Source organism: Meriones unguiculatus, chromosome 3 (assembly GCF_030254825.1).
Source record: "Meriones unguiculatus strain TT.TT164.6M chromosome 3, Bangor_MerUng_6.1, whole genome shotgun sequence".
Taxonomy (NCBI): domain Eukaryota; kingdom Metazoa; phylum Chordata; class Mammalia; order Rodentia; family Muridae; genus Meriones; species Meriones unguiculatus.
Genome location: NC_083351.1, coordinates 26,208,515 through 26,273,955, shown reverse-complemented (window position 1 = coordinate 26,273,955; position 65,441 = coordinate 26,208,515). Strand labels below are relative to the sequence as shown.

Genomic DNA, 65,441 nt, shown 5'->3' with positions numbered 1-65,441 from the left:
TGTGCTACGTAACACTTCAGCCATTGAAGGGCCCCATTCCTTCTAGGAGGGTGGCCCAACAACAGAGTATTGCCAGTGACTTCCTAGGCTGAAATACACTTTGGTTTGTTTCACACAGCAGACTCACTAAGATGCATCTCTCAGAATGCACCTGCGTTATTAAGCAGAACTTGTAAATTTTCATGTTTGCATCGTAAAGTTAAGTCTCTCTCCTTGAAACATATTTATGGTGTTGAATAATAATTTTTTCTTCACTTGTAGCTTTTCTATTAAAAATGCTATCCTCCAGGCATGGTGCGCATGCCTGTAATCAATCCCAGTACTCTGGGAGACAGAGGCAGGAGGATCTCTGTGAGTTTGAGGCTAGCTTGATCTACAAAGTGAGTCCAGGACAGCCAAGGCTACACAGAGAAACCCTGTCTCGGGGGCTGGGGGAAAGAATAAAAAAATGCTATCCTTTCTTATTTGCAAAGAATGTATTTTAAGTGCCTGATGCCTGTGGAGGCCAGCAGAGGGGACTGGATTCCCTGGAGCTAGGGTTATGGATGGTTATAAGCTGCCATGTGCATGCTGGAACTGAACATAGGTCTCTGCTAAAGCAGCAAGTGCTTTTAAGTACTGATCCCTCTCTTCATTCCCTAAAATGTCATCCTTTTCATTATTATTTTCGATTTCAGATCTAAAACAGATGTGATTTACTTGTTGAATAAGGTACACCTCACCTGAAGTGTAAAATGTACACAGGCATTTTCAGTGAGAAGTTCTTGCCCATCTTCCCAGTTCCCTTCACAGCAGACGGCCAGTGCTAGGCGCTTCTGGTGTCTCTGGTGTGGGTATTCTCTGAGGTGATCCCTAGTGAACCCACCTCTAGTGTTCATGCCCTGTATACTCTTTGCCCTTTAATGTGTGCTGCTTTGTGGTCCAGAATCTAAAGAGTAGCACATCGCCATTTCCAGGAATAAGTTATAAACAACACTGTTTCTTCAGCAGTTAAGAGCACTGGTTGCTTGTCCAGAGGACATGGGTTCAATTCCCAACACCCACATGGCGGCTTACAGCCATCTGTAGCTCCAGCTCCTGGGGATCCAACACCCTCAGACGTATGCAGGCAAAACCCCAGTGCGTATGGGAAGAAATAAATCGTTAAATAAAAACACTGCTTTTATCTTGGACGCTGCCTCTTGTTCTCTTCTCCCCCCACACACTTAGAGGAAGTGAGCTGAGACACTGTGAGGCCCCTCAGCAGAGAGACACCTGAGAGTTCTGTGCTGGACAACACCACGTGAGGGGCCTTGGAAACATTCTCCCCGCACGTGGATGGGTTGAAGATTAAAGGCGCATACCACCACACCCCTGGAGAGACGGCTCTGTGGGTGACATGCGTGCTGTATAAGCCTGAGAACCTGAGTCCTCATCTCCAGCACTGCAGGCACATCCATAACCTGGCATTGGGAGGTGGGAACAGGAGGGCACTGTCCTCATGCTGACCAGACAATCTAGAGCCCCAAACTCCAGATCCACTAAGAGGCTGTCTCAAGTCTTAAAGTGGATGGGTGGTGGTATGCGCCTTTAATCTTCAATCCCGGCCGAGGCAGAGGCAGGGGGATCTCTATGAGTTCAAAGCCAGTCTGGTCTACATATTGAGTTTGAGGGCTGCACAAAGAGACCCTGTCTCAAGCAACTAAAAACAAAAACAAAAAAATCTTAGAGCAGATAGTGACTTCTGGCCTTCACATGTGCACACGTGCACCCACGTGCACCCACACACACACATACCACCTAATACCCCCTGACATACACACAAAGATTCTTTCATGGCTGGAGATGTGACTTGGTGGTAAAGAGCTTCCTAGTGTGAGACTCATCCCTAACACTGAAAAACGAGGAAGAGGATTCTACCTTCAGACAAAGTAAGTGTTGTCCCAAGCCTGGACTCACAGGAGGAGCCGTGCCTGCCTGGGGGGGAGTCAAGGCTTAGTGGTGACAGCTGCATCTGCGTCTGACATTCATCAGGAGGAAGGAAGCCAGGTACTTTCCCAGTCAGCCCAAGAACTTGGTCCTTGAGAGTTCCTTTTCCCTGCGAGGAGGGGGATTGCCACACATTCCTAGGAGCAGCTTTGTGTCGGAAGGTAACAAAGTGTATACTGCACAGCCTGTCACCTGGCCCTCTGGTCGTTCTCAGCACAACCTCTAACTAGCTGTGTGGTCTCGTCCAGCGATCCTCCACCCTACCCCCCTCTAGGCCGCAGTCACCCTATCTGCATAATGAAGAGGATGCTATGCCCTTGTGGGATCATAAGGTTTGTGTAAGAAAAGGATATGCTTCAGAGATGGTTGTCAATGCTTAACGCATCAGGGTACCCTCGAGATTCATTAGTCACCCACCTGTTGAGAAGTCCCACTAGGCTTTTCATTTTTATTTTGTTTTGTGAGGCAGGGTTTCTCTATGTAACCCTGGCTGTCCTGGAACCCTAAATGTAGTAGAATAGGCTGGCCTCGAACTCACAGAGCTTCTCCTGCCTCTGCCTCCTGAGTGCTGGGATCAAAGGTGTGTGTCACTGTGTCCAGTTTGCTGTGCTCTTTAGTGTTCCCAGGTTGTTTGATTTTTGAGACAAGGTCTCCCTCTATAACCCAGTCAAGCTTCCAACTCAGTGCGGTCCCCTTGCTGGGATTTATAGGTTGCACCATCAGGCCTGGCTTACTTTATGTTTTTAAATATCTTTCAAGCTATTGAAAGTATCCATGCAAGTATGCTTTTCTGCATTGGATAGATGAAGAGGCTGAGCTGTGGAGATAGTGAGCTTCCTAAGCCCTTACTGAGGGCCAAGGACACCGCACTATCTACCCAGGATCTTGGCACTGGTGAGAGGGTCTTTCCTATGGGCCACTGTCCCTTTTCCGTAACAGAGAGGGCTGGGAGGAGAATGCCAGTTCTTAAAGAATGATGGGGGTGATCCTTCCAGGCACTCACCCTCCTCTTCATCATCCCTGGAAGGCTCCTCCTGAGTTTCTTGCAAAGTGCGGAGGCAAGTAGTTTTCCTGAGTCTGGTGCTGGTGGGATGAAGTGAAGCCCCAAAACCAGAGGCCTGGATCCACATGATGAGAAGAGGCTTGCTCTGTGAATTCCTAACAAGTGACATTCATTCTGTTGCAAAGCCACCATCCCTCTTCTGTCCAAGACAGGGTCTCACTGTGTAGCCCTGGCTGGCCTGGAACTCAGAGATCTGCCTGACTCTGCCTCCCAAGGCGCTGAGATTAAAGACGTGCGTTACGGCGCCCGGAGCCTTTTCTCTCTCTGATCCATAGGAAAAGCAGCAGTGTATAGACAGGGACGGCAGAGCAGATCACAGCCAAAGATGAGCCAACCTTCTAACTCCTACACCGCACTTCCAAGCCCCCAGCTAGTTTTCAGTTCTTGCAGCTCTCAGAGCCCCCGCATGCATGCTGTCAGGAGCAGGGCAGTAACAACAGGTTAGCCACACCCACGTGCGCCCACTCGAAAACCTCTCCGTAGGCCCAGCCCCGCACAGATCACCACGACACCAAGGTGAAAGCCGTGCAAGTGAAGAATGTGCGGGAGGGCAGAGGGTGGAGATAGTGCCTGGCTCTTTCCGCGGGAGGCGGGTACGGGGAGTGCAAGGCTAGCTCTTGAGTGAGAGTGTTACCCCCTGGTCTCTGGCAGAATGAGTTATGGGGGGCCAGGGGCAGTATGGTCCACCCACCATGCTGGGAGCAGGCAGTACCCCTCCTCGGTCCAGCCCTCCCGATTCAAATGTGTGGAGTAGTTCTTCTTAGAGAGCCCAGACTAATAAATCCACTACTCAATTGCAATCCCCACTGCGCGTTTATAGGCAGCAGCTGACTTTTATCAGCTAGTTTGTTCTTTCATATAAGCAGAGTTTTATGAGGGTCTCCTGAGCTGGCTCGTAACGTGATGAAATGTCTTCAAAACTCAGCCATAAATCCCCGGCACCTGCCAAGCAGGGATGCCGTTTCCCAGGCACATTTTGTCCAGCTGGAGGCTCTGTCCTCTTGCCCAGTTTGCAATTTTTTTTTTTTTGCACTTGTCTTTTTAAACTCGGATTTGTTTTTCAGCTCTCTGTGGCCTCTGAAAAATGAGGGGCAGGAAAAAGGAGAAACTAGAAAGTTACATCTGTGCTAAAAATTTCCCTCTGGCTTGTGCCGCTCCGAGAGCTGGTTTGGATCGCACTTCTGAAAAAGAGACATCAGGCTTCCCAGCCACACGAAGCTAGGGCGGGGCTGACAGAGCCCTTCGTGATGACTCGGACGCTTTTCTGGGCCATCACCCTCCGTACTTGCCAGAGGCCCCCTTCCTTGCTCGTCAGTTCTGTGAGAGAAGGGAATGGTTCCAGAGGCCTTTTTTCCAGATGGCCTCCAATTGTGACATCTTTTCCCAGCAGTCAGAGTTCAGTGCGGAGATGAAATTCGCATGTCCTTTTCTCAATCAGGTACAACCTGGACTCTGGGGAGAAGCCGGGTGTCCTGGCAGGAGACCAGTGCCCCTGTGGAACACGCCTCCGCTTAAAGAAGGTGAGCTGGGACTCCAGCCGACACCTCCAAGTTACTGGCCTTCCTGTTTGTGGGTTCTCTTCCTTTTGGTTAAAAGACTCCTAGGCCAGAGGTTCCTACCTCTCTTTCAAAGGCCCCCTGTTACCCACTTCTCTGGTCCCAGCGATCTCCATACCAGGCAAGCCCCATAAACTATGGGTGCTGCAAGTTCCAACTCAATAATCCATCACCAACGTCTTCTTACCACCTTCTAGAAAAGTCTTCTACTCGCCACACTTTGCTTGGAGGAAGCTGCTGGTGTCTCTGCTACAGAAAACAGCTTTTAGCTCCTACTTTACAACATTGTTTCCTCCTATGGGCTCAGATCCCACCTGTCCCATGATGGCCTTTCTTACTCTCCTGGTCCAAGTAACTCTCCCATTGTAGCCCATCACTTCTAGTTTTCTACCATTTTACTTTTCTCTTACCTATTCTTACTTTCTTTCCAGCTCAGGGATGGACTCAGTCCATCTTTGAATTGAACCAAGTGGTAGAATGAATGGCACAGAGATCCTGTGTGGCCTGGTGTGGGGAGGCCCTGCTCTACTTGGTAGAGACAGTGGTGGGCCTTGGAAAAGCTGGCTAGCTGCCGTGGCCTCCAGGAATGCAGTAATGTCCTGAAAGGATCATGAACTTTGAGATTGTCCTGGCTCTTCCACCCATGACCGTGGCCTTGGCCTTTGCCTCTCTTATCTCTAAAAGCAGGGTAGCAACACCTAACTCATTAGGTTTCTATGCAAATTAAATGAGCTAATGCACTCAACAAAGGGGCATGAGGCCCAGCATCCAATAGGTTTTTAACCAGTTAGACATTTCATCCGTCCCTGGAAGAGGACACGGGGCTAAGACTCATGTCTGCCTATCAGGAACCTGCTGGGCTCTGGACATAGTCCCTGGCTACCTGTGAGCTAATGGCTGGATGATGGACATGAAACAGATGGCAGGAGAGGACCACCCAACCCACCTGATTCATCTCAATAACCAAAGAGCCTCTGGCCAGGCTGCAGAGAACATCCTCCCTACACCAACCCCACACACCCGCAGACCCAGATCCACCCAGCATTGCCGCACTGGTGGAAGTGGTGGCTGCTGTCCCGACCAAACCCCAGCACTTTGGCGACAGCCCTGACTGGACCCAGCTACCACATCAAGGATGAGCCCCGCCCTCCTCTCAACACCCCTCCCACCTCAAGCTTCCCTGCTGCCTTCTTCCCAGAGAAGTGGGGTGGAACCTCTCTTGAGGCTGGCTAGGCCATGGCCCTCTGTGGCGGCTGCTGTGTGGTAGAGAAAGTCCTGGAATCCTGACCCAGCTCTGCCAGTCAGCCTTGTGGGAGCTTGAGCTTGGGTCTTGACCTACCCAGACCTTGGTTCTTCATCAGAAAGCAAGCAAACCCACAAGCGCTGGCTGGTAGGCAAAAGTATCAACATCAAAGACTGCTACGGAAGAGGAAATGAGCTAACACACCGAAGAACTTCAAATCCGGCTGGAACCACAGTGATTTTCTGAGGAGCAGCAGGGTGGGCTGGAGGAAAGATCTGGGAGCCTTGAAGAAGACCATGTCTGTCATTTATCGTGTTCTCTGTGCTTCAGGCTTCATGCCTAGTGCCTTTGTGTCCAACCCAGTAACTTTGTGAGCTCTATGACTTTCCCCTTGTAGATGAGGGTGCTAATGGAGAGGGGAGCCATGCTTCAGCTGCTTCCCTGTGCAGTGAGGGCACTGCTCGGAGAACCACTGGCATGAAGTAAGTGACCAGCCCATTCCCTTGCTCAGAGCCAACAGCCTCTTTTGGGTGGCACCCAGCCTCAGAAGCATCTATGAGCTGGATAGTGGCTTGCTCTGGCTTTCTCGGTTCCCAGTCCTGGCCTGAAGATCCCTGAAACAGGCAAGCGCTCATGGGAACAGCTCATCTACGAAGCCCAGCCCAAGAAAGATCACAGGTGTGTCATTTCCTGCTTACACACCACAGGTGAGGCTGGCAGCGTGAGCTGCTCCTCTGTCCAGGGCAATCTAGGGATGGCCTAGAGTTTCTCTGTGTCCACTGAGATCCCTGTCATCCTTCAGTAGTTGCCAGACATCTGAATTGCGCATCATAGCCCAGAGAGGTGTCTCCAGGGCAGCAAGCCTTGCTATTATAGTAACCATGGCCGCCCATGCAAGCTGCCAGTCCGACCTCTGAACTGTGTCTGGGATTCAGGAGGGTTGTTCCCACCCAGGATCGCCTGACAGCTTCCTGTGTTCGGCTGCCCTCCAGCCTTGCTGTCTTGTCCAGAAGGAGGCAGGCAAAACTTGACAGAGTCACCATCTGTATCCAGTGGAACTCTGGCCCAGTAAGACACAAACAGGCTCCCCATCAATAAGAATGGAACAACCCTCACCAGTGGTTTCGGTTCTTGGCTGCACAACGGGCTCATTTGGGGGACTTTATGAAACCGGCACTGAGTGGACTCAAGTTCACCTTTAGAGATTGTGGTGTAGCAGGCTGGGGTACAGGAATTTAAGCCTGCCCTCGAGGGACTTGAAAAGGCAGCAATGGCGGAGAACAGCTGCCTGAATGGAATATACTCTCTAACCGTCCTTTCTGAGTGTCTGCTCCATCTCTAAGGGAATGCATGCTAGGCTCGGAGTCAGGGTTCTTGCCTTAGGAAGCTTGTGTTGTAGTGGTGAGAAGTAAAATCAATTAAAAAAAAACAAAAAAGGAAAACCATCAATCATTCCAGAAAGTAGCAGGTGGGATACAAAACATGGAAGGAACTGGGCGTGTTGGCACAATCCCGGAATCACAACACTCAAGAAGTCAAGGCAGGAGGATCAGGAGTTGAAGGTCATTGTCACTTAGTTCAAAAGTTGCTCTATAAACAAAGAAACAAACAAACAAAAACCTGTCTATAAAGAAAAGAAAGAGAGAGGGAGCACGGAAACAGTAATGGGTAGAGTGGTTTGGGAAGGCATGTTAAGGAACGAGGGGTTTTCCAAGGGCTGCCATTTTTACTGGGACCTGAATGAAGCGCGTGAGCGGGATGGGAAGCTGTCTAGAGCAGAGGGAATCCAAATGCTGCCTGGGCTCAAGATGCTGCCAGGGGACCTGCAAGGGAAACTTCGGGTAATGCCGAGGCCACGCTCGCCTTTTCCACTCTCCTCGTCTCATGAGTGTACGAGAGTTTTCCGTTGTCTTGTGGTATGTGGTGACATCATTGTGGGATATGCCCTTGTGTATTTTACAAAACTGTGGTAAACAGAAATGGAGATTTCCACAGGAACACACACAAACTCTTTGGAGCCTTCAGCGTTTAAGAGTGTAATGGAGTCAAGGTTGAGAAGAACTTCTCGGGGAAGGGGACATTCTAGAAGGTTCTCCCGTCAGCGTCAGCATGGTAGGTTCATCAGGGTGGGAGGGAGCAGATCCAGAGTGAAGGAGAAAGCATGAAGGTGACGGGTTGGGTGAGAGGCAGACATACAGGAGCGTGGAGGCAGGACTGTGTCCAGCACAGGGACCTCCTGTGTTCTAGTGAGGAGAGATAAAATGAGAAAAGAGGCAGGTGTGGGTGGGAGGGTATTTCAGAGGGTAATAAGTTTGATAAAGAACACACAAGTAGGGGCTGGAGAGATGGCTCAGTGGTTAAGGGAATTTGTTGCTCTTACAGAGGACCTAAGCTCACTTCCCGGCACCCACCTGCTGGTTCATAACTACCCATAACTCCAGTTCCAAAGGACCTGATACTCTCTGACCTCCACAGGCACAAGGCATGAAGGTGGTACACATACATGTGAGTGAAATAGTCATGCGCATAAAATAAACTTTCAAGAAAGAACACAGACATGAACTAGAGAGACGGTTTAGCGTGTAAAAGTGATGATCGTGCCGGCCTGATAAGCTGAGTTCAGTTCCACGGAGCCCACAAAAATATGGGTGCACTATACCAATCTGTAGTTCCAATGTGCCAATGACAGAATAGGAGGTAGAGACAAAAAATTCCCAGAAGCTTGTGAGCCAACTAGCCAGGAGTAGGAAGCATGACAGAAACAAGAGAGACCTTGTCTCGATGGAGGGAAGGCAAGAACCAACTCCAATGAGCACGCACACGTACACACATCAAAACACCAAAACCAAAACCCCAAAATAAACAAACAAACAACAACAACAAAAAAAAACAGCAGCTGGTCGTGGATGGCACACATCTTTAATCATAGCACTAGAGAGACTGAGGCAGGAGGATTCAGAGTTCCAGGTTAGCCTGGGCTACATAGGAAGGCTATCTCAAACAATAGCAAAAGCATACAAGAGTAGTAATGGGATCAAATCACTTAGGGAAGGGATAAGAGGGAGGAAGAGACTGAGCTCATAGCTGGACAGCCTATGAGACAAGACAAACCAGGATGAGGACAGTAAGGAATCTGTGAAGCTGACTCTTCAGAGGGACCCAGTGAGACCGTGGATGCAGGGTAGGTAGAAAAATATGGCTCTAGGTCTATGGTCAAGATCAGAGGCGCAGAAGATAATGAACTTTATGGTAGGTAGAAGGAGATGGAGTGAGTATGAGTCATGACCATGATGTCCCAGGTGGAGGACATCCATCTGGCTTCTGAATGCATGGGGTTAAAGGTCACAAGAGAAGGCAGGGCTAGAGCGAGAGTGAACTTGGAAAGAGATTATGCAAACAGAGAAAACAGCCATGGAGCTTGGTGGGGGTGCCTGATCTTTCTGATGTGGTCCAGGATTAGGAAGAGGGTCCTGGGGAAGCAGAAGACAGTGGAGATCCAGGGAAGGAGAGGGTTTCAGGAAGGAGGTGAGGTTCTGGAGTCCTCGTCTGATCTCCACAGGGAAGTGCAAGCTCATTTGGAGTGGGCTGAGGATGGATGGAGATGAAGAAGTAAAAGTAATGAGTGTGGAAAGCCGTTGAGAGCAAAGAGAAGGTGAAGGGGTGGGGGTGGGGGGAGCAGTCACAGGTGGCATTTCAGGATGGAGGAGGCAGGAACATGTTCTGGAGGCAGAGGTGCTGGAGAATTCTCGTATGAGAAATGATGGTTGGTGGCACTGATGTGCAGAGCACAGGAAGAGAGGAAGGCAGGACAGACAGAGCTACAGCAAGTTCAAGGGAGGACAGGTTAGAGGCAAGGCCATTGCTCAGAGAGACCAGGACATCATAGAGGCTTGGAGTGACATAGTGGCTTAAATGACAAGAGGCAGAAAGTCAAGTGGGATGATGGGGATGCTATCAGGAAGCCTGGGCTTGGGGCTGCTCTATCCTCTCTCCATTATGAATTCAGAAAACACTAAATGCACCAGCTTCAACAGTGTTTCCCCTCAAGAGCCCTTCTCCCCACCCCCAGTGTTCTTGGCCGTCTTCCTCGTAGTGGGAGGATGCACAGCACCTTCATGTGGGGAAGCAGAGGCTGAGAGACGACTCTGAAACTTTCCTAAGGCAGCCAAAACCAAGACTGACCCCTGGGTGGCCATCCCTAAGGAATCTGTCCCTTTCTCTCTCACACTCGACCAAGTGTCTCTGATTCTGCCTGTTCTGCAGTTTCATCTCCCAAACACACTAGTCCCCTAGGGGACAGTACTTCCAAGCCTCTCCAGTGCGACCTTGTACTCCACACTTGCTATTTGGCAGCTGCTGGCCTCTGGCTCCAGTCTCTGTCTTCCCAACTTACTCTTGGCCAGGAAGATGGCTCTACTGAAAGAGTCCAACAGTGCTCTTATTTCTGAGGTCTCCCTAAGGTCCCAGGGCCTGCAAAAAAAAAAAAAAAAAAAAAAAAAAAGTCCTTGGTGTCGTGTTCCAGGCCCCTCCCAGGTCCTCCACTTTCTCTTCATCCCTTCACATGTCCCAGGTTCCCTCTAGACAGGCACAAAGTTCCCTTCACTCCCCCTACACCTTTGTCTCAGAGGACATCTGCCAGATGTCCAGGGAGGTTGTGGTTAGTGTGTGTGTGTGTGTGTGTGTGTTGGGGTGTGTGTGTGTGCATCTTTTATGTGTGCTGGAAGGGGTGTGAACATTCATGTGGAAGCAAGAGGTCAACTTTGGGTTCTGTTCCTCAGGACACCATCCACCTTGTTTTTTGGAGACAGGATTGACCGCTGGTTGGGAGCCCACCAAATGAGTTAGGCCGAGAGGCTGATGACCAAGCCCCAAAGATCCACCTGCCTTTGTTTCCCCTGTGAATGTATGCCGACATGCCCTCAGCTTTTTATGTGAGTTCTGGGAATCCAACCCAGGTCCTCATGCTTACAAGCAAGAAAGAACTTTGCAGACTGAGGCATTCCCCCGACCCTCTGCTCACCATTCACGGGTCAGTTTCTTTATCACCTTCTCCATGCTGTCTTCAGTGACCACTCAAGACAAAGTCATTGCCACCATTGCTTTCCCCTTCTACCATGTACCCCAGTATAACAGCCTAGCCAATTTGTGGGAGCTGGCCACCTGTATATCCACGTCTTTCCCTGATGTACACTTCTTCAGGACAGGATTCTGATCCTCTGTGTCTCTCTGCCAGAAACAGAGTTAGGAGCCTTTTAGATACTAGATTGGACTAATTAATGAATAATAATTAATGAGACTAATAAATCGACCCATCGACCCATCCATCCATCATCTAGCAGCCATTCCTCCATCATTATCCACAAAAATCCATTTTTAAAAATTATTTTATGAGTTTTGCCTGTCTGTACCTCTATGTACCGCCTTCATCCCTGATGCTTTTCAGAGGCCAGAAGAGAGTGTTCAGTTCCCTGGTACTAGAGTTGCAGTTGACCATGAGTTACCATGTGGGTGCTGGGAACCGAACCTGGGTCCTCTAGAAGAGGAGCCAGCGTTTTTAAGCTCTGAGCCATCTCTCTAGCCTGGTCCCTTATTTGTAATGGGTGAACCACTGTAGCCGTCTACTTAAAAGAGCATGCTGTCTTGCTTTATAAAGCCCATGATGTGCCCAGAAAGGAAGGCTCTGAGGCGCTCCTGGAGGACTCCCCCTGTGTGGCATGTGCCCAGAGGACCACTGACAGCTTGCTTCCCGGGTACCCCTGGAGAAGCCCTTCCTGAGGCCAGGAGCCAGAACCCCTGTAGACTCCTTAATTAGTTGGTTCTCTGAGCAAGCCAGGCACCATCACCCTTAGACCCAGGCTGGCATAAGTGTACGCTGCCTGGAGGTTTGTGGAATGAAACCCTCTCCCAGAGGCCCCTGGCTCCATGGCCTTCGTGACAGCCCTGCGAGTCACAGTGGTGATGCCTAGTCACATCTGCAGGTAATTTCTTGCTCCATCTGCACTGGAGCGGATCTTATTCAGATCAGAAAAACATCCTCTGTCCCCGTGCCATCTCTCGGAGGGGAGGGGCCCCGAGCCCCCTGCAGAGCATGTTGCTCTAGCTCCTCGCTGGAACCTTCTGTCTCCTAGTGAGCTCTGATGGCATTTGGAGGAGCCGTGAGGTCAGCGGGCATGCTCTCTATGGAGGCCTGGCCTCCAGCAGCCGGGTGCGTGCGCAAAGAGCGCAGGGCTGTGCTGCCTGACATTTGAAGTCATTTACAGGGAATAAGTTCCATCCTCGCACCCTGCTCAGCCTTTCATAACAGCAGCCAAACTGTCCGCCCTGGACAGGACATAAATCCTGCTGCAGAGTCACTGGGCCAGCTCTTCTCCTCCTGGAACTGCTTCCTTCCCAAAGCTTGCCAGGGGCGGCGAGGGGGGGCAGTTCGGGGAAAGGTTTCAGGGAACTGATGGGGTGTGGGGGAGAGAACAGAGTATTGGGAGATAAAGTGCAGGGGTCCAGCTTCTAGGCCGGGCAAGTGCCTTTGCTCTGAACAGTGGATCTTCTCACTTACGAGAGACAAGTGGTACCTCCTTCTGCTTCTGCTTCTGCTTCTGCTGGTTGTACGGACCGCTTGACACCCCATAGGTACACAGAAGGCGCTTCGCCCCACCCGCCGCAGAGAGCTACGCAGCCTTGGGCAGGGGACCCAGCTTCTCTCTGCTCAAACTTCTATTTCTGCCAAATGAGATCAGGGCTGCGCCCATCTCACGTGGCCGTTGGGGAGACTAAGCGGAGCGGCACGGGTTGTAGGAGCACAGGCCGCCAGGCGGGGAACACTTGTGAGCTGAAAGCGACCTCCATTTCTCGGCTCATGCAACAAAATGCAGTGGTCCTACTATGTGCTAGGCAGTAGGCTAAAACGGTAGAGCTGTTAGGGATACCAGTTAGGTTCCTGGTCACTCATGTGCCTGCTGGCTTTATTTTTCTTTTTATTGGCTCATCATCATCATCATCATCATCATCATCGTGTGTGTGTGTGTGTGTGTGTGTGTGTGTGTGTGTGTGTATGTATGTTTTGCTGGGAATTGAACTAAAGCCTTGGGCATGCTAGGTAATAACCTATAGACCCAGTAATTAAAAAAAAAAAAAACTCAAACAAAAATTTGATGAAAGGTCTAATTAAGTTACTCAGGCTGGCCTTGAACTTGCCATCTTCCTACTCTAGCCCCAAGAGTAGCTGGGATGAGCCGCACATACCGCTATGCTTAGCTGGCCTACCCATCCTTTTGTTTTAAGAATTTGCCGATGTCCAGACATGGTGGTTCATGCCTTTAATTCCAGCATTTGGAAGGCAGAGGCAGGTGAATCCCCATGAGTTTCAAGGCCTGTTTGGTGTTCATAGGAAGTTTCAGAACAGCCAGGGCTGCACAGTAGAGAGAGCCTGTGTGGATGTACATAGACAGGATGCAAATCCTGTGATAGCTTTTAACTAGACCTCGGAGTCCAGATCTTCCTTTGGCCACCATCTCCTCGATTTTTCCAAGGTAGTTGACAGGGTTCTTCTTTCAGGAAGTCTTCAATAACTCCCTTCTAGTCTGGCTCAGGGTCCTGACAGGATTCTTCTTAGAGCCGTGAGGTTTAGGCTTCCTTGTTCATGACTACAAATGGAGGAACCCTGGGTCCATATGGCTCCCTGCCCTCCTGCAGCACCTATAGGACACTGGGCACAGGTTAGATACCCTATAGCTATGTCTCAAAGAGGTGAAGCATGGATTGTGGGTCTGTGGCCAGGCCCTTACTAAAGCTCTAAAAAAGTGCCTAATTCCTTCTTGGACCTCACCCCATGGAGAAGAACTTTCTGACCAATGGCTTAGACAATGGAACAGGAGGTGTGTGTGCACATGTGTGTGTGTGTGCGCACGTGTGCATGTGTGAGGATAGCTAGCTTTGACTGTGGGAGGGAGCAGGACAGGGGAGCCCAGATGGTGAAGTGGGAACGGAACTGGTGAATGTCAAGCTTATGATCCTCAGGAAATGGAATGTCGTTGTGGTGAGCCCGACTTGGCAAGGCGGATCTACATCTGACCCGAATCATGATGTGCTCCAGCCACAGGCAGCCAGGCGGGACCACTGTGGCAGCTGTCAGGTGCAGGTTCAAGCCATCCAGAATCCTGGAGTATCTGCTGGGCAGAGTGGAAGCAGCAGTCAGGGCGGTGTCCTTCTGGGCTGGAGAGGACATGCTCTGGCCAGCTTGACAGACTTGATCCTGGAGTGTGGGCCAGGACTGGCCCCTGGGTAGGGCAGAAAGCAGGGCTGTCCCAGTCAAGACCAATTGCAGATGGCCTACGTCTCTCACCACTCTCCTACCTCAATCTAGGGCCGCTTACTTCCTCCGTGTGACTCTCATACTGGTCCCCAAAAGATAGGACAACTCCCAGGTGACCAGAGGACACCAGTCCAATCCTTCTTCTCACCTCCCAGCCCCTTAGAGAGTCCCTCTGGACCCTCTGGTTGCTCTGCCAGGTGATGGAAGACTGAAGTCAAATTCTAGCCTCATGTGACTGTGGAAAAGTCCTTTCTGAATCCTGAGTTAAGTCACTGTCACAGGGGAAATTTTAATGCTTCTTATACTGTTGTATGAAGGCATAATCTCATGTACCCCTTGCTGGCCTCCAACTCCTGTGTAGCCAAAATTATGTAGATAAGGTTGACCTTGAGCTTCTGATCTTCCTGCCTCTACCTCCTGAGTCCTCGGATTACAAGAATGTGCCAGTTTAGGTGGCGCTGGGGCATTAACCTCAGTGCTTCCAGCTAGGCAAGCACTCTGTTGACGGAGCGACATTACCCAGCCCCCACTTTATTATTATTATTATTATTATTATTATTATTTCATTATTAATTTATTTATTACTTGTTAAATACCTTGTATTTTGGACATTTTAAATCAAAGTCTGAGATCGAAGGTCAATATGTAACACCCCCCCCCAAAAAAAATGAAAAGGCAGAGCTACTCTGGCAGAGGCATACTCACCTATGCCTCTGAGCAACCCCTACACACACACACACACACACACACACACACACAGCCTGGACACCAGCTTGCATAGCTTCTAAGGGACTTCTTGCCCTTGATAAACAAAAGGGTCCCCAGGTAGCCATGAACTGGAAGATTCAAGAACATTGCTGTCACCTGGGTGTCGTACTGGGGACTTGTTCGGTGATAGAGATCTCAACGGGCAGGCCCAGGACACCTTGCTCAGGGACAAGTCGTTTCTCACATGGAACCACATCCCTAGGAACAATGCCTTGGGCTGCATCTGTTGCCTTAGGGGGGAGGCTGCCTGGAGGGACCTGTCCCTTGGGCTAGGGACGTAAAGTGTGGAGGAAGGCTCCCAGAAGGAAGCCCCTTCCTTGAAGGTGCCTCAAAACCCCAAGCCCAGCCTTGCTTTCCCCCATGGGGGGGGAGTGTGGGGTGTTCCACACCAAGCCAGCCTGGCCTCCAGCCTCTGCTCCGGAAACCCCCTCATTCCACCGTGGTGCTTAATCCCTGTTAACAGCAGCCTGACCTCCCACCTCCCCCACATCCTCACAGGCCGCCTTTGAAAAATAAATAAATACTTTCTCCATTATCCCATTAGCAGCTTCACAGGTTTTTCTGCTATTAGTGCTCAGCTCCAATGAAAGTGGAAACACGTGTCCTAAAAGAGTCTCCTCTTATCACCACGGGGCTGGGCTGTACTCAAAGGAAGAGTGGTCTATCCATTTGCAGCTGCCCGCTGGTGGGAGGAGGGCTCAGAACCAGCTCAGGCCCCCCCAACCTTTGCCCACCGTAGCAGGGTCCAGGGGACTCCACGTTCTATCCAAGAAGCTGGCTTCTTTGTGCTGTTCCTGCCTGGCTGTGTCGTCCGGCTAAAGTCCTTTGCCACCCTGAGCCTCACGTGCTTCTATAATAAAAATTAAAATTAAAAGGACATTATAATTTGTTTCTTGAAGGATTTAGAGGATTGAAATAATCTAGGGGAACAAGAAAGGATCTTTAATGGTTCAAGGTATTTTGCCAGTTGGGTGAGGAGATGGGGGCCTCACTCTGATGGCTTCTGTATTCATCTGTCCTGAGAGCTAGAGAAAGCAGTAGCTAGGCTTTCCCCCACTGCGCTGCTCTATAGCCACAAGGTGCCAGCCTGCCTCTCCTCTAGGAACAGTGCTTTCCTCTTCATTTAGTCACTGCTGTCTGAGGAGGTCCTAGATGCCAGCCCATTGACTCCTCAAGGTGATGTGCTGTCTGGCTGTGGAGTGCAGTGGTGTCTACTGTAGACCCTGGCATCTAGCAGAATCAGGTAGGGAGCTGGGAAGGGGTTTGCCTCCCTGTCCCATTGTTTGGTCCCCTCTTTCTTTTTCTGCCTGTAGCCCTAGACACAGGGGACCCAAGGGAGGGTGAATCCAGGTATGTAGAGTGGGAGACGTTTCCAACTGCTCAGCGGGCAGCAGTGACTTGGGTGGGCAGGTAGGTAGGCCTTTCTGTTAGTTTGAGTAGAGCCTGGGCAATGCTGGAGACCTGCCTATGAGGTCACCCTTGGAGGTCACCCTGTTTTCCCATTGCTCACGAAGGAGGGTTGAGCCCTACCTCAGGCCGTCACTGAGACCCTTGGTTCTTAGCTCCCATTTTTCTTCCTGCCCTCTTCCTAAGCCCTCTGCCTGCCTTCATGTGTCTTATCCATGAGTGTCTCCCTGACCCACGGGATCAGTGGCACGCTACCCCACACCACTGAACTACGGTACCTTACAGATTAGCTGTGCGACCTCAGACAAGTGGCCTCACTTCTCTGGACCTCTGGGTTTCACAGCTTTAAAAGTGTTGAAAGCACATCCTATTGTCCTGAGGCTTTAGCAGGTAACACATTAACACAGGTTTTGGCACTTTGTAAGCTCTGCAAACAATTACTCTCCCTCAGTCCTTTGAACTCTGAACCAAGGGCCCAAGAACATGTGTCTGCATGTTTGCTCCTGGCCTCAGCTTCTCCGTCTCCACCTCTGCTCCTCAACAGGTGGGATAGTGGTTGGTCTCTTCTAGAGTATAGTTTCTAGGTGCAATGGATGCCAGTACCTGGGAAGCCTTGGGGCCCACAGCCTCCCTGGGCAGACAAGAGCCTAGAGCCCATTCCTGGATTGGGAGCCGGTCTTGACTGTCTGCACTGTAGGTAGACTTGGCCTTGAGTTTCTGCATGATGGGTTAGAGGCAGTCACGGCTCCCGACAGGCATCGTTTCCAGGCTGCCACTTCTGCTCTTCCACAGGAGCTGGACTTCCTTGCCCTGACCCCGGGAGAGCCCTCATCTCTTACCTATCACTACTGGCTCTCCTCTTCTTGGTTTCCCCAAAAGTCACATTCGGGGGTTGAACCGGGGGAGTCGTCCATTCTGACCTACTTCACTCTCTGAGGGAGCCACCTTTGGAGGCCGAGACTGGAGACTCCCTAGGCTGTGCAGCTGGGGGCAGTGGGGGCTCACACCATTATTCCCAGCACTTGGGAGGCAAAGGCAGGCAGGTCTACAGAGTAGTTCCAGGGCAGCTAAGGCTACACAGAGAAACCCTGTCTCGAAAAAACAGAGAAAGAAACAGAGACACACACAGAAAGAGAGACACACAGAGAGAGAGCCTGTGCAATTTGCTTTCCATCTTGCCAATGCTAGCTTCAAGGGCCAGTGTCAAAGACACTCAGGCTCTGTGTGCGATCTGAGTTCTCTTCTAGAGACCAACGGAGCAACAGGTGCTTTCAGGGCCAGGGTGGGGGTAGTAGATGGGGGCCTAGCCTCCTCCATGGATGGCCTCCTGGGGGACTTGGTTGGACACACATCGAGGCAGGGGGCGGTGCTGCCTGACCTCTTGTGAGTCCAGAGGCTTCAGTTCTGTGATTGATTCTCCCCTCCTAGTCGCTCTCCTGGGAAAGCCTCAGGTCTGGGTAAGGGGAGGGGTCTGCAGGGCCCATATTCAGGGTCGGATTAGCCAGGGGAACTGCTCCCACCAGCAGGGAGGGGAGAGATAAAGGCTGGGAGCTGGAGAAGGGGGCCCAACATGGAGACATTCCCTCCCCTGACCTTAGGCCCACACAGAGCCCTGTCTGTGGTGGGGGAGGGGGCCGCCCCCTTTCCCAGGGTACTGGCCTGCCTTGGAGCCCAGCGCTTTCTCAGGCCCTTTATTAAATTTCTCAGTAGCTAGAGGGGGGGTTAGCCCTCCCCCTTGTCCCCGAGCGCCCCTCCTTTTGTCTCCCGCCCCAGGAGGGTCTGGAAGGAGCTTTTCTCATTATTGTGGTTATTAAAAATAAATGAGAGAGACAGAGACACAGGGAAAGAGACCAAGGGAGAGAGAGAGAGAGAGAGGCAAGCAAGGCTACAAAGAAAGACAGAAGAAGGCGCTTGGAAGAAGGGGGCAAGGGAGGCAGATATGGAGACATAGAGGAAACAGAGGGCCTCGAGGTAGGGCCGGGGCTTTGAAACTTGTAGCTGCCTTGAAAGCCATACCTGGTAAGAAGGATGGCCTTGGGCAACCCACATCCTCCGTGTGGCATTAGCTACCTACCGAATAGAATCTCGGTGACTTTTTATGTAGTATCTCTGTGAGTGAAGCACAGCAGTTGGTACCATTGGACATAGCATCAGCTAAAGACTTGGCTTTGTTTACGTTACATGCGAAACACCTCCATGTTCCGTACCTGAGGGTCACAGAGAGAGGAGGGCAAGAACCTGGTGGGCAAGAGAACCTGGGTTCCCTGGCAATGCCTGCTTGCCGTGAACAGAAGCAGGACAAGGTGTCAGGGCCCTGTCTCATAGAATGACTATTTCCAAGGCCCGGCTCTTCCTCTTCCTTGCTTCCTCACCTCACTTTTGTGGACCACTTCTTGACAACTTGAGTAAGAAACAAACAAACAAACTCCAACAGGCCATAGAGAGACCATTTTCGTGGAAGTCTTTGTACTCTAGTCTCTTATCTTTAAAGTATGGATGGTCTGGGCATGACGGTGCCTTATGTCTGTAATCTTAGCACTTGAGATGCTGAGGCAGGAGGATCACCTTGAGTTCTACAAAACAAAACAAAACAAAACAAAGAACACACACACACACAGATTGTTGTGAGGCTGTGGGGAATATATACCTTAACTCAGCGCTAGTGCTCAGGTCTAACCTGTTGTTGCTCCAGGCCACCTAAATTCCGTTAGTTTAGTCATTTGTTTTTGAGGCAGGATCACTTCATGATGTAGCTCTGGCTGTTCTGGAACTCACTATAGACCAGACTGGCCTCAAACTTATTTATTTTGAGGAAGGGTCTTACCACGTAGACCTGGTTGGCCTGGGACTCACCAAGTCTCCATCAGCCTATTTTTGCATTTTACACTGGAGAACTTGAGCATGAACTTTAGGAGGCAAACCAACCTGGCACCAAAACTGCTGTGAATTTTCTAAGGGCAAAAGGGGCTGATATAGTTTATCTTAGTTTTTGTTTCATCTTGAATAACTTAAAAAAAAAGACTTATTTTTATTTGGTGTGTCTGAGTGTTTTGCCTCCATGTGTGTCTATGCACCACATATGGGCACGATACCCACAAAGGCCAAAGGAGGGCATAACATTCTTGAGAGCTGGAGTTTTGCATAGTTGTGAGCCACCATATGGATGAGGAGAACCAAACCCAGGTCCTCAGGTCCTCAGAAAAAGCAGCAACTACTCCTAGCTGCCAAGCCATTTCTCCACCCCCCCCACACACACTTTTTGAATCAGAGTCTCATGATGTTGTCCTACCATGTAGACCAGGCTAGCATCAAACTCACAGAGATCCACCTGCCTTTGCCTCACTAGTGCCGAATGTAAAAGTGTGCACCACCATGCCTGGCTTGAATAACTTTTTTAAGGAATAAAATTCATTCCATGAAACCTCTCAAAGTGTATGAGTCAGTGATTTTTGGTGAACCACGGAGGGATGCAACCATTATCATGGTATGATTTGAAATATTTCTGTCAATGCCAAAGTATGTCCTTCATCCATTGGCCATCAGCCTCTATCCCTACCCTGATCCCAGCAGCTGCCCCTCATTCTGGGTCTGGTTTCCCTCCTCAAGCCTGATGTCTGAGGGTCAGCACACCTCATATCCTTGCACTGTAGTCTTACGCCACTTGATTGCTGCATCATTTGGTGCTTTTGCACCAATTGGTGGACCTTTAGGTTGGTCTCAGGATGCTTTAGAGTTTAAATAGGGGCACGGGGTGTGGCTCGGTGGTGGAGCTCCTGTCGAGGATGCACGAGATCCTGAGTTCGGCTCTTCTCATTGAGAAAGAAAATAGCAGGGCCAAATATGATACAAAGCGAAAGAGATAAGATTAGTGGGTATCAGATCACCCTTAACAGATTTAGGAGAGAGCACTTCTTTGTGAGCACACAGGTGCCTGGCAGAGTTGGAAGTACTTTTTGCAGCCGTAGGTGGCTCAAAGCGCAACTCTGGCAGCGTTATCTCCCATGCGGATCCGGAGAAGGGAACGAGCAGAGCACGCAAGTGGCCTGGCTCACGGAGCTCGCACCCAGTGAATGTGGGGTGGGAGGGAAGCCCAGAACGTGGCCTCAGCTCTGTAGCTTCCCTGATGTTCTCCACTCAGAGCAGGAGGGAAGGGCGTGATTTTAACAGTGGCCTGCCCTGACGTTTAGGGAGCGTGAGGGGGGAACTGAGGGTCCCACGGACGTCCTTCATCCAGGAGCAGCTCCGGTTCGGGCTATAGGACATGCTGCATCTGCTGTCCAGCCTGGACATTAGCTCAGAAACTCCAGTGCTTTTCTTCCAGTCCATGACATCCGCAGAGTCTTGTTGTGTGGAGTACTTTTTATGTACAGGGTGGGCATGAGTGCCCCATTATATTTCTCTGGGAACCCTCGGGTGTTTGGGTGATGCCAGGAAGACCCAGAAAGGTTCAGCAACTTGCCCAAGATCACAGCGTTCGGTGTGCAAGTGGTAGAGCCCACATTCCTGTGTCTCCATCTGTTGAATTCCAAAGGCCACTCTTCCTCTTCTGCCTCAGCTCTCCTCCCTTCCAGAGGCTGGAGTTCCACATCTGGCTCCCAAATGACCCCCCGCCCAGGAGGGAAGGCAAAGCCTGGGGACCCTGTTGTAGAGAAGGGAGTCGGGAGGCTGGGGGTGGGGAGGGCAGAGGGGCCGATGGCCTTCTTCCCCAGGCTCCAATGGGCTAAGAGGCCCTCCCTAGGGAGGCGTGGTGCCCTCTGCTCCCCTCCAGCTTCTCCTGGGAGACAATATGCTTCTCATTAAGCTGGCATTGGATTTTGCAAACCGCAGGTCTAATTGTGAAGCTGGGAAGGGGGAGTGAGTAACTGCACATCTCAAGTTGGGGGAGATCAGTCAGCCCCTCCTCCCCAGGGTAGCTCTTGGCACACTGCGGGCAGCTGGGCCCCAGCCTTCACCCACTGCCAGCTTGAAGTGGAGCTTTAAGGAGCAGGCTTCCAGAAACCCTTTGGCAGAGGAAAGGGTAGGGCAGGCCGCCACGGTCCCTGCTGTCTTTATCTGTTTCCTGGGACAGACCAAGTACCTATTCGTAGGCTTCTGTCTGGTCAGGTCTCCCTGAAGGCAGGGTGAGACTTGCTCACTCCTAGGGATTGGAGAGCCTTGGGATGGGACACACCCAACAGGAGGAAACCACAGGCACCGAGGGCCTGGGGTTGGGGGGCACAAACTGTATCCCGCCCATCCCGGCAGCCACAGGCTCACGACAGAAAATCTGCATAATGAGCATGTAACCGAGTTAGGCCCACAGGAGCCTCTGAAGGCTCCAGTTTCCTCCCCACCCAGTGGGTCTGTCTGGGTGACTGAGAAGGGCTGGGATGCCGCCTTTCTCAAATCCTCTCTGAGAGTCCTGGCCAGGCCCTCATGAGGCAGAGGGGGCCCAGGCTGGTCAGGGTGTGAATGTCAAGTCTTGGGAGCAGCCCATCACTTCCTACTTCCTACAGGCATGCCAGCTAGAGCCATGCAGGCACACAGAGGCCCATGTGAGCCCTTTTCATCAGATACTCACACACACACACACACACACACACACACACACACACACACACATTCACAAATGTACTCCCCTTGAGCTGGATACAGTGGTACAAGCCTATAATCCCTGCACTCAGGGTATGGAATAAGGAGGATCATTGGTGCAAGGCCAGCATGGGTTACATGACCCCTTGCCTCTAAACAAACAAACAAGCAAACAAAACTCCCTCCAGACATGCAGACATCTGTATTCCTGATAATCGCATAGGTACTACACATGCAGGCACTAAGGTGGATATGTATACTCCTACACATGGACACTGGTCATAGTGGCCAGCCACACTGCTGCAGAGAGTCTTAGCTGTCTTCTCCTTCCATCGTGTGGAGAACATTGGAGTTCACTCCCTGAAAGAGACCTTAAAATTTCACCTTCTGTTCCATCCCATCCTGTCCCCCTTTCCCCAGCTGCTGTGAGCATCACCCATCTGTCACCCAGGATGAATAGAATCTGGACCTGCTCTCCATTCTGTGAATCATCATGACATCATCTGGCTCCATCAGGTGAACCTTGTTGGTCTGATCTTTGGGCATCACCACTGATGATTCCAAACCACAGGCGCTGGAGCCTGAGGCTGTCAATGAGAAGGCCTATGGAGAGTAGAGAGAGAGTCAGGAGATCTGCTGGGGGTTCTTGCCAAAGAGACACATTGGTTTGGATTAAGGAGGACACCTCACCCAGCCCAAGCTGGGAACATTTGTTCTGTTTGTTTGCTTAAACAAAAGAAGGCGGGGCAAGGGGCCCAAGTGCTTTGTCCCCATGATGCCCTCAGCAGAAAGAAGGGTCCAAGCAAACCCCAGAAAGGCTGATCTGAGCCTCTAGGCTAGAATGGCATTTGCATGGGGCCTGTTTGGGATTTGAAGGGTAGAAGAGGGAAGAAGCAAGAAATAGGAGGCAGGAGAGAGGCTATGTCCCAAGGCCCTCATCCAGAACCTGTAGTCCAGAGCAATCAACTGTAAATGAACAGAAAGGCCCTTGCCTGTTCAGGAGTCTGAGGCCTGGCGTTATATTCCAAGGGTGGGATTAACCTGCCCTTCATTCCTTCCAAGGCAGAGCTTTCTCCAGGCTCCTGAGGCTGCTGGGCTGCTGCATGTCTCTATAGTAACAACGACTTGTCATCACCTTCACTAGGCAGAGAGATTCATTCATTCATTCATCCATCCACTCAGCCATTATTTATCTTTTTTCGAATATGGCTGACAGGCTCTTCCTTGAGTGGTGGCTAGGGTTGATTGAGTTATGAAGTGTAAAGCTCACAGAACACACCTTGCACAAACAAATGCCACATGTTAGCTTAAAAAGAGGAAGAGCCCCACAGCAGACACACACAGGTGTGAGTGGCAGCCATCACCAGAGAAGAGGAAGACGGTGCGTCTGCCCTCAGTGAATTCAAAGTCTTTGAGGCATTCAACGGAGTGGGTGTTATCCATGATGGAGTGGTCACCAAAGCATGTGATGGCCTTTGTGAGGGGAAAAGGTGGGGTTTGGGAGTGTCTAGGGAGCACAAGCAGGGCATCTTAGCCTGGGCAGTGGCTTGGCACAGGTCCTCAGAAGACGGGAAGCAGAGGGTAAGCAGGAACAGCCAGGGGAAGGTGAGGAAGGGGGCATCTCAGACAGAGAGACAGCAAGCACAAAGGCCTGGGGGCCCCTGCGATGAACTCAGGCCCAGATGGAGCTGGCTGAGGTCTTAGGTGCATCTGTAGAATCCAGTGTTGTTTACTTACTAGTCTCTGTGGCTCAGCTTGAATTCCCAGGCATGGCATCATCTTTGTGTGTGCATGTAAGTGAATGTGCATCGGGAGGTTGGCATTGAATTGTCTTCCTCAGTTGCTATCTCTTCTTTTTTTCGTCAGGGTCCCCATATTGAATCTGGAGCTATTACCATTTTGGCTAGACTTGCTGGCCGTCAGCCTCCAGGTATCCTCCATCTCTACCCTCCCACCACTGGGTTTTAGTTCTGGGCCACTGACCCTGGCTCTTTGTGTTGGTTGTTTTGTTTGTTTGTTTGTTTCAAGACAGGGTTTTTCTGTATAGCTTCGGCTGTCCTGGACTCACTTTGTAGACCAGGCTGGCCTCGAACTCACAGAGATCCCCCTGCCTCTGCCACCCAATTAAAGGCGTGTGTGCCATCACAGCCGGGCTGACCCTGGCTTTTATGGGAGTTTTGGAAATACAAACTCAGGTCGTAATGTTTGCATGGTAGGCACTTTCATGACAGCTATATGCTCTCTCTCTCTTTCTCTCTCTCTCTCTCTCTCTCTCTCTCTCTCTCTCTCTCGGCAGCAATGCTGTGAGGTGGGGGTAACCTGCACCCACTTCTCAGAGCAGCTGAGCCACTGCAGCTTGCTTAGGTGACCCAGGTCATGCAGCTATCTGTCAGTGGCAAACAAGAATCTTTCTCCCTTCTCCGGCTTCAGGGGTCTCAGGGGAATGTGTTTTCGCTGTGCTGAAAAAAAAAGACGGAGGCAAAGCCACCAGGTTGGGACAGACCCTTGAGCTCCTCCCCTTTGAGGTGCAGCTTCTCAGAACTGGGAGGTAAAAATCTCTGCATCCCAAACTTTTGGAAGACCCTTGACCCTACTGCGCCTTGTGGAGGAGGAGCTGGCTACCTCTCACATCTGGCTTAGGGAGAGCCTGTCATGGAAGACCCAGCTCACAGGGGTCACTGCTCCACATCTTCCCCCTTGGGCTCCTGGGTGCTGTGTCAGACTGCTGCCAGCTCTCTGGACCCTCACTCTCCAGGGAGGTATTTGGTTGGTGTGTTGGCAGCTGCTGTGGGTCTGGGGAGGGCAGCGATGAAGGCTCCCAGAATACTCATGTCCACACTGGTGAACTCAGGTCTCCCGGTTCCTACCAGCTCCTACCTACCCAACATCCTAGCTGCAAGGACAGTGTGCCTTTCTTCAGAAAACTTGATTCATGTAAGCTCCAGGGAGGGACTAAGACCTCTGGAGACATCACAGGGAATGCTGAGGCCTGGCTCGGGAAGAGGCATGGTCAAGGGAAGGGCTATGGTTTATTCTGAGTCCCATGGTCTGGTCAACTATCAGCCTTTGTCAGGTGAAAGCTGCCTCCCCCTTGTTTTCCAGTCTCAGACCTCAGGTGAAAGCCAAGTGAAACCCACTGCACAGTCAGGAAAACTGAGGCTGTGTCTGCTGGGAGAGGCCAGGAGGAGCTCTGTCTTCTTACTTTCGGAGGCCAGTCTGTCTGTCCTTCTACTCACCCATCCTCAGGCCACTATCCACTGCCAAACCCTTTTAGTGCTCCTCTAAGCCTGTCCCTAGCCACCCCCTTACAGGGAATGTGATGAAAGGCCTATTTATTACACTTCAGCTCGGACAGTTGTTACAGATGTTTCCAATTCGTCAGCCCCCTCGCACATCTGTTCCTGGTTGAAGTCAAAAAAGAAAGAAACAAGGAAAAAGTCTCTGGGCTTCACACAGCCTTTCTCACATGCGCTGACTCCGACATTCCCTCCCCCCTCTCCCATGGACTGTAGGGGCCTATGTTCAGGTTCCGGTCCGCACACCCATCTTCCCTGCTCCTGTTGAGCCCACCACCCCAGGACATCTAACCCATAGTCAGCTTGCCCACACTCTAGGCCCATGTGTCCCTACACCTGTCCCCTCCCTGACCCTCTGGGTCACAGTGTGGGGTCACAGTGCCTGAGAATGCTGCATGGAGCTCTAGGCCCAGCCTAGACAGTACAACCAGGAGGGTCATCACCTCTCCTGCTTCATGGAGCTGCTGTATCATTTGAGACCTGTGCGCCGGTGCCAGGCCTGGTAAGGAGAGTTGATCCTGCGGCATGTCCGCCTTCTCCTTTCCGCAGATGCATACCATTGCACAAATTTGCCCCCACGGAGGGGACTGGAGAGGCTCCAGAGTCCCTGGGGACATTGATCTCCTGTGATTCTTCACCCTCATACACAGCACAGGGACACAGCCACATGCTGTCATGTGCTCAGAAGCACACACGCACTCTCTGGTGCGCACACGCCCTCGTGCTCACACCTGCACACTGGTGCTCATTCGTCTGCTTACCTACATCTTCACACTGGAAGACCTGGCTGAAGCCGGGAGAGGTGTAGGAGCCCTGAGATCCAGACTCCAAAGCCTGGATTCGGGAGCCAATGAGCCACAGCTTCCAGGCAAGATGAGTGCTTTGCTGCAGGTGGCGACGTACCTGGCCATGTCTATTATTGTCACCCTATATCTGAAGAAACTGGCTCCAAGTAAAAGCCCCGGGAGAAAGGGGAGGCTTTAGGAGAAGTAGAGGGATGACTCCTGTTCAGAAAATTTATAGATTGACATCTCTTGTCCACCAATCCCAGTCAGATCTGGGCCCGGACTGGAAGGAAGAGCACCAGTTTTATGGCCTCCCACCTCCCTGTCTCCCACCATGAGCAGGTGGTCTCCACAATGGCTCAGCCAGCCCACATTAGCACTTCTGCAGCTTGAGGTGCTCTGGCTGGGCTCAGCTAACTCCTCCACTGGGTCCCCTGGGCCCCAAAAGGGTGATGATCAAAGTGACAGCTGTGATGCCAAGTTCTGAGGATTGGAGGGCGAGGAGAGGAGTTCTCTGACCTTCTCTGCTTCTCCTCCTCTGGCTGGGAATCCCAGCTCCCCAACCCAGAACCTAAAGCAGTGAGGAGAGCCGTTGATCTGTCCCCATTCCAGGGCAGGCTGGACCTGAAGAATCTGCCAGCTCAGCCAGCGCTGTCGGCCCGGCGCCTCCCAGATTGCAAAGGTGGTGTCCAGGACACAGACCTCTCTCCTCTCCCTCCCCAAGTCCAGGGGCAGCTCTTCCTACTGCTGAGCTTCTCGCTATTACCACAGCTGCAGTGCTTGTACCTTCTCACTTCCTGCCACGCCCAGAAGAGATGCACCTGAGAGTTCTGTGAGGCACTCGGGCCACAGCCAGGGCCTTGAGGGGAAGGGAGGGGAGAGACTTCTTCCTGGCTTCTCACCTAGGAAGGAGGGGTAAGCAGTAAGCTTTTACTGAGCTCCTCCTGTGCGCGCACCTTAGAAGGCAGACTCGTGGGCCAGCAAGTAGCTGAGCAGGTAAAGGTGCTTGCAGCCATATCTGACAGCTTGTTTGATATACAGAGCGCACGCGGTGCAGAGAGAGAGCTGGCTCCTGCAAGTCGTCCTCTGATTGCCACCTCTGCATGGCACGGAGCCACAGAATAAGTGTAAAATGCAAACCCCACGAGGGCAGAGGTCTTTCTGTTTGGTCCACTGCTGTATCCTGTGGAGTACAGTGGTGTACACGTTTAATCCCAGCACTCAGGGTGCAGAGGCAGGCGGATCTTTGTGAGTTTGAGGCCAGCTTGGTCTACATTTGAGGCTAGCCTGGTCTACACTTGAGGCTAGCCTGGTCAAATTTCTGGTCTACATTTCTGAGGCTCAGAAAAGTTACATGGTTTGTACAAGGGCACAAAGCCCGGGCTAGACCTTCCTCAGTAGACCTCTTTGTCCACTGTGCTTCTGAGCAGACCAGCATTACCATATCATGCGTGTATGCTGCATGTGTGTGAGAGAGAGAGAGATGAACTTGCCATGGAAGTTCATACAATGGCTCATGGTCACACAGAGATAGGCTGCCGTGTTCTTGTGCCTCAGTGTTATCCATGAGGGCTCCCGTGTGCACGCTTCATATGAAAACCTGCCTCTCTAGCAGACCCAGAATTTATTTGTCCTGACAGTCTCAAAGATGGACTGGATATGGGCTACAGTGTGCAGGTCACAGGTCAAGCAGACGGTGTTTGGGGGCTACACAGTGCCCTAGTTGGGTCTTTCTATAGCTCTCAGGCCAGTGCTCAGGAGCATGAGCGTGTGTGCGCGTTTATACTCATGCCTGGTGTGCATGCATCTCAGCTAGTGCATGTGTTGAGTGCATGTATGTATGCATGTGAGCCTCAGTTGCTGCTGCTTCCGGGACCCTGGTCTGCCTCTTCACAAACAAGGCTGGGCAAAGCAGCTGGAAGAGGTCAGCTTTCAGCATGCTGTAGAGGGACAGTGGGGGCAGTGAGGTGGGGATGGGATCAAGCTGGGTGAGCCCGGGAGTGGATTAGAGTTAAGTGCGGTCTTAGAGGTCAGTCAGAAATCCTAACCCAGGAGGGATGCAGCACATTTAAGGTTAAGTGAGAAGATAGACTCCTCCAGAAAACATGCGTGTGCACACACACCGATGAGGTAAGCACCACACGCACAGGCACACGTATAAACATACATGCCAACACAGACTCTTATGGAGAACGGTAAACACAGACTCATGTATGAGGCCAGACTGTTGAGTCTCAGAGCCCCATCCGAGGCCTACCTCCACAGTCCATCCTGGCCCTCTCCCACGCCCCTGTCTTTGAACCTGTGCTCCCTTCCTGAACTGCCCTGGAGAAGACTGACCTCAACAGCCACAGCGTTTGCTCCACTGGGTGGGGGTGGGGCACATCCTCCCTGGTCCCTCTCTCCCCTACCCCCCAGTCAAGGGCTAGAAGCACCTGAACCTCATTAACTGGCCAGCCTGCCCCAGAGTAACTCTCATCTGAAGCAGGCTGACAGGAGGAAGGGCTGGAGTGAAAGCTCAGGGACTCCCGTTCAGCCACCCCAGGTCAGACCATCTCTAACTATGCTGTCTCCAGAAGACCGAGCCATGCCCCTCCCCTTGGCCTCCTGGCACCTGTGTCTCACTTGTCCCCTGGCCTGCATGCTACCCCATGTCTTCTAGAGAGAGGGTGACATGCCTCTCAGAGAGATCCATCCATGCAACATTCCCTCTGCTGGATTGGAAACCCCAGGACCACTCTTCTTTCCTGGTATTGTTTATTGTTGTCTCCCTCCACCTCAGTGTACACTCCATCATCTCCTCCTCTTTCTCCTCTACTTCCTCTTCCCCCTCTTCCTCCTCCTGCTCCTTCCCTTTCTCACCCTGAAGCCCCACCCCCACCTACCTGCCACCCCCACCAACCTGCCACCCCCACCACCTTCTCCTACTCTTTCTCCTCCTTCTAGTTCAGTGGTTCTCAGCCTTCCTAACACTGCAACCCTTTGATACAGTTCCTCATGTTGATCCCCAACCATAAAATTATTTTCATTGCTACTTCATAACTGTAATTTTGCTACTGTTATGAATCATAATGTAAATATCTGATATGCGGGATATATGATATGGACCCTTGTGAAAGGGTCATTTGTCCCCCCAAGAGGGTCATTTGTCCCCCTCAAGAGGGTCATTTGACCCCCCCCACAGGTTGAAAAACTCTGTTCTAGGGTCTCCAAAGATAAGGTACTTGCCCTGGCCCCTTGTGATGTTTCATCCGAGCTGTCAGTCACTTCCCTGGAAATATTGATAACTCCTCCTCAGCTGAGGCTCTTACAGACTCCAGTTCCTCTGCAAGGGTGCATCCTCTGGCCACAGTTCCAGCTGTCAATTGCTTACCTTTCTTCCCTGGGGGTCACCAGGGCAGAAACCAATTCTGCCATTAGGTGTGTGTGTGTGTGTGTGTGCGCGTGTGTGTGTGTTAGGTCATCCAGAGGATGGTGACTACATTGGGAGTCTTCTTTCCCTTGCTTTCGTCCTCCTCTTCCTCCTCCTCCTTTTTGCTTTTTGAGATGGGGTTTCTCTGTTTAGCCTTGGCTGTCCTGGAACTCACTGTGTAGACCAGGCTGGCCTCAAACTCAGAGTCAGGGATTTAAGGCCATCCTCTGATACACAGCAGGCTAAAGTCAGCCTGGGGTACCTAAGGCTTTGTATAAAAAAAAAAAAATTAAGAGTGAAGAGGAAGAGGATAAAGAGAGAGAGGAGGGGGAGGAGAGGAAGAAGCAGCCGCCACCCTTCAGATTATTTATAATACCTAGCATAATGCATGTGGGTGCATATTCTACTTTTTTAGGCACTAGAAGAAGGAAAAAGTGCACACAGAATCAGTACAGATGCAGGCCTTTCTTGGCATTTTCAATCTGTGACTTATTTAATCCATGGACGGACAGAATTCATGACTGCAGAGGGCCAACAGCATGGCAATCACTTAGGAAACATGAATTGGACAAATGAGTGAATGAAACATAATCAGACAAAGTTAGAAGAGAGAAAACGAGCTTGGATTTTTTTATTATTTTATTTTATTATTATTATTTTTTTTTGGCATTGTTTCTCTTTTTTGAGACAACTCCATGTAGCCCAGGCTGGTATCCAACTTTGCTGTGTAGCTGAGGATGACCTTGAACTCCTGATCCTCCCTACTCCTATCCTTCAAATGCTGGGGCGAGAGGAGTGCACCACCACACTTGGCCCGATGCTGTGTTTGAAGCCCTGTGATGCATATAGCCGTGGGAAACTCAGCTTGCCTTGTGGCCTGTTTCTTTTCTCTGTGAGGTGAACAAGAGCTGATTGGGGTGCTCCTAGAGGCCCTTGTACCTTGGCTATCTCCTGTGTCCACAGCCTTGGCGTCCTTGTCGTAAGCCTTACAGATGACAGGAGCTGGTTCTTAGTTTATGGAAGATGCAAAGGTTCAGTGGGGGAAGCTGAACTTTCTTCATTTTGCAGAATGGAGTCTACCTCTCTGGCTTGATGTTCAAGGCCTTCTTTAGGGCAGTCAGCCCAGCCCCCCCCCATTTCTTGTTTTATCCTCCCACCACCATGACATTCTGTCTCTCTCTGTATCTGTGTGTCTGTCTCTCTGTCTCTGTCTCTCTCTTCCCCCAGACACTAGGAAAAAGAAAAGTTCAGCCATGTTTGTGAGACCAACTCAGTGAGCAAGAGTTCCTGACAGAGCTTTCCTGCGCTGCCGGATTGAGAAAATGCCAGATACAGAACTGGATAAGATGGCTCGGCAGGTAACTTGCTGGGTAAGCCTGAGTTCAAAACCCCAAACTCACGTCAGAGTAGGGGAGCACCAATTCCACATAACTATTTTCTGCACGCACACACACATTTGCAATAATGATAACTGAAGTACATGCCAAGCAGATTGTCTGCCGTGTGAGCCTAAAGACATTAACTGGAAAGCTACACGCTCTCAGGCCCCTGTCAGGGATCTGCAGGACAGCAACAGTCTGATTTGGATGTCGCCTACCCTGAGATTCATGGTTACCCATGCAATGGATACACATGCAAGCGCCTAGTGCACCAAATAATGTGGTCTGAGTTACAAAGAGAATAACAGGCCGGGGAAAGAGTAGAAATGAATACGACCAACAAATACTTAACACCCTTTCCCTCTAACACCGGTACTCAACTTAAGTTAGGGGTAGGTGGTTGGGGCAACCACACAGGCCCAGTCGGTTAATTACAAAATCCACAGGCAAGAAAAGATGACTGGGTAGCATCAGGCGTTTATAAAATGGTGCAGTGTCTGCTCTATAATCAGGGACACGTAAATTAAAGCCGGGACCACAGCTCTGCCGATCTAGTGAGCCAAGTATTTTTATTTCTCTCTAATGAGGATACCCCGGGGGGGGGGTGATAGAGAGAAAACGGCAACCTTGCCGCTTTTTCTCATCCATCCAGCCTTCCCGACCAGGCACTTGTGGTATACCCCTTGCTGTCCTCAAGATCTGAGGTAGTCCAGGAGCCTTAAAAAACGTGACAGCAATGCAGGAAGTCCCCAGGGCCTGTGACTGGTGACAGGGGATCCTCTGGGTCTTTTTGCCTGCAAAAGAAGAACAATATCCGGGCCACGATGTCTGCATGAACATAAGGGAAGTGTAAAAGGCCAGGGCTGCAGCAGGCACCCAGAACAACCTGTTCTGAATGGGGGGCAGGGGGGAGAGCCACTGGCACCTCTAGCAATGGGGAGGCTGGAGATAAAAAATGTCAACAAGGCCACCTCCCAGGACCTCTCCCAGAGAAAGAAAAGCAAACCAAGGATGTGAAATGGCCCAGCTGAACACTTGTAAAAAAGCGTTTGAAGCAGACTGCTCCAAACGTGTGACAGTTGAGGCCAAGCAGCCTGCCTAGGAGAGAGGATTCTTCCACAGGAAGGGGTTAAAGAGGATTCTACCCCCCCCCCCCCGAGTGTTTGCTAAAGACTCATAAATTGTTCTTGCAATTGGAAACTAGTTGCATGTAATTACATAATTGTATAAAATGTATAGTCATATTTAATTAATGTTACAAGATATAATTAACCACTAATTATGATTATGTACTGCCAGAGGGGAGTTATCAGGCAAGAAATCTTTTTTTTTTAAGTTATTGAGATCATAACATATTTTATATGTGTATCAAAAAATTACATTGGCTCCCATAAATATACAATCAAAATATTGTCACCTCGCTGTTTCCTTGAGAGTGCAACATTTGTCATGGAGAAGGAACCATGGGAGGTTCATGGAACTCATTAGAAATGGACATGGATAGGAGGCCTAGAAGGGCCTCCACCCAAGCTCTGCAGCAGTAAACCACTGTGGAAGGAGAGGATGCCTCTTTGGTGGATATGCCTACAAGCTGTGCAGAGGGTTCCAGGGATTCAGCTGCCTGAGTCCCCCCTGCTCCCATAAGTGACCCCAATAAGCTCACTGGTTTACCATGCTGGAGTTAGATGGAATTTTCTTTGGTTAGTCATTGTCCTCTCTTTGGAGTGAAAAGAAGTAGACTCCTCTGAGCTGGGGGTGATGATGCACACTTTTAATCCCAGCGCTCAGGAGGCAGAAGCAGGTGAATCTATGAGTTTGAGGCCAGCCCATTCTAGAAGCCAAGTTACAGGCCATCCAGGGCTACATAGTGAGACCCTGTCTCAAAACCAGGAACGCAAGAAAGGAAGAAAGGAAGGAAGGAACTCCTCAGAAAATTCATTCAACAAATAATTATTAATGTTATGTGCACATATGTCCATATATGTGTATAATGTATGCACATGTGTGTGATATATGCAAGAGTGTGTGCAGGTGCCTGCACCCGTGGGCTTGTGGAGGTCAAAGGCGGATGTGAAGTGTCCTGCTCTCTCACTGGCCCTTCCTTATACCCTTGTGTCTCTCAATCTGAATCTCACCATTTTTTCAGCAGGCGGGTGCCAGCAAACCTCGCCGTCTCCACCATCACAGGACCAGGGTTACAGCTGCACAGCGACGTCTAGCTTCTTAGGTGGGTGCGGAGATCCAAACTCAGGTCCTTGTGCTTGCATGGCAAGTGTTCTTACCCACTGAGCCATCTCTCCAGTCCTGGCAGCATTTATTAATTTATCTGAAAGGCTGTTGTAACGGGCAACCCGGGCCTGTCAAGGAAACCTGGGTTCTTAAAACCAGGAGCTGAGTCTTACACTCTCTATTTTCCTGGAACACTGCTGAGGTCTAATCAGCCATAGAGGTTGATCATAGAGGAAAATATGTCGATGCGTGCTTTGCATGCTCTGTGTCCGCCGTCCTAAAGCAATGCCCCACACTCAGCTGATCTGTTCTCCTTCGCTGAGCTGTAAAGATGCCAGGTGCACATTTAGAAATTCGTGCATACAAGCTGAGGTTCTGACTGGTGTGAAGATAAGAACCACCCTGGAACTGGGCATGGTGGCACACACCTTTAGTTTCAGCACTCAAGAGGCAGAGGCAGGCAGATCTCTGAGTTCCAAGCTAGCATGGTCTACACAGTGAGTTGCAGGCCAGCAAGAGCTAGGCAGTGAGACTGTCTCAGAAACATAAGGAAACATACCAGAGAGAGGCTCAAGCACATGCACATTTAAGTCCTAGGGAGAACAAACAGAGAATGTGCTCAGGTGAACTTTCAGCCCCATCCCTCTGGAACTGTCTCCATCTACTATCTCTTCTGAGGGCATGTACCCAGGTAGCCACCCACACCCACACACTCTGAGCTCACTACCTTGCCTCCCTATGATTTTTATCAGAGATAAACAAGGCAGGTCATCCAGGTCCTTGAACCTCTCCCTTTTGGAATGGGCTTCAGGACCTCTGTGACAGTAGATTTTGAGTATCCCTGCCAGTCAACATAGAGGCTCCAAGCTATTTAGGGCTCTGAGCAGCCATGTGCAAACAGAAGTGGCCAGTCTTCATAGAGAAAGACCAGGAGAGAAGTAAAACTAGGGAGAGAGGAAGTGTGCGCAACTTTATGATTCAGGAAAGCAGATGTCCAACCCATACTCCATCGTCCCTTGAGTGCTTTACCCACCATAATCTTTGAACAGACCCCCTTCACCTGGACTCAACTTCAGAGCACTAGTGATAAGGTCCCTTGTCACACAATGACCTTGAACCAAAACACTAGCAACATGCCCTAAGGATAAAATTCCTGGTACAGTAATGGACTTCTTTTTTGCAGGCAATAATTGTAGCCATCATTATCTCATTCTCAAAGTAACCTTATGAAATAGAGGCTATCGTCATAACCACTGAACAAGGGAGGAAACTGAGGCTCATTGCTGCGTAGACATATAGAGTACACCCTGAGTTCCAGGGCTTGAGTCTCAGGCCAACTCCACTGTGAAAAATGCCCACATTCTTCAAGGGGAGCCAGACAATGAACAAACCTAAGGAGAATGCTAGGCTGTCCATCACTGGCCAAGCATTTGCTTAACATGTATCAAAGCTCTGGGGTCTTCAATGCTGCCAAACCAAACAAAATGCAAGAAAATATCAGGCTGAGATGAAGCGCTTTCCAGAAAGGAACATAAAACTGTCCACTAGGGTTCCTAGAGATGGAAGGAAGAGCCTCAGAGGAGGTGATGGGCATCGCAAGACCCGAATGTCAAGCAGTGGGCTACGTGCAAACCCGGGAGAAAAATCAAAGTAGAAGAAAGTCTTTAATGGCTGAAAATGGGAAATGAGCTGGTAGAGCGGTTGCTGAGCATACACGAATGTCATTTTCAGCACCAAGAAGCCAGGCTCTTGGGAGGTGGAGGCAGGGGGATCAGAAACTCAAGGGTGGAGACTTGGTTCGGTGGTTAAGAGCGCTGACTGCTCCTCCAGAGCCGGTTCAACCCTCAGCACTCATATGGCAGCTCACAACTTTCTGTAACTTCAAGGTCTGACACCCTCACACAGACATACATGTGGGCAAAACACCAATGCACATCATGATAACGGTAATAAAAAGAAATTCAAGGTTATCGTTGGCTTCGTAGAATTCCAGGTCACCCTGGTCTACATCTGGTTTTTGTTTTTGTTTTTTCTGAGTAGCCTTGGTGGTCCTGGACTTGCTCTGTAGACCAGGCTGGCCTCAAACTCACAGAGATCCACCTGCCTGTGCCTCCATGAATGATGGGATTATGGGTGTGCACCACTGTGCCCAGCTGGGCTACCTCTTAAAGGAAAAGGGAGAAGAGGAAGAGAAAGGAGAGGAGAAGCAGAAAGAGGGGGAGGATAAAGAGGAGGAAAAGGAAGAGAAGGGGAGGAAAAAGAGGAAGAGGAGGAAGAGGAGGAGGAGAACTTCCATCAGCTACCTTTGGCTCTGGGGTGGTCAAGGGATAGCCAGGGAGAACAAGGTGGGCAAGCAGGGCCAGGCCCCAGAGGGTTTCTGAGTCAGGTGGGAAGCCTGGCTTCAATTTCAACTGAGGCCTGATCCGATGGAAGGATCTGAGGATCTGAGCGTGCTCTGGGAGGCAACGCTGCACAGCTGTCTCTGTCCAAATCCCCAAAGCCTGCAAGCATGCTCCTTCACGCGGCAAGGATCTCACAGCTGCTGTTAAGGATCTTACTGATGAGAAGTTTGTCTTAGATCGTTCAGGTGGGCCCCATGTCATCATATGGGTTCTTATAAAATCAAGGCTCGATGGTCCAAGTCAGAGTTGTGATGACAGGAGTAAGGGCAGAAGTGATGCAAGGAAGGGACCACAAGCCGAGGAATGAATGTAGGCAGCCTCTAGTGAGCATCAAGCAGCCGGAAAACAGATCTGCCCAGGCTGGTGAAATGGCATATGCTAGGACTCTGGAGACTGAGACAGGAGGGTTTCAAGTAGGATGGAAAAAAAAAAATCACTGGTTTGGATGATAGACGGACAGTAGCTTGGTGGTAGAACCCTTCCCTAATGGTGTCAGCCCCTGAGCCTCTCACCTGTCTCTGTTGTCTCGAGGAGCCCTGAGTTTTGAGAGGCTGGAGAGGAGAAGCCTGTAATCAGCCCTTCAGCCCTCAGCACAGTGGGTATGCTCGGGCTGGCTGGGGGGCTGCAGACCGCTGAGAAGCTGAGGTAAGTCAGCAACCATAGTGGGGAGAATCGGGCAGGTGTAAAGGAGCGATTCTGTCATCACAGCACTTGAGAAGCTGTGGCATGGCATGGCAGAAGGATAACCACGAGTTCAAGGCCAGCCTGAGATAAAAAGTGAGTCTCTGCCTCAAAAGAGGGCCAAAAGAGGGCCTGGAAGATAGTCCCGTGGGTAATGTGTCTGCTCCATGAGCATGATGACCTCAGGTTAGATCACCATCATCCATTAAAAAGCTGGGTGGTGGGACAGCAGGTGCCTGTAACCCCAGCTCTGGGAAAGCAGAGACGGCGGGTCCAGTGTAGCCAACTGCTGGGTTCTAAGTTCCTTGAGAGGCCAACTCCCAAAAACTAAGGTAGAGAGCAATCAATCAAGGACGGCGTGAAGAACTGGGACTAGAGGAGGGGGCTGGGGGTCTTACAGTCTGTGAGTTCAGGGAAGGAACCATTTGAGTGAGGCCAAGAGGCGTGGCCATGGCCACAGGGAGGGAGGCAGAAGTGGAGAGGTCAGGTATTTCCACATTGCCTAGAGCACCCCAGAAGAGCCAGAGGGTAGAGAGCTGAGGGTGGGTCATGAAGAAGATATTTGAGCCTGGCACAAGGAGGCCTTTCAAACAGGTCTCCCCATGGTCCCTGAGCCTGGCAGGGGATGCAGGACAGTGCGGGAATATCACCAAAGAGAGGGAGGAGGGAAAGAGAACTGAGGTCCATCCGGGGGCAGGACGGTGAATAGGTTCTCCGGCTTCTTCGGGCAAAGGTGCAGACTCTGAGGAGAGGTGTGTATGGATGGAGCTTCTAGGGGAAGCTGAAGGAGAGAGAAAAGGGAAGACAGGGTTGCTGAGCTTCTCCACCGTTCATACAACAACTCTTCTTGACAGGAGAGATGAGAAACCTCTCTATTCCTAAGCTGTCTTCAGCAGGTGCAGTCTCTGCTAGGAAGAAAGTGACACGAAGCAGGGGGACATTTGCTAACGTGACTTGGGTTTTCTGATAAAATGATGACTTGGGTTTGGAGACAGAGCCATACAACCCGAGCACCACCTGACTAAGCTTGCAGAACCACAGAGACATGGACCATCCTGGCTGCCATGACAACTTGGGCCATCCTTAGCCACCAAGCCCCTCCGTGGGGCTGGGATCTGAGGGGTGAGTGACAAGCAGGTCCTGTCTCTTTGGAGCTCGGGCACAGCCAAGGGCAGGCCAAGATGATCGATGTTCCTCAGATGTGGCTGACATTTTGAAGCTGCGAAGGGTAAGGGAAGAAGCAGCTTCTAGAAGAATCCACAGGTGCTAACATTGACGCAAAGCAACCTTACTGGGAAACTCTGATCCTTTTTAAAGGCCAGCGGCTTTATAGGCAGTGCATCTCTGAGCAGTTTACCTGACAGCTCAGAGGCTCTGCGTTCTATATGGATAAGCAAGGGGCAGAAGGAGGCCGCGAGATGGCATAGCATCTCGCTGCCAAGCCTGACCATCTGAGTTCTATTCTCAGGACCTGCATGAAATTTGACCACCATAGGCCTGTGTGCACCCCTCCACACACTAAATAAACAAGCGTAAAAGAAAGGGGCAGAGGGAGGAAAAGGGAATGAGAAAGTCTGTGGCAGGGAAATTAGACCATAGACTGAACGTTCGCAAATCAGTGCGTGAAATATATTAAACGCACAGAAAAAGCTGTTCCCTATGCTTCTAATGGTCACATGCTCTAACCCCCTATCTCCTCCCACCCAGGGCCTTCCTCCCTTTCTCATCCCTTCCTGAGCCACAGGGCCAGGCAGCTCAACTCCCAGAGACTTCCTCAGGCGAGAAACCTGAGCCCACGCCCAGCACAGAGTTTAGCCTTCTGGAGCTACATGTTTCTCTCTCTCTCTCTCTCTCTCTCTCTCTCTCTCTCTCTCTCTCTCTCTCTCTCTCTCTCTCTCTCTCTCTCTGCAACATAATAAAACCAAACAAAAGCCCAACGCCTGGCGTGGCTGGTCAGGGAGTTATGCAAGTGTGTAAAAAAATAAAATAAAATAAACATTGCGTTTTCGGCATTTGGGGCTGTTTGATTAGGTGCAGAGCGTGGCCAAGGGCTGATCGGACACAGGAGGCTGGGGCAGCCGAACGGGGAGGGCCTCTGGAGAGGGCTGGAGGGCCCTGGACCAGCTTCTACGGACTTGGGGAGGTTTCTGAGCCGTGAGCCCAGACGCTGGTCATTGGAAAGCCAGTACCTCCACTTCCTCCGGCCACCTTGCTGCTGCCCCCTGGCCATCTGGACATCGGGGACAGCCCAGGGGCCGGTCCATCCTTGCCATCAGCACTACCTCCGGCCACCACCAGCGACCTCCCTCCTCCACTAAGAAGATTCCACAGCCTGTCTTCATGACTCACCCCCACCCCTTAGCCAGCCCATCCTCTCCGCTGGAACTGAACACTGCAAGCGCAGTTTGAGTTTCTCTCCATCCAGTCTGAAGCGAGGGCGAAGCACAGCTGTTTGCCGCCCTCAGGCGTGTGGCTCCCTCCTCCCCTCCCAGTTTGCCTTCAACCTTCTCTCGGTCATCGCAGGTGCCTGCAATCCTCCCTTTCTTATTTTGTCATCTCACAAACATTCTCCGTGCTCCTGCCTGGGATTTGGGTATCGGCATCCTTTATTTCACGCGATCCTCAAAACAGATGAGAACCGGGAGGCTCAGAGAAGTTAAGTGATTTAGTCCCGGCCACACAGGCGATGGATGGGGGAGCATGGGCTGGAACGGAGACTGCATTGTGGGATGGCCCACACCGATTCTAGTGCGGCAAGCCGATAGGAAACGTCCCCACCCCTACCCCACCCCCGGGGGTCTTCTGAACCGGTCAGATGCTCTGAAGGTTTGACCCTGAAGGGAAGAAGGGTGTGGCCGGCCACCGAGCCTTGCAGTTCTATACCTGCCCCCTTTCCAAGAATCTGTTGGAGGACTCGGGCCTGGGCAAGCGTCCTGGGACCCTGCTCCTAACACGAGAAGAACGGATGCGGGGAGGGGAGAGGCGACGTGAGCTCGGAGCGTTCGCCAAGGTGCAGACGGCGCGTGCCTAGCCCGGGTGTGCGGGAGGGGGCTACGGAGTCCCGGGCCCGGAGCTCCAGTCCGTTTTTTCTTGCGGATCGGGCAGGGGGGCCGGCCGGGGGTGGTGCCGGGGGATTCCCTCCCTCGTGCGAGCCGGGGACCGGCCCCTCTCCGGGCGCGGGGCGCAGAGCCCGGGCGGCGGACTGCGGGGCCCGCGCGGGCCGCCCCAGCACCGATGCGCCGGGCGGGGCGCTGGCGGCCGAGAGGGCATTGAGCAACTGGGCGGCGGGCGGAGCGCGGGGCCGACGGCAGCGCGGGACCCAGTGACCGCGCCCTCGTCCCTCCGGGCTGCCCCGCCACGGCCGCTGCGCCAGGTGAGTCCTGCGGCCCGCGCCGTCCGCCCCGAGGTCCCGGGTCCCTGTCGGGGAGGCAGCGCAGAGCCTGATCCCCATCCCGTCGTCCCAGCGCCGCACATCAGCCCGGGGCCCCAGTGTCCAGCCGCGACCTTCTCGCCCCAGTCATGCCCCCACGCATCCCAGCTGCAACCCAGCTGTGACCCAACCCTCACCCACGGGACCCAACCCTGACCCACGAGTGCCCAGCCCCAACCCACTCGCCCCAGCCGTGCCCACGCACCCCAGCTGCTACCCAGCCCCAGCTGGGGTCCCCAGTCCCGACCTACGCCACCCAGCCACGACCCACGCACCCTAGCTGCGACGCAGCTGGGACCCTGTCCGGTTCGCGTAAACCGGCTCCCTTCCTCCAGCCCGACGTGGTGGAAGGCCGGTAGGCTGGCACCGTGGCCTGTCGGGGAGAGGTGTGCTGCGGCCGCCCAGGGACGTCAGGGGGAACCGGGCTCAGGAGACCGGATCCTGCGGTCCTTGCAGGATCGTGGGGGCTGCGGGGGACAAGGCGGAGAGGGGGACAGCTCCCCAGACACCTGTTAAAGAGAGAGACAGAGACAGAGAGACACGAGACAGGCAGAGACAGAGGAGGGAGAATGAATGGACAATAAGCGCTGCAGACGCACGGAGCCTTTTGCACGGAGCCTTTTTCCGCGCTCTGGGTTTGGGGGCAACGGAGTGGGAGCCGTCCCCGCGCTTGGCACGGCTTTGAGATGCCCACAGGCCCCACACTCAGGCACTCAGTCCCGCCCCCGCTCCGAAATACTTCGGCTTCTTCCTGGCAGCCGGGTTCCTCGGCCGGTGGCCGGATCCTAGGGCTGGGAGCGTTGGCTAATGAGAAGCCATCGACATGGTTTACATTTTTTGGGTCTGTATCCGACATCTGACGGAATACCGATTTATCCTCACAGTGTTGTTGCAGGCAAGGAGGCGAAAGTTATTCCGGCCTAACCGGCCCTCAGCTCCACCCGCTGAACCCCCTTCCCCAGAGTTGACCCGCCCTGCAGGTCCTTCCTTCCCTGACCCACGTGACCTCAGTTTGTGGTCTCAGGCCAGTCCAGCCTCTGGCCCCCAGACCTTCGCTGGCTCATCTCTAGATGGCCCAGACTCCTTAGCCCTCTGCAAAGGCCAGTTTCCAGGACACCCAGTACCCAGCAGCAAAATAGTTTCAGAATCTCCTGTCCTTAACTCCACAGGGCCATTTTTCCCTGGAATCCAACCTCTCTCCTGCATTTGTGGTGGAGGAAATGACGGTCTAGCCTCTGACAGGAGGGAGGAGATGGACAGTAAATAGGATTCTGCCCCAGCCGGCAAGGATGTTCCCACTGGCACCGGTGCCTGTGGCCTTGAACACTAGTCTAGCTCTTTCCAACGGGATCCCGCAATGAGCCCTCCAAAGTGAACCTGGGAGGAGCTGTAACAATTCAACACCCGAAGTAAATCAGAAAGTATGGTAGAAACAAGGAAAGGTATTTAAAGGGCTGCCCTCTGCTCCTAGCTCCTCTCCCTGTCCTCCTCCATAGAGTCAGTGTTCCCTTGAGTAACCAGGTGGGACCCAGAGTAGCTGGAGGGAAAGGGAACCTCAGAGGCAGCAATCTGCCTTGCCTCCCCCCCCCCCCCCCCCCCGCTTGGTACCACAGTCTCTGATCTAAGACCTGTCCTGTGTTTAATAGCCACTCCCGGCAAAATGTCAGCCTGGCAATACTAGGCCATTGTTTGCAGTCTGAGATCAGCTCAGCTGCAGCCTATGCACCTTCACACAGGGATGGGTGCCCTGCTCCGTTACCCACACTGCTTTGCTCCTGTCTGTTGCTTGTACTCCCTGGTATGGATGAGCTATTAGCTCATTTGCCTGGTTCGAGATAAAGATACACAGTGCCCCAAAGTATTTGAAATTCTTTACGCTCCAGGGGGAAAGCCAGTGCCCCCTATGCCAATGAACCTCACATCTGCCCCCCTCCCTCCCCTCACACACATGCCAAGCAAAGACCAGGTTTCTGGAGATCCCAGTGGGGGCTGGGAAGAAGTTCTCACAGGCAGGGACTAGAGGGACATGGTGAATGTGTCAAGGTCAGGCCAGAGGGGAAGGATGGAGGAGTGAGGAATTAAGACAGGCCAGGAAGGAGTTGCCATCGGCTGGGCTGTTGAGCCTTGAAGTAAGTACCAAAGGTACAGAGGCAGCCGGGAGAGCTTTCCTGACTGGCGGACCCCACACAAGGGAGCCAAAGTCTTGACACCAGACTTGTTTGGGCCAGTGTTTGCAGGCCCAAGAGCTGGGGGTCACAGCTGCCCTGTCTTAACACCCTATCTCACACAGGCTCTCCTGAGAGGTGGCAGCTTCAGGGCCACCAACCACTGAGATGTATGCAGATGTGGCAGTCAGTCGCATGCCAGTGCTCTGCTGCCTTCAGCATGCTGCCCAGATGATCCGGGGGATGTCGAATTCCTTTACTCGGGGCCACAGGGACGTAGACACACAATGAAACCTCATTCACAAAGACTAAAACCACATTAACCGGAACCCCACCATCGCCCATCCTGTTCTGAGCACATCATGGAGGCATGCACCAGATCTATACCTAAACCAGACTCTTGCAGGTTGGAAAATAGGCTCAGAGGTTCAAGGCCAGTAATCCCGCGTTGCACAGCTAACTCCCCAATGGGGCTGGCCTTGCAAGCCAGGCGGACTCTGAAGTGTGTATCCAGCACCTCCAGGGTCCATAGCCAGCCCCTGAGACTGTGCTGGAGCGGAGGACTCCAGTTTGGTAAACTTGGTTGGATATCCGTGCTGTCCCGGCTGGGGTGTGACATAGGGGCTGGAAAGCTTTGGCATGAGTCCGGAGGGCAGCACGCAGGCAGTGGCAGCTGACCTGGCACAGGGGGTAAGGGGGCATCTCTGCTGGCTCCAGCTCCAGCACCAGGTGGGATCTATCAGGCTCATGTAAACACTTCTCACAGGCAGTTTAACCACTTGAGTGTGTCTGGCCTTCAAAGCCAGGGGGAGAGGCTGAGGAGGGAGGAGGGAGGTACCGAACTCCCTCAGCGGGTAATGATTTATCTCCAGTGCAGGTGGGCTCTGCTGGGGCCTCTCTGGGAGGCGGGGCTGGGGGGCTGGCGGGGGGGGGGGGGCGTGGGCTGGGCACAGAGGAGCAGAAGGAGAAAGGAGAGGAGGCCAGAGGCTCTACGCTAGTGTCTCGAATTTCTCATTAGTAAGCCAAAACAGTTTAGAACCAAATCCCCATTTCATAGATGAAGAGCCTGAGGTTCAAGGAGGCAAAACGACTGGGCCAAAGACAGCCAGCCTGGTGGACGGAGCCTCCTGGGAGACTGGGTCAAATGCCCACCCAGGGAGCCCAAGTTGGGATGCCTTTGCACTTTCTAGGCAGCGCGTGAGTGAGCTTCTCTTGTGGGTGTGTAACCCTGTGAGTGGGTCTGAGGCTCTCCCCCGACGTTGCTCCTCCTTAACCCTGATGCCCAGCTTCTCAGACACACTGCGTGAGGCACGGACGGGTGCCCCTGCCCCCATCACCCTGGCCACTGGGTCCAGAGCCCTGGCTCTCTCGGGGCTGGGGGGATTATCCCCATTCTCTGTGTCTCTGGCCAGGGCGGGCATTACTGCTGTTTTTATCCCCTCACAAAAGCCAGGCCCGCCGGGCCTGCTGTGTCAGAGTTTCTGTGGCCGGCGGGGTGGGGGTGTGTGCCCTCACTTCCTTTTCTCCCTCCAATCCCAGAGGGCCGAGCAGAGTCTGCCTGCTTGCCAGAGGCCGCTGCTCTAACTTCTGGGACAGGTGAAAGGCACATGGGTGACTCAGCACTGGGCAGAGAAAGCTGAGGACTCCTAGGAGGACAGAGAGCCCCTTTTCAGATATCAGGATAGTCTAGCAGCATGAGGTCTGGAGGGTAGACTTAAAGATGGACTTCCACTTAGAACTAGCCAGTTTTAGTCAGGACTCTGGGGCCAGCTGGTTCCTGTTACTGTAAGAGCACCAGGAATGCACAGGTTTGATTTGGGTATCTGTTGTATTTCAGTTAGGTAGTTGGCCCAGGGTTAGGATACAGGATGCTTAGAGACAGGAGAGAGTTCTTCTTCAGGGTGCCTGGTAGGGAACGTGCATTGTTCAGACCTCCTGGGCTCTACAAAGTCCAGGGCAGGGAAATCCAGAGGAAGGAAGGAAATGTAATTTAGGGGCTCCAAGGCACCTTGGACTTAACCCTTCTTTCTCCTTACCCACAGGTCTATCTTGGGGTTGAGAAGACCTCTGATGTGAGCCTCTGTGGTGGCTTCCAGCAGGACAGGACTTCCCTTTGGGCAGATGGAGAACCCGGCTCCATACCCCCTCAGATCCCAGCTGACATTATGGTGGATCTGGGCTGCAGCCCGGGCCTGGGCCTCCTGCCACTGACTCAGCCTCAGAGCCTTTAGCAAGAGACCACCCCTCCTGCCAGGGGCCCAGGGCTGGCCGGTGACTATGCGGCTTGGGCTGTGTGTGGTGGCCCTGGTTCTGAGCTGGACACACCTCGCTATGGGCAGCCGGGGGATCAAGGGCAAGAGGCAGAGGCGGAGTGAGTACCTACTGGGCTGAGCCACTGAGGGTCTTGGTGTGGGCGGGACTGGGGAAACCTATGGTGGCTTTCTTCTGTGATGGCTGTTTGGCTTGTCTGGGCTTTGTGAGGACCTTGGATTATCCGGTGGGCGGTTTCATTTGTTGAGATGTACTGGTCTGTAACCCTCTCACTATTGACCTTCCTTCCTCTCTTAGACTCTGCTTTCTGGCTCAACGCCTCTCTAGGGGGCCCTTTGACCCAATACTGATTTTGTAGGGTCTCCATGGTGATGCCTCCAAGAGTGGAGAGAGACCGTACCCTGCATGCCCCATTCCCCCATCCCCGGCTCAGGAATTCGGGGCACCTCTGTGAACGGCAAACGTTTGAACGGCAGCTCTGCACATCTGGGCAGAAGGCACCCCGCTTTCCTTGCTAGATGACAGACAGGAACAGCCCGATAGAGAAGGATAGGTGTCTTTCCGCTAACCAGGCTCTGTGGGATTCCCAGAGCTGAACCCAGCTCGCCTTTCAGGGGGCAGCTTTCGGGCTCCCTGAGGTGGCAGTGACCTTACCTTGTAAGGCACTCCTGCAAGAGTTCTGAGCCTAAGAAAAGCCTGTAGCCCCAGCGGGAGGCTGCCGCAGGACCGCCACTGACTACAGTGAGAGACTGTTTTAAAACTCACAACTAGAAAAGAAAGAACGGGAAGGAGAGATGTCTCAGGGGTTAAAGGTGGGTAGCACTGCTCTTGCAGGGGTCCCTGGGGTTCAGGATCCCAGCACCCATGATGGGTAGCTCATAACCACCTGTAACTCCAGCCCCAAGGGATGTGACACCTCTGAGCTTTACCTGCACTCATGTGCACATACCCATGCACATAATTAAAAATGCATGTGCTTAATTAAAACTAAATATTCTGTAAAAGAAAGGAAAGAACGGCAAATCTGATTTTCTTTTCTTTCTCCCCCCCCATTCATTTGAGACACAATCTTGCTATGTAGCCCTGGTTGGCCCAAAACTCTCTGTGTGGGCCTCCAATTTGCATCCATCCTCCTGCCTCAGTCTCCCTAATGGTAGGTTTGCAGTTCTTCACTGTGGAGCCCAATGAGCCCCCGGGATCCTTTAAAATAGTTCGCTGAAGTTCAAAGTTAACTTGTCAGCCCGCCCCGTGGCCTGACCCAGGCAACCCTCACCCTCTGCGCCACAGCTTCGGTGACAAGGGCATCATGTGTTGGGAGTGGCCAGCCTACGCCAGTGATCCTGCCAGAGAGCTGGGTGGGGGCCTCTTGATCCCAAGGCCTCGTCCCTCTTTCAACATCCCCCATCGAGGGCTGCCATGAAGTCAGGAAGTCTTTCCGAAGTCTCGCCCAACAATTCCCTCTTGCTTCACTTTTCTCCTGGGACTAATGCCTGCAGGCCAGAGAAGGCTGAGGGCCAAGACTGTCCACAGAAGGACTCAGCTGGGGGGAGGGAGGCTCAGGGAATTGTTGGAGCGGGGGGGGGGGGGGCAGCTTAACAAACAATTAGGGATGGTGAGGTTCCGGGAGGCAGCAGCAGCAGCAGCAGCAGCAGCAAAGCCTTCATACTCCTCCCCACGCCTCTGTTGTGGCCAGTGTTTTGGACTCCATAGGCCAGAGTTGGTTTAGTGGTTTTAGAATCAGTAGCCCTTTCTCCCCCCCCCCCCCGAAGTCAGAAGAGAGACAGCCAGACAGTGAGACAGAGAGAAGGTCCAGCCTCAATCATGTGACAGGCACAGCGATCCTGCTCACCCACAGAGGGCTACATGCCCGCTGATACAGGGGGCCATCAGACCCGGGTTCAAGTCAGGGGAACTGACACACAAGCACTGAAGTGGGATTTGGCAGAGTCAGCCTCTCGCCGTGGCTGTCAAACAGAGCAATTTCGATCTGCTTGATTTTGACCCAGCCACGGCTGGTACCTCGGCAGCATGTGCACAGCTTGTATTACTGACTGATGTCAGGGGCAGGGAAGGGGAGGCCTCAGCTCTGAGGTCACCAGGCATGAGGGTGTGTGCTGTCAGTTGGGACTTGGGACTTGGTGATCTTGAAACACCCTCTGTGAGGCTGTGATGTTCCTGATGACAGTCTGGGGGATAGAGACACAGGTACACTGCTTGCTGGCTTGTTTTTGCTGCTGGGGGTCAGACCAGGGCCTCAGGCATCCACGCCCCAACCTTAGATATACAAGTGAATGTTTTATGTATTCATATAGTTAAGAATAATGCATGTGTACGTGTGTGCGTGCTCATGGGCAGAGGGTTCTTACAACACAGCCCTGTGGAATTCAAAGGACAACCTTCAGACGTCAGTCCCCAGCTTTCCTCCTTGTCTGAGACAGGATCTCTTCGCTGGTCCGAGTCAGGCTAGCTGGCCTGGGAACATCAGGAGTGTCTTCTCCCATTTTCTACCCAGATGTGCTGGGACTAGAGATGCCTTTGATACGGGTCCAGCTTTCACATGGATTCTGGGAAATCCAAATTCAGGGGATGGAGTTTGTGTGGCTAGTGCTTTTGTCTGATGAGCCACCTCCCCTAGTCTGTTTCCTTCCTTCTTTCTTTCTTTCTTTCTTTCTTTCTTTCTTTCTTTCTTTCTTTCTTTCTTTCTTTCTTCCTTCCTTCCTTCCTTCCTTCCTTCCTTCCTTCCTTCCTTCCTTTCTTTTAAAGCAACCTTTATATAGCATAAAGTTCCATTTTGTGCCATGGTTTCTGGGCATGGGGGGCGGAGGGAAAAGGGAAGGCTGGGTCCTGTGTGGGAGGGCCTTGGTTCGTGGCCAGCTGAGGAGGTAGGCTTGATGCGTAGAGGAGCCTCTGGCTCTTGCCTGCCTTTTATTCCTTTTGCATCTGTCAGTCACCAACAGCCACTTGTGAGAACTGATCCTTTGGTGTTTTGAACCTGGGCGGGTCTGATCTTGAGGTCTGAGAGATGGTCTCCCAGCATGGAGTGGGAGAGTCAAGTAGGAGCCTCCAATGGGCCTGGGTTGTGAAGCCCCAGGAAGCCCTCCTCCCACTCACTGAGGACCCTTTCCTTCCCTCTGTCTTGCTTCACCTGCTTTCTGTTCCCTGGATCTCACTAATCCTTCTTTCACCCCCAGCCCTTACAAACCCAGAATACCTTCCCTCAGTTCCTTTTCCCATCTGATTCCAGGACTCTCTACTCAGTCCTGCTCTGGTCAAGGGAAGTGCTCCTTCCTACCCCTTCTCAGTGCTCCCACTCTAGTGCTTGCATCCTATTCCTCTCCTCTCATCCAGCCCCTTCTCACTCTTTGGAAACTACACTGAAAACCAATGGATACAGTTGTGGCGGTGCAGGTCTGTAATCCTAACTCTTGGGAAGTTGAAGCAGGATTATTTTTGATTGTCATGAGTTTAAGGCTAGCCTGAGCTACATAGTGTGCGTAACCTGGACTAAAGAGTGAAACCCTATCTAAAAAGGAGGAAGAGAGAACCTCCTGACTCTGGCAGATGGGTCTTGAAAAGGACATGGGATGGGGAAGAGACCAGGCAACCCCGTGTCTGTCTGTCGTGAGACTAGAGAGCACAGCAGCTGAGAGAGCCCCAGGAGCTGGGGAGGACCTCTGAATGTCTGCTCTAGAAGTAGACGCAGCCAGAAAGTAGCTGGTTAACCAAAAATTTCAGAGAGTACAGGGCACTCCCCCGACACCATGCTGGGCTCTGCCCCATAGGAACCCATCACACTGGAACCCCCACTTGCTGGTATGAAGCCCCTCGCCACTGGCATGCAGTCCCTGTACCAGGTTCCTACAGCTGCACCCAAGCTATGGAGTCCCTGCTGCAGGGGAGAGTGGAGGCCTGCTGGCCATGCTCTTTCTCCCTGCCAGGATAAGGAGGCGGAGGCCACCCCAGGACCTCCAGAGGAGATCTGGGCCAGCCTCGGGAAGGCAGGGAGGGAGCGTGTTGAGGGGAAGCTAGCCTTTGGGAGAATCAGTGAGGGTCTTCCTGTTGAGTTAGACTCTTAACCCTCTGGGCTCCGTGAGCATGACCAGACAGTCTCTGGTCTAGAGAATCCAGGATCAGACCCCATTCCCAAGAAGAACCCATGTTGCCTTTTCCTGCTTTTCTTCCCCAGGCTTCATCCTCTACCCACCATTGTCCTTGTCCTCTTCCCCTCATTATCTACCCATCATCCCTCTTCATTGTCTTCTACCCACCAACACCCCCACACCTGTCTTACTGAATCTAGCTGTTCCAAAGCTAGAGTGCATGCCACAAACACTGTCATCAGTCCCACACACAGTCTCCCTCATTGACCTAGCCCACCTGCGTTCCCACTTCTGCCCAGCCCTTCTCCTCACACTCAGTGGATGTTCATCGAAGTCAGTGTCCTCAGCACAACCTCCTTGAGACTCCCCAACACCCACTACCCTCAGCCCTGCACCAGAGACCTCCACCTCGTGTGAGCCTCAACCTTCCCCTGGGCTCTCATTCAGAAACAAGAGCAACTCTGCTCTTCCAAGCCCTTTCTAGTGGGAGGGGGAGACATCTCAGCAGAAGGCAACAAGAGATCTATCAACCAAGAAGTATTCAAATGCTGGGGGGGGGGGGGCGGGGAGGTGACCACAAGAAAAGACCCCATCCAGACTTGCAGGGAGGTGATCAGGGAGGACTTCCTGGAGGAGAAAACGTAGATCTGAGGCTTTGGAGGCTTCAGAGTGTTCTAGGCTAAAGGGCTCATTTAGAAGAAGGCATAGAAGATCAAAGAGCGTGTGTTTTAGGAAATAGTTATTGCTCAAGCTTGTGCGGAGGAAGTAGGTGAGTGGGATTAGCTCAGGGAGCCTGGCACACTGGTTGTAGATCTTACTTTTAGAAGTGATACAGTATTTCAGGAAGGGGTAGGAGGTCTCCAGATGTTTGGTTGTAGATGGATGCCTTGCGAGGAGGCTGTTGGGAGTTGAGGGAAGTGAGCTGGGGAGGAGGGCCTATGAGCAGGAAGCTGTGTTTCACAGAGGGGCTGGCTGACCCACTGGGCAAAGCTATCATGACAGCAGCAGCCCCCTTCATCGCTGTCCCGAGCACTGAACCTAGGTCTCACCCATTCGAGGCAAGCCTGAGCCACACCCACAGCCTGCAGCTAGAGATTGAATGGGTTTTCAACAGGGTTGACAGAGGCCGCAGGAAAGAGCAGCATGAGAGAGGCACAACCTTGCCTGTTTGACCAGAAAAAAAAAAGGGGGGGGGGACGACTTGAGGATCTAGAGAGATGGCTTAGCGGTTAAGAGCTCTGGCTGCCCTTGCAGAGGACCTGGGCTGGATTCCTAGCACCCATATGTCAGTTCACAACCATCTGCAACTCAAGTTCCAGGAGACCCAATACCCACTTCTGGCCTCCTCCAGGACCACACATGGTACACGGGTGTACATGCAGGCATGATTTTGGTTTTAGATGTGCCTGGGAAGCAAAGGGTTCCAGAGTAGAGGCAGTAGAGGGTCAAGTGGGAAAGGCTGGTGTCCTCTCTAAGCCCCTTTCCCATCCTGAGCTGGAGAAGCCTCCCCAGCAAGGCTGCCAATGCCGGGCCCAATCACCACAGGAAGGTCTACCTGGTCCCTTCCTCACCAGTGGGACGGAAGCCCTCTGGGGGCATTCCAGGGCACTCATCACCTTAGCGCCTTTGCCCAGGCTGTCTTGCAAGGCCTGTGTCTCTCCCCTAGGGAGCTGACTCAGAGAGAGTGCCAGGTACCATTCCTATGCAGCGGTTTGCGGTCCCAGTCCTGCTTCCCTACTGCTGGCTAGACCTTTGTCACCATACCCTCGCATTCAGCTCCCGGCAGTCCTGGGAGCCTCGTAAGTGTGTAGCGAATGCCCGGGGAATGAAGGAGCCCCGGCTTCCCATTTGCTTGCTGTTGTTGAGACAGTCTCAAATATCCTAGGCGGAGGAGAAAGATCTTAAACTTCTGATTCCTCTGCCTCTACCTCCTAAGTGTTGGGACTGTACCTCATTCTGGTACATTGAGATGGTACTCAGGCTTCAGGCAAGCTAGGCAAGCATCCTACCCGCTGAGCTACAGCCCCGACCCCTTCCTTTTTGTATCCTCCGTGTAGCTCCCAAGCATGCATCTTCTCTTTCGGGTCCTCCATTCAGAGTCACATTCCCATGTGACTTTGGAAGCATGAGTCCAGCTTCTAGGGAGACCGCTCCCACGGCCGTTCCTGCTCTCCCTGACACTCTGGAGTCTCGCTAAGCTGAATGTGTCTGGGTCTCCTGTTCCACCCTGGTAAACAGTTATTGTTTCACCAAGCTGACCCCCTGCCCATCCCTGGGTCCTCACACCTCTGAGCTTCCACTCCCTCATGGGTTTCAGAGCCCTCCCGCCAGCTTCTGAGTCCTTTAATCCGGCCAATCCCACTGCCTGACTCTCCCATCTCTTTAACTCTTCACTCCATCAATTTGAATTTTGGTATCTCTCCCTCTACTCTCTCTCTTCCCCTTTCCTCCTTGTCTTCCTCTTCTCCCCTTCCCCATCTCTTTGAGACAGGGTCTCACGCTTTACCCCAAGGTCCAGGGGTAGCTCATGCCAGTCTTCCTGCTTTGATCTCCTGAGTGCCAATTGCTCTCATCCTCTCACTTTGTTCTACTTTGTTCTGGAAGCCTTCTCTTCCACTAACTCACTCCCCAGCTCACTGGAGCTTGCTGTTTATTCCTTCTCAAGGTCACACTGTCAGTGACCACTAATGATCCAGCCTTGTAGGTATGTTTCAAGGCTGCCCTGTCCTTTAGGATTTCCCCCCTTTTAGCATGGTTTCTCTCCCACTCTGTCAGCCCTCGTCTCCCCAGGATCCCTCTTCTACCTCTTTGCAAGCCTCTTTGCTTCTCGTGGAGCACAGCGGCTAACTTCGTCCTTTTACCTCACGCTCCTGAAGATTTAACTGCCGCTGACCACAGCTCACCACTCCACAGTCCCTCTTCTTGAGAGCAATGGTGTCACTTCCTCTTTACATCCCTTCCTTCCTTTTACTCCACTCTGTGCCCTCTGCACCTCCCGGATTGAAGCCACTCCCGGAGGGGGGGCTAAGGTTACCAGCCCTAAAGGCTCTGGTTCTGTACTTCACTCAAGCATTTGGCTCCTGGTCCCTCCCCTTCTGATGACTACTCTCTTCTCATGGCTCCTTGATGCAGGATGCTTCGAAGAATCCTCCCCTCCCTTGCTCAGTTGAGTTCATCAAGGCTAATCTCTTCCTTTTCTGCCTTTCTCTTCCGTGTCCGGTTCTCTTGACACTCTCCAGCCCAGTGGTTCTCAACCTTCCTAACGCTGTGACCCTTTCATATAGTTTCCTTATGTTGTGGTGACAGCCCCAACCGTAAAATTATTCCGTTGCTCCTTCATCACTGTGATTCTGCTACTGTTATGAATTGTAGTGTGAATATCTGATGTGCAGGTAATCTGATATGTGACCAACCCCAAGAGGTGGTCACAATCCACAGGTCAAGAACCACTGATGTAGACCCATCTGCCATCTCACGGACATGATTGTCTTTTCACATACATGTGGGAGTGGGTTATTATGTTTTATTTGGGCTTTTGGGTTTTTTGTTGTTTTGTTTGAGGCAGGGTCTCATGTAGCCTAGCCGAGGCTAGCTTAGAACTTGCTTTGTTGCCAGACACTGGCCTTCCACCTCAGATCCTCCTGCCTCTACCTCTTGAATGCTAGGACTGTAGTTCTACACCGCCATGTCTGCTGTCCCACTTGGCTTGGATGGCTGTTTCCACTGTAGATCTACTGATAAACTGCATCTCCTGGGCTCCAGACCTGCGGGGCCCCACTGCCTGATGCCCACCTTTTCTGAGTGTCCCCCTGGAACTGGTCACTCAGCATGACTAAGCCCCTTCTCATCTTCCCGTCCAAGCCTGGGATTTCTGACCTTTTAGAGACTCAGTGAACTGTTACACAAGTTCAGTGTCTCAAAGTCACCTTAACTTGTGTTTTGTCCTTCATACCATATTCAACCCAGCTCCTGGCCTTGGAGGATCTGCAGGTCTCAGGTCTGTTTGCTCTTTTCCTGACTCTTAGTCCTACCCCAGCTGACCCCTTTTTGAAGCTGAGTCTCATTAAGTATCCTATGCCAGCCTCAAGGCTGGAAATCCTCCTGCCTTGGCTTCCAGAGAGGAATGCAGGTGTGTGAGAACTCTGCCTTCCCCCTTCTTGAGAGTTTTAGCCTGGGCATCTTCCTGCTTCCTCCGGTGCCACCTCTCCAGCCCATTATCTGCTGTACTGAGGGAGCCTTCTAAAGTGACATCCTGACCATGGCTCCTGTCAGCCTCCCTTGCCACCTTTGGCTTAGTATCTTTGCCTTCCATAGATATGAGGTTCTTCCTGGTCTGACCTTGCTTCTCTTTTAGCTTCCCATGTTATCATTCTTGCTAGGTTCCTTTTATGCTGACTCTGGGCGCGCCATACTTTCTTAGCCAATACCAGTGTCAACTGAGAAAAACGCAGTGTGACTAGTTGAGGGGACAGTGAACAATGGGGCTATGAGGAGGCCTAAGTAAAATCTCTTCTGTTTGTTTTGAGACACAATTTCTCTGTGTGGCCATGGCTGTCCTGGAACTTGCTCTGTAGACCAGGCTGGCCTCCAAATCAAGAGATTTGCCTGCTTCTGCCTCCTGAGTGCTGGGATTAAAGGTTTGGTCCCCACAAATATGTTCTTAACTGAGAAGCTAAGAAGAGAGAATGAATATTGAAACCTTGCTATTGAGAGCTGAGCCACACTGTACAGGCCCAGAGTCCTAGTGCTTGGAAGGTTGAGGCAGGAGGCTTGAAAAGTACAAGGCTAGTCCAGCATATAAAGCAGGCTCAAGGCTAACTTAAATGATTCGGTGAGCTCCTATCTCAAAGTAAAAAAGTTGGGGATGTGGCTCAGTGGCAAAGTGTTTTCCTAGCCCTTGATGGCCTTGCATCCGTCCCCATTGCTGAAAACAAAAACAAAAGAAAAATGGGAATAAAACCGGACAAAGCTATAAGGACTGCCAGGGGTACAGCTGGACCATCTCAGCCATTGAAGCTAAGGCAAAACAAAAACAAAAACAAACAAAAAACAAAGTGTGAATTCATTTCTGAAACAAGCTGAGTCGAGTCAGTGACTCTAAGAAACTTTCATGAGGTGGAAGTAGTCCCTAAACCCTACAGTGACCCAGGGGCTCGGCGAACAGCTGAGCAAAGCCCCAGAGGCTTCATAGGGTTGCAGCACAGCATTGCAGCATATCTGCCCCTGCAGTGAGCAGACCAGGCAAAAGGAGAGCAAGGTTTGATTTTACCAACTCAGTGCCCCTGACTCCACGCACACAAATTTCATATCAAAGAAGTCATCGCTCTGCGCTCTCAGTTCCCACACTCCCTCAAACAGCCTCCATCTGCCTTTCATATGCTGTGGTCCCTGTGCCTGGAACACATACTGGATGAGGCATCGTGGGCCAGTAATTTAACCTCTTCATCCCCTTGCCTGTCAAAAGGAGGATGGATAATACTAATGGGGTGGGCATGATGGCTGACACCTGTCATCCCAGCACTCAGGAAGTAGAAGGAACTGGAGTTCAAGTCAGGCCTTGGCTACAGAGAGAGTTTGAGGATAGCTTCGGCTACATGAGTAAACGTTTCAAAAGTAAACAAAGCCAAGTGGTCTTCGGCTAAAATATCTGAGAAGTGCATCTTTCTTTTCTCTGTCCCCTCCCAGAGAGTCACTGCACAGGTCTGTGATCAGGGTTGCAAAAGGCCCTGCTGGAAAGGATTCTGTTGAAGTGGCAACGTCTGCCATCCCAGGCCGCTGGAGCCTGAGGACAGAGGACCATGAATTCGGGGCCAGCCTGCACTACATAGTGGACCTTTTCTCAAAATACAAGCAAGATGCTAGGCATGGTGAAAGCACATTTTTAGTTCTAGCACTTGGGAAGCAGAGGTAGATGGATCTCTGTGAGTTCAAGGCCAGTCTGTTCTACATAGCAAGTCCTGGGACAGTCAGGTTTCATAGAATGGAGGACCCTGTCTCAAAGAGACAAAAACAAGAGCAGGGTTAATCTTAGCACTCCAGAGACAGAGGCGGGTGGATCTCTGAGTTGGAAGCCAGCCTGGTCTACAGAGCAAGTTCCAGGGCAGCCAGGGCTACACAGAGAAACCCTGCCTCAAAAACAAACAAACAAACACAAAACAACTCCTCCCCCCAAAAGAAAGACTTTAAAAAATAAAATTAAAAAAAAAAGAGCAGAGCCAGCAAGATGACACAGCCAAGCCTGGTGACCATAATTTGATCCCTGAGACCCACATGGTAGAAGGAAAGAACGGAAAGTTGTCCTCTGACCTCCACACAAGTGCGGTGGCGTACATAAGCACAGCCACCGCCTCACCTATCCTCCCCTCCTGCCCCACCCACTTCTATTAATACTACTCAGTCATAAAGCTGAAAGTCCAAATGGATGTGTGTGTGTGTGTGTGTGTGTGTGTGTGTGTGTGTTTGTGTGTGAGAGAGAAAGTCTCAGTGCTAAGACCACTTGCTCTGGAAGCATGCGGACCAGAGTCCACAGCACCCACATTAAAAAAAAAATCAGGCCTGCGCTGTGCACACCCCAGCATTGTGGGGCAGAGACAGACAGATCCTGAGTACTCGCTGGGCTGGTCAGGGAACCTACCCAAAAGTCCAGCTTCAGGGCAAGTGAGAGACCCCGTCTCAGGGCCGAGGAGCAGGGAGTGATGGAGGAAGAAACTCAAGTGTCCTTCTCTGGCCTCCACAGGGATGTACACCTGCGCTCTCGAACGCACATGCCACACCACATTTAAGACAAATAGACCAGCAATCCTGTCAGGATTCACTGCACACTGGTTCCTGCTCTCGCCCGCTGCAGCAAGCTTTCCTCCCATGTCCTCCTGTTAATATCTACAAGAACTGGTGCAAAAGTCTCTCTAGGGGAAACGCTGCTCACAGGATTGAAGTCCCTGGGAGAGAAGACACCTTATCTTTCACCATTCCCTCTCCAAATTATCTGCATGTCCCTCTGCCTCTCTCTGGTCCTGTTCCTTCCAGAACCCTTAATTCTACTCTCTAAAGGACAAATTTCTATTGATCCTTCAAGAAAGGGTCCCATGGCACCCCCCTTTAGAGTCCTTTCTCTTCTCTCTTCTCTTATTCCTCCTCCTTCCATTTCTTTTTCTCTTCCCTTCCTTCCTTCCTTCCTTCCTTCCTTCCTTCCTTCCTTCCTTCCTTCCTTCCTTCCTTTTTGACAGTCTCTTGCTATATTGTCCTAGTCTAGCCTCAAACTCATAATCCTTTTGCCTCAGCTACCAGAATGCTGGGATTACATGCATGAGCCATCAGGATGGCCTTTCCCAGACCCTGGAGTTCAGTGTTGCTGGCTTGGGGCCAGCAGCACTCACATATGGATGGGTGTCTTCTCCACTGAAGGCCTGTCCCTCTGCAGAGAGGCTGAGTTTAATTGATGCCTGACCCCTGAACTCATCCTCCATGTGGCACATGGAAAGTGGTGGGTGATGTGGGCTGAACAGTTAATGAAGGAACAGAATGAAAGCTGAGACTCACTGATGCTGTGGGAGGTCTTGCTGTCTCCAAGGAGAGCCCTAAACCAGGATGTTTCAACCTCAGCATTACAGGCATTTTGGACCATATGATTCATTTTGTCCAAGGTCAGTTGGCACACTGGAGGACATTAGGAGCTTCTCTAATTTTTTGTTTGTTTTGTTTTTTTCAAGACAGGGTTTCTCTGTATAGCCCTGGCTGTCCTGAAACTTGCTTTGTATTCTGACTGGCCTCAGACTCAGAAATCCTCCTGCTTCTGCCTCTCCTGGGTGCTGGGATTAAAGGCATATGCCTCCACTACCCAGCTATCAAGGGCTTCTCTTTTCTGTACTCCCTTGATGCCAGTAGCAACTCACTTCTCTGGTCATAATGAGCAAAAAAGTCCCTAGGGGCTTGAGAGATGGCTCAGTAGTTAAGAGCACTTGTTGCTCATGCAGAGGACCTGCATTCAGCTCCCAACACCCACACGATGCCTCCCAACAGTCCGAGGCCCTTCTCTGATCTCTGAGGGCATCAGACACACATGGGGCACACATATAAATACAGGTAAAACACTTAAACACATAAAGTCAAAATAAAGGTTTGTTTGTTTGTTTGTTTGTTTTAAGTCCCTAAGGTTGGGAATTAAACTCCATAGAGTGCTTACCTCAAATGAGCAAGGCCCTGGGTTTGGTCCTCAGTACCACATAAGCCAGGTGTGGTTTATCTCCTTGGGATCCCAGCATTCAGGAGATGGAGGCAGGAGAACAGAGATTCAAGGTCATCTTTTGACTACAAGAGACCCAGTCATTTTTTTTTTTAAAAGGTTGATCAATCTTTCCTAGAAAGCAAAATCTCTCAAGTTGAAATCACTGTTCTAGGAATAGGTTATTCTAGTTGTTTTTTTTAGTCTTTCACCTTGGATCATTTAATCCAGGATCCCTCTTGACCTTAAAACTTTAGCAGCAATTGAAAAGCTACCTTGAAGCTGGACACAATGGTGCACTCAGGGAGACAGGGCCAGGCAGATCTCTGTGAATTCGAGGCCAGCCTGGTCTACAAAGCGAGTCCAGGACATCCAAGGCTACACAGAGAAATGCTGTCTTGAAAAACAAAACAAAACAGACAAAAGAGAAGGAAAAGAAAAAGTAAAAGACAAGCTACCTTGAGTCCCTGAGGCTGAGGTTTCCTCCTTTTGCAGAGTCAGGGTAAGTTCCAGAAAGGTAGAGAGTTTCATCTCTGGGGATAAAGCCAGGAAGTTAGTGGTATAGACCTAGTCATCAACACTAGCGATCTAGTTAGGGGCTAGAGAGCTGTACTTCAGAGCCTAGCCCTGCCTTCTGAGACACACATTCCTATTCTGCAATGAAGCCCTCAAAGGATCATGTCCTTTGAGGGAGCCTGGAACTATGGGTCTTCTCTCCAGCCATCTTCTCCTCCTTACTCTACCCTGCAGTCAGTGCTGAGGGGAGCCAAGCTTGTGCCAAGGGCTGTGAGCTCTGTTCGGAAGTCAACGGTTGCCTCAAGTGTTCGCCCAAGCTGTTCATTCTGCTGGAGAGGAATGACATCCGCCAGGTGGGCGTCTGCCTGCCGTCCTGCCCGCCTGGATACTTTGATGCCCGAAACCCCGACATGAACAAATGCATCAGTGAGTGTGGGGGAGGGCTGGAGAGGCCCTGGACCCTGGAGGACTGTGCTTTGAACTAGTTAGTAATGGCCAGTGAGAAGTGTTGAGGGGGCAGAGGGAAGAGGAGACTTGATTTAGCTGTACAACTGCCAGGCAGACACCTTCCTAGATGCTCCACCCATAATCCCACTGTGTACAATCCAGAACGCTTTCTCCTCTCTCCGTATCTGCACCACAGGTCACTCTCAGGGTCCTGACTCATCTGTCAAGCCAGAGACCCAAAAGCTAGTCTCTCTCTGTGCTGTTCAACCCACTCATTGACCACATCCCAGCGGCTGTTTCCCTCCTTCCCATCATCCTATGGAGGCTCCCAACAGCTGTCTCCTACCCCATTTCCACAGCCTGTCCATCTGTCTTCCAGTCCACCCTCTGCACTGCAGCCACCAATGCTTCTGAGACCCACAACCTGGCACATGTCCGCTCTACCCTGGCTTCAGGGAAGCCCCTGTCTGGCAATTCTGCTCTTTCATGACTCCCCTCGGCTTCTGGCTCTGCTTTTTCACCCCAGCCACGGGTTCATGGGTTCCATGGCACGTCCTGTCTTCATCCCATCCCCGGAACATTCTGGGGGACAGCCAGTGAGGCACACCAGTGTCTCCTCCCTCGGTTCAGCACCTTGAGCTGTAGAGGTCATTTCTAGATCTCAGATCACCAAGCCTCACCAAAGTCTGTGGAGGGAGGCTGGGCAGAAGGGGCCATCGCTACTTTCTAAAGCTGATAACTTAGAGGCGTGGAGGGAGAATGCCTGGTGCCAGCTTAGCCTTCTGAATCTCAGCTTGGCTACTAGCTCATTGTATGGCCTTGAGTGCATCTCAGGCCCCCCCCCCCCCAATAGCTCATCCGTAAGCTGGGAGTGCTGGTTTCTTTTTTCCCCTTGGGTTGTGAGACACACCTATCAACCTCTTGGTGTCTGGCACTCAGTAAATGGGAGCTGCTGTTGTTATTTTGGGTCTTATTGTACTGGCAACCAAGCCTAGGAATTAGGCATCTGGAAGGGGAGGGAGGGGGCAGAGGGGAAAGAGGAGGAAGGGAGGCGAAGTTGAAATTAAGCCACCGAAACCAAGGTACAGAAGGAAGCGGATCAATTGCTTGGTAAGGTGAGGTGGGCCCTGGGAGCTGCCCTCTTGGTCTTCGGGACATTGGGGGATGAGGATGTGCCAGAGTCTGATAGACTGGCAGCTAGGGCTTCAGGTGCCAGAGACTGGGGGGAAGCCAATACCATCCAGTCTGGAAAGGGGAGGTGGTGGAAGGCCTGTCCGTTCCCAGCCAAGCCCTTTTCTGCCCACCTCCTGCAAAGGAGGGAGCTGGCAAGAGGAGGTAGGGAGGGCCCCAGGAGTCCAACCCAGGGGTTTCTGGAACTTGGATTTGCAGAGGGAGAGGAATTTGCCCTGAGATTGCTCCCACTCCTCTAAGCAGATTCTTTCTGCTCTGGGCAGGCGGAGACCCAGTGCCGAGGTGCCAGGGGTGCCCAGCAATGTGGGAAAGGGGTTCATTCTCCCATTCAGTCCCACTGTTTTTAGAGGGCTGCTCTGGGATGCTACGAGATGCAGAGACAGTCTGTCTGTCTCCGTCAAGCCCGGAAGGCCCCATTGTCCCCTGAAACCCTTGGGTCTCATGTTGAATTCCAGGATCTGAGACTTCATTTGGGTTCTGGTTGGCTATTGCTGGCAAGTGTCCCAGTCAGTACTCAGGAGTGGATACTTGAGTGTCCTCTCCTTGTCTACACCCTTTGAAAGATTCCTCTGCAGGAATCCGAACCCTAGACCAAGATCCTGACCTCTCTGACTGGATGTGAGTGGTGGGTTTGGGGGCTGGGAATAAAAGAATGTGCCCATCCTGGCCTGGGACAGACTCCATTCTGCTCCTGTCCTCAGAATGCAAGATCGAGCACTGTGAGGCCTGTTTCAGCCACAACTTCTGCACCAAGTGTCAGGGGGGCTTGTACTTGCACAAAGGCCGCTGCTATCCAGCCTGTCCCGAGGGCTCCACAGCAGCCAACAGCACCATGGAGTGCGGCAGTCCTGGTAAGGCGGGAGGCAGAGGCCGGAGCCAAGGGGTTGATGGGAGTCTGGCCACAGTGCGAAGGGGTAGGGAGTGGGGGGCAAAAGAAAGCTCATCTTCTGCAACCACCTTTTGGGGGCTCTTTCTCTGTGGCCTTCTGCCTCTGGCCCAAAGATCTTAGCCCTGAGGTCTGGACTGAGGGTGCATGGTGGGTGAGGGAGGATTCCCTGGGGCACTCAGGGCCACGGGTGGGGCAGCCCCTCTGCCTCTTGCTTCCCTTCTCCTACCTTACCTCCTGTCAGCACAATGTGAAATGAGTGAGTGGTCCCCGTGGGGCCCCTGCTCCAAGAAGAGGAAGCTGTGCGGTTTCCGGAAGGGATCGGAAGAGCGGACACGCAGGGTGCTCCATGCTCCCGGGGGAGACCACGCCACCTGCTCCGACACCAAAGAGACCCGGAAGTGTACAGTGCGCAGGACGCCGTGTCCTGAGGGTGAGCTGCAGCCCTTGCCATCTGGAGGCCAGTTACATCTATGTGCTGCCAGAGTCTCCCATGCTGTGCAAACGGGGGTGGGGGTGGGGGTGGGGGTGAGGGAGGGCGTCTCCTGGTTGAGGACGGTGCCCTGGGATGCTGTGTGGCAGCAATTAGTAACTTCTAACGGCATGATCCCCGTAGCTGTCCCATTTCTTCAAGATGTTCATTTTAGTAGGGCCCTCGGAGAGCAGAGGGGTTTGGGGATGGGCTAAGCCCCAGAGACTTGGACCTATTTAGAAGGCCGCAGAGCTGGCAGTTGGCAACAAGTCCACCCTGCCTGGTCTTAGAGGTGGCTGGTGGGTGGCAGGGAACGGGGACTGTCCTGATGGCCTCACCGAACAGCCACGAAGTGCTCCCAGGTCTTTGGGCTACAAGGACTGAAGAGAAGGAGAGTGTCTGGTGTGCACTGGGGAAGGCTCTTGGGGCTGTCATTCTTGTACTTATGTAATACGATCCCCTGAAGAAGCCGCAGCCTGGGGAGGCTTTGAGGTGGCTTCCCATCCTGCTTCCTTGCCGTGGCTTTCTGAGGACCATTGGACACCCAGAGTGTCTGTATATCCTATGTTGATTCCCCCCCCCCCCCGCTATCCAACTGCAGGGCAGAAGAGGAGGAAGGGGGGCCAGGGCCGGAGGGAGAATGCCAATAGGCATCCGGCCAGGAAGAACAGCAAGGAGCCAGGCTCCCACTCTCGGAGACACAAAGGGCAGCAGCAGCCGCCACAGCCAGGGACAGCAGGGCCACTCACATCAGTAGGACCCACCTAGGCACAATGGCCCATCTCCAGATCCATGTGGAAGATGATCCAGATCCAGTGCTGTACTGCATAGCGAGAACTTTCCGGTACTGGAGCGTCTGGGACAGCAAGTCCACCCATACTCCACCTACCTACCCATCCATCCATCCATCCATCCATCCATCCATTCATCTGTGCACATTCATGCACACACACACACACACACACACACACACACACACTCACTCTTGAGGTTACCAAAGAGACTTCCATTCTGTGGCCCAGCTGGATATTCAGTTTGTGATGCTCTTGGAAGAGAAAACCTTTCCCAGCATCTGAACCTAAACTTCAAGGAGTGGAACCTTCTGGAGGAACTTCTGGGACAGCATCTGCCAGACAGATGGCAGATTAGAGCCAAAGCTGGACCAGCTGCCAATGGGGAGACTGTTTTCCCCTGTCCTGGGTGGCATTCCCAGCTGGGTGACTTGATTGTTGGAGATGAGAGTCATTACACATCCGTGGTACGTGTCAGGGCCGACCTGACTTTGAAACTGCTTAAAGGTTTATTTCAAATTAAAAAGAGAGAGAAAGAGAGAGAGAAACTAGCACTCTATTTATTTTCAGGGTATGAGGTTTGGTGGGTGCATGTGGGAGCAGGGAGGGGCAGGACCCAATTTCAAAAGCTCCCTGATAACCTCTGGCAGGAGGAAAACTTAAGGGAAACCTGGTGAGTGGTCACTAGGTTCTCTGCATGTTTTTAAAAAAAGATTTAAAAACGCTTCTATGATTGCACGCATGCCTGTGTGACTTTATGTGCACCACATGAATGCAGGTCCTCCCAGAAGCCACATTACAGGAGGTTACGGCCTGCGAGGTTGGAGATGGGAACCGAACCCAGATCCCCAGCAAAAGCAGCAGGTGCTGTTAATCACTGGGTCATCTCTCCAGCCCCATCTGCCTTCCTGTCAATCATAGTGTGGTCTGTGGGCCAGCTGTGACCTTTTTGGCAAGCAGCTTGTTGGGAATGAGACTTAGGTGCCATCCCAGACCTAGTGTGCTACAGCATGAGCCTGAGCCAGGCTCCAGGTGGTGGGCATACATGCCCTATCAAGAAGTACTCCCACCATTCCTCCGAAGAAGTCCAGGCCAGCCCTGTGAAAGGACTTCCATCTGGGAGGTCGGGGTCTGTGTACCAAGAGGGGAGGGAGAGAGCAGGCTCTGTGACCATTGTCAGAATGTCCACTGTCAGACCACTGGGAACTGTCCCCGCCTCAGGTGCAGCAGTGGCTGGAATGACTTTGTGTGACATTCTGGCATCTGCTGGCATCTGTGCAGGCCAGGCTCTGGACTAGGTGGTTGTTTTCCACAGAGAGCCAGACTCAGCCTGCTCTCACAAAGCTTAGAGCATGATGGGAGAGGCAGATGTTCATCAAATGAAGGTGCAAGCAAGAGCCCAAGTGCAAACACAGGGCGCCAAGGACAGGCAGATTCTGGTATATATGTGGAGCTTGTGAAAGCGAGTGAAAGAAAGAAAGAAAAAAAGTGAACAAAAAGCAAAGACTTTATCCCAGAGTGGCTTCTCAGAACGGGGGGAATTGAGATCACCTCTGAACAATTTGTAGAAGGATTTAAGATAAATATTAATGTCTTGGGCCAGCAAGAGGGCTCAACCAATGAAGGTGCTTGCCACCAAGTCAGATGACGTGCTTGGGATCTGAGACCCAGAAGGCAGAAGGAGAGAAGTGACTATCTTGAAAGTTGTCCTCTGATCTCCATGTGTATGTGGAGACATGGACACACACACAATGAGTAAATAAATAACGTCTTTGTGGGGAGGGGCTGAGACAGGGTTTCCCTGTGTAGCCTTGGCTGTCCTGGACTCACTTTGTAGACCAGGCTGGCCTCAAACTCACAGATATCTGCCTGCCTCTGCCTCCCAAGTGCTGGGATTACAAGTGTGTGCCACTGCGGCCAGCGTCAAATTATGTTAATTTTTAAAATGACATTTTTTGAGGGTTAAGGTCTGTTAGAATAAGGAAGACAGAAAAAAGATTTAGTTATGAAGATAGCAACCTGGTGCTGCAGGTCAATAGTAGATCACTTAATTAAAAGTAATTCTTAGAACCACAAAAAACAAAACAAAACAAAACAAAAAAGACAAGTAAACAAGTCTAAGCAGAATCCGTCGTGGTGCTCACACTTATAATGCTAAGACCACAAAAGTAATTCTTAGAACCACAAAAAAAAAAAAAAAAAAAAAAAAAAAAAAGACAAGTAAACAAGTCTAAGCAGAATTCGTCGTGGTGCTCACACTTATAATCCTAGCCCTTGGGAGTCAGAGGCAGGAGGACAGAGTTCATCCTCAACAACATGGTGAGAATGAGGCCAGGTTGAGCTACATGAGAGCTTGTCTCAAAAAGCCAACCAACCAACCAACCAAACAACCAACCAACCAGCCAAACATACACAAAGCAAGCTAGGGGCTGGGGTGATGAGTTCAACAGTTAAAAATGCATGCTGCTCTATTAGAGAACCTGAGTCTGGGTCCTAGTACCTAAGTCTTGTGGCCCACAACTGCATGTAACTCCCTCTCTAGGGGCAGCCAACACACTTTTCCAACCACTTCAGGCACATAAATACATGTACACACACACACACACACACACAAATAAATAAATATTTTTGTTGTTGTTTTCAAGATAGGGTTTCTCTGAATAGCCTTGACTGTCCTAGAACTCACTCTGTAGACCAGGCTGGCCTCCAATTCACAGAGATCTGCCTGTCTCTGCCTTCTGAGTGCTGGGATTAAAGATGTGCCACCATCCATAGTCTTTTAAAAAAAAAAGTGGACAAGACTAGAACATACTTAAAATCTGTAAGAGTCCAGGGACGGGAAGGGAATGATTGAATATACAGAGAAAGGAGGGAATGGGTAATAGGTTTGGGAGAGACATATGATCTTCTAGGACTGGGAGGGGAGGGGCAGGAATGGGGAAGCTTGCAAACAAGGAAGTTGGGACTCATATCTGTGCCCCTGCTACCCCAAAGGTCTCATTTCACCAAGACCTGCCATCCCTTACTGCTAGTTGAGACTGGGAGACTGTGTTGGCATGGCTGGTCCCAGGCTGTCCATAGCAAGCTATAGCTTTTCCCTTCGCCGTGTCTTGCCTCCCTTTCCCTGTCTTGGCAGCCTTTCTGTACTGGTCAGTTTTTCTTAGATGTTTTTGTCTCAGTGTTTCTCTCAACTGTCTCCTTAGGTCCTTTTTGTTGTTGTTACCCTGACTTTCTGTGCTCCTGTCCTAGTCTCTGACTCAGTTTCCCTTGGTCTAGTTCTCTTCTAGATCAATCCTCAGTCTTTGTGTGTCTTGGCTGATTGATCCAATCTCCCAGATCCTTAGTTGGTTCCAAGTGTGGCCATTAGCCTGCAATCGTAGTCTCACCCTGAGAACTTGCTAAAAACACAGAATCTCAGACCGTATGTAGATACAAAGAACTTAGATCTGCATTATAACAAGACAGCCTGGAGAATTCAAGCTCATATGCTACACTGACATAAGCTCTCATCTAAAACCACATCTGAACAAAACTCAGGATAAGAGGGAAAGGGGTCTCCTGAGTGCCTGTATCACCCTGGTGATGCTACGGGGGTGGCTCAGTTTATCGTTTCCTCCACACACACACACCCATCCTAGAAGCTGCCCCTGGAATCTGAGCAGCTCAGGGAAGGAGTCTGTGGCTCCAGGAAGTCCTGAGTGTGCAGATGCTTCCACATCTGCAGGATGACTGGTCAGGGGACATTCTCATCCTAGTACCTCGTGGACTTCTGGATGCGACCCTAACATATTGTGAATATAATGAGCCCTGGGCCTGTCCTTGTCTGTTTCTAAGCTGGGTGATGTAGGTTAAAAAGTGAGGAATGGTCATCTGCTCACAGCCCTAAAACATCCCCCTGAGGCTGGTACCCTAGGGATGGTTCTAAAATGGTTCTTGGTGCTTTGGAGGACGGGCAAGTTCTGGAGGGGGCCATCTCTCTTGTGTCAAGATTCCTCTCCCTGCTCCAGGTTTAGATGGTGAAAGCACATAGTTCTCTGTGTTTATTTGCTCGAATGGTTTAGAAAGTTAGCTCTCTTCTCTATGGGGTCATGCACTTACCCAGACCAACACATTTCTGGCCATCTTTCCCACCTCCAGCTCTGCTGTTTCCCATCCCATTGTTTGGGTGATGTGTTTTCTGGAGTTTTCAAAGGGGATTTCCCCCCTCTTCTCTGTTTGTTTGGTTTGGTTTAAGAGAACTGGGAGAGAATTCAGGGCCAGGGCCAGCTCTAAAGACCTGCTCCATGTCTCCAACACAGGGCCAGGTCCCCAGGTACTGGCTTTTTGCCTCAGATACCTCCAGCTATGAGTCTGATGCACGGTGGGAACTTTCGTGGTGGTAGGGAAGGGGGAAACAGGCTTCGAGAACAGGTTCTATCTGGCAAGACTAAATGGATTCATTGGAAAGGGTAGGAGCGTGGTGTGTGCCACAGGTAGAAATGATCAAGAACAAAAGCCTTATTCTAAGAGGGAGGAAGAGGAGATCTGAAGGTTGAGGGCCTTGGGGGATGACAGGCTACAAGGGGACCAGGGCTGGGTGCACCTGCTTTGGTGTGCTGTACCTCCCTGCTCTCCCCGAGAAAGAACCAAGAGAGGGAAGAATAAACCTTGGGAAGGGGGTGTCATGGAACCCCTCAACCGGCTCTGTCTGGAATGAGTTGGCATGGGTGGGTGTGGGAGAACTAACACTGTGAGTCCCTCCCTACCTCCAGCAGGCATTGCCTACCAGGTTGGTGCCTGCTGATAAGGGACTCCGGCCTGCGGCTGGAGAAGGTAGCTTGGGTTAATGCCCCAGAGCCTTCCAGAACTTAAGTAGGAAATTGCGAAACAGGGCTGCGTTTTGA

General features: G+C 51.8%; 1 protein-coding gene across 2 annotated transcripts; it reads left to right on the top strand.

Annotated features, from left to right (window-relative positions):
* The first annotated feature begins 38,448 nt into the window (after nucleotides 1-38,448).
* On the top strand, nucleotides 38,449-61,198 carry Rspo1 (R-spondin 1). Of its 2 annotated transcripts, none has more exons than XM_060379566.1 (6): nucleotides 38,449-38,723; nucleotides 43,706-44,034; nucleotides 57,006-57,197; nucleotides 59,111-59,260; nucleotides 59,540-59,728; nucleotides 60,369-61,198. In XM_060379566.1, exons 2-6 carry the CDS (start codon nucleotides 43,941-43,943, stop codon nucleotides 60,533-60,535), a joined length of 792 nt encoding a protein of 263 aa, XP_060235549.1. In that variant the 5' UTR covers nucleotides 38,449-38,723; nucleotides 43,706-43,940; the 3' UTR covers nucleotides 60,536-61,198. The 2 variants fall into 2 exon arrangements, with proteins under 2 accessions (XP_060235549.1, XP_021482504.1); XM_021626829.2 differs by lacking the exon at nucleotides 38,449-38,723 and adding an exon at nucleotides 39,247-39,441.
* The last annotated feature ends 4,243 nt before the right edge of the window (nucleotides 61,199-65,441 follow it).

Coding starts and splice junctions, on each gene's coding strand:
- Rspo1 (XM_060379566.1), top strand. CDS start 43,941: ATGCGGCTTGGGCTGTGTGTGGTGGCCCTGGTTCTGAGCTGGACACAC. Junction 44,035..57,005: donor GGGCAAGAGGCAGAGGCGGA/GTGAGTACCTAC, acceptor TCTACCCTGCAG/TCAGTGCTGAGGGGAGCCAA. Junction 59,729..60,368: donor CAGGACGCCGTGTCCTGAGG/GTGAGCTGCAGC, acceptor ATCCAACTGCAG/GGCAGAAGAGGAGGAAGGGG.